At 33.0% G+C, this 71,669-nt stretch overlaps 6 protein-coding genes, 1 long non-coding RNA gene and 2 pseudogenes across 9 annotated transcripts in view; 5 read left to right on the top strand and 4 right to left on the bottom strand.

Annotated features, from left to right (window-relative positions):
- Positions 1 to 944, bottom strand: part of LOC107957637 (pentatricopeptide repeat-containing protein At1g06270) — a 3,545-nt gene extending 2,601 nt beyond the window's left edge. The window contains exon 1 of the mRNA XM_041112109.1: positions 805 to 944. The gene's annotated coding sequence lies outside the window, so the exon portion shown is untranslated. The remainder of the gene's footprint in view (positions 1 to 804) is intronic.
- A 17,259-nt stretch (positions 945 to 18,203) lies between these two features.
- On the top strand, positions 18,204 to 20,995 carry LOC107957639 (uncharacterized). The gene is made up of 3 exons (XM_016893187.2): positions 18,204 to 18,755; positions 20,278 to 20,538; positions 20,634 to 20,995. Exons 1-3 carry the CDS (start codon positions 18,342 to 18,344, stop codon positions 20,820 to 20,822), a joined length of 864 nt encoding a protein of 287 aa, XP_016748676.1. The 5' UTR covers positions 18,204 to 18,341; the 3' UTR covers positions 20,823 to 20,995.
- Positions 20,996 to 22,072: 1,077 nt separating this feature from the next.
- LOC107961242 (ethylene-responsive transcription factor ERF020) lies at positions 22,073 to 22,906 on the top strand. Its single transcript, XM_016897432.2, has one exon. It carries the CDS (start codon positions 22,269 to 22,271, stop codon positions 22,710 to 22,712), a length of 444 nt encoding a protein of 147 aa, XP_016752921.1. The 5' UTR covers positions 22,073 to 22,268; the 3' UTR covers positions 22,713 to 22,906.
- A 4,341-nt stretch (positions 22,907 to 27,247) lies between these two features.
- Positions 27,248 to 30,950, top strand: LOC107957640 (probable serine/threonine-protein kinase At1g54610). The gene is made up of 7 exons (XM_016893188.2): positions 27,248 to 28,219; positions 28,314 to 28,598; positions 28,692 to 29,009; positions 29,136 to 29,363; positions 29,484 to 29,584; positions 29,819 to 30,170; positions 30,426 to 30,950. The coding sequence occupies exons 1-7, from the start codon at positions 27,800 to 27,802 to the stop codon at positions 30,558 to 30,560; spliced, it is 1,839 nt and encodes a 612-aa protein (XP_016748677.1). The 5' UTR covers positions 27,248 to 27,799; the 3' UTR covers positions 30,561 to 30,950.
- Positions 30,951 to 34,099: 3,149 nt separating this feature from the next.
- Positions 34,100 to 37,287, bottom strand: LOC107957641 (uncharacterized). The gene is made up of 4 exons (XM_041112108.1): positions 37,203 to 37,287; positions 36,714 to 37,066; positions 35,614 to 35,765; positions 34,100 to 34,919 (listed from the first exon to the last, which is right to left on the bottom strand). The coding sequence occupies exons 2-4, from the start codon at positions 36,952 to 36,954 to the stop codon at positions 34,248 to 34,250; spliced, it is 1,065 nt and encodes a 354-aa protein (XP_040968042.1). The 5' UTR covers positions 36,955 to 37,066; positions 37,203 to 37,287; the 3' UTR covers positions 34,100 to 34,247.
- Positions 37,288 to 48,227: 10,940 nt separating this feature from the next.
- Positions 48,228 to 51,976, top strand: LOC107957642 (arginase 1, mitochondrial-like; annotated as a pseudogene).
- A 989-nt stretch (positions 51,977 to 52,965) lies between these two features.
- LOC107961243 (uncharacterized) lies at positions 52,966 to 55,363 on the bottom strand. The gene is made up of 2 exons (XR_001701231.2): positions 55,132 to 55,363; positions 52,966 to 53,142 (listed from the first exon to the last, which is right to left on the bottom strand). It is a non-coding gene; the product is annotated as an uncharacterized lncRNA (long non-coding RNA).
- A 363-nt stretch (positions 55,364 to 55,726) lies between these two features.
- Positions 55,727 to 63,157, top strand: LOC107957644 (uncharacterized; annotated as a pseudogene).
- A 2-nt stretch (positions 63,158 to 63,159) lies between these two features.
- Positions 63,160 to 69,362, bottom strand: LOC107957643 (queuine tRNA-ribosyltransferase accessory subunit 2). Of its 3 annotated transcripts, none has more exons than XM_016893191.2 (10): positions 69,018 to 69,362; positions 68,771 to 68,945; positions 68,518 to 68,676; positions 66,641 to 66,734; positions 65,523 to 65,593; positions 64,815 to 64,866; positions 64,476 to 64,524; positions 64,260 to 64,397; positions 63,562 to 63,681; positions 63,160 to 63,372 (listed from the first exon to the last, which is right to left on the bottom strand). In XM_016893191.2, exons 1-10 carry the CDS (start codon positions 69,209 to 69,211, stop codon positions 63,267 to 63,269), a joined length of 1,158 nt encoding a protein of 385 aa, XP_016748680.2. In that variant the 5' UTR covers positions 69,212 to 69,362; the 3' UTR covers positions 63,160 to 63,266. The 3 variants fall into 3 exon arrangements, with proteins under 3 accessions (XP_016748680.2, XP_016748681.2, XP_040968041.1); XM_016893192.2 differs by having other exon boundaries at positions 63,160 to 63,387; positions 69,018 to 69,340; XM_041112107.1 differs by lacking the exon at positions 64,260 to 64,397 and having other exon boundaries at positions 64,398 to 64,524; positions 69,018 to 69,342.
- Positions 69,363 to 71,669: the final 2,307 nt, after the last annotated feature.

Raw genomic sequence — 71,669 nt, 5'->3', positions numbered from 1 at the left:
TAGAGATAAATCATTCTTTTCATCTAAGATAAATAAATATTTATATTTTCTATTTAATATTTGTCACTATGTTTTTATTTATCTATTTATTAGACTTAATCATGGGTCGAGTCGGGTTTGGATAAAATTTTAGGTGTACTTTTTAAGCTTGAGCCTGGACCAAAAAACAAACTTAAAATTCTGTCCAAGCCCAACCTAAATTTTATATACTAAACCCGAGTTGCCCTATTAATTTTTTTGATTATTTTATTATATAACACAATTTAAAAAAAAATAATTGCAATGGAAGAATTCCAAACACTTTGAGGAAAAAGAAGTTGGTGTTTTCGTATCTACTTCGATGCTCATGAGTTAATTATTAATAAAAGAAATATTTTTCAGATTGCTAACCGAAAATACCAAGTTTTTGCTCAGGTTTATACGCCATTAAAGTGTAGGATCTCAACACAGTTTTCGTCCTCAACAACAAAAAGAGTAAACAAAAGAATATCCCTTGTAAAGTAATAAAAGAAAAAAGAAAAGCTTTAGCCGCATAATTTCCAAATAAATAAGAAAAAGGAACAACGTAAAAATTGCTAATTAAGTTCCTCGGTTTTCTCCGCTACCAAACAGAGGTTAAAGTAACAATAGTTACATGAAAAATAAGAAATAAATTTATCATTAAACGTGCACAACAGATTAGAAAAAAACTGAAAATAAAATGAAGGTAAGGCCAATATTAGTTCTCTCGAGCTTATCATTGAAATGCCTCCATTTACCAAAAGAAAATCAAAATTAATGAAAAAGAAGGATTTTGAAATTCACCTGCTCTGAAACGTGAGTTGAAAGTGAGACGTCTTAAAACTTGAAACGTTTCAAAAAGAAATGGCAAGCTTGCTCGCTCGATCCGTATGAAAATTATAAAGTCGCCGGCGGGTATGTGGTGGATTGGTGGTGACTAGTGAATGTTGAAAAATAAAATGTGGAATAATGCTTCATCTTTATTGACCATGTACATACATATATATATACAAGTGTTTACAGCTAACTGTCTTGATAACTAATCCCTAACTGCCAGCTAACAATTACAACAAACTCTAACACTCCCCCTCAAGTTAGAGGTTGAAAAACATCCTTAACCCCCAACTTGAACATTAAATTGTTGTGCTGTTGAGACCCTAAGGCCTTAGTCATGATATCTGCAAGTTGATTTGTAGTTGATACATGCTCTGTCCGAATAAGCCCATCCTGTATTTTTTCTCGTACAAAGTGGCAATCTATTTCGATATGTTTTTGTACGCTCATGACAAACAGGATTTGCTGCAATATGTATTGCTGCTTTACTATCACAACACAATTCAACTGGCTTCAAATTCTGCACTCCTATCTCTTGTAACAGTCCTGTTAACCACACTATCTCTGCTGTCACAGCAGCCATGCTCCTATACTCGGGTTCAGCTGAAGACCTAGCCATCGTGCTTTGCTTCTTGGACTTCCACGAAATCAAGGAACTCCCCAGCATGATGCAATAACCAGTGACAGATCTTTTCGTCATTGTGTAAGCTGCCCAATCAGGGTCACAAAACGCAGCTAATTTTCCTTCATTATCAGCCTTGAACAACAAACCCTGGCCTGGATCTTTCCTGATATACCTGACAACCCTCATTGCTGCCTCCATGTGAGACCGTTTTGGCTGCTGCATAAATTGACTAAGATAGTGTACAGCAAACACTATGTCAGGTCTAGTATGAGTCAAGTAGATTAATCGTCCAATCAGCCTCTAATAGCTTGTTTTTATTTTCTAGCAGTGCATCCTCATTTTGTATGCCTTTATTATAATCCACCGTTGTCAACTTCAAATTTTTCTCCAATGGCGTTGAAGCTATTTTAGCATTTTTTAAGCTAGTGTCTTCAATTAATTCATGCGCATACTTCTTCTGACTCAACACAATTCCTTCCTTAGACCTCAACACCTCAATTCCAAGAAAGTACCTCAAGTCTCCCAAATCTTTCATCTTGAAGGTCGTATTTAAAGACCCTTTTAATCCCTTTATCATATTAATATCATTCCCTGCTATCAATAAATCATCTACATATACAAGTAACACCACAAATTTTCCTTCAACTCTTTTTGTAAACAAAGAGTAATCATACTTACTTTGTGTAAACTCGGCTGCAAGCAAGGCCTCAGTAAGCCTAATATTCCAATGTCTGGAAGCTTGTTTCAGCCCATACAAGGATTTTCGCAGCCTACAAACCATCTTCTCCTCTTAGCTGCTAAATCCCAGTGGCATCTCCATGTAAACCTCTTCATGCAAATGCCCCTGTAAGAAGGCATTATAAACGTCCATCTGACACAAATGCCACTGAAAATGCGCTGCAAGAGCTAGAGCAGTCCGCACTGTCACCATCTTCACAACCGGAGAGAAAGTGTCCACAAAGTCAATCCCCTCCTGCTGGTTGTATCCTTTCGCTACCAAACGAGCCTTATATCTCTCCACCTCACCAGTGGCACGATATTTGACTTTGTATACCTATTTACATCCAATAGGGACCTTGCCTGGAGGCAAAGGAACCACATCTTAAGTGTTAGTGTAACATCCCGAAATAGGGTCTAAACAGAATAGTGGTTGCGAAACCATAAATTTGAGGTAGAAAAATTTATTTTATTATTATTTTGAGATTCATGGTATGATTGCATGATTGTGTGAAAATTTCGTGATGAAATTCTATGCATAAAGTGCTTAAGTTGAGGTTAGGGACTAAATCGAATAATTTGCAAAACTTGCATTCTAGAAGTTTTTAGTATGAAATTACTTTGGAATATTAATTAGGAGAGTTTAAATAACAATTTGACCAATTTTAAGTTCATGGACAAAAATTAGGACATGGAAGGAATTTTTGAAAGTTTAGTAAGGAGGGGTAATTTGATCATTTGGATATTAAATGAATTAAAAAGGGAAAAATAACACAAAAATGGTCATCTTCTCAATTAGTTTCTGCCGATTTTTGCTCTCCTCCATAGCTGGGGTTTCTTCAACTTTCAAGCTTCATAGTAAGTGATTCCAAGCCCCGTTGTTAATGATCTTTACGTTTTTGGAGTCCCGGTAACTTGATTAAGCTTATTCTAGCAATAATTCAACCTAGGGTTCATATTTGGAAAAATACTCATGTCTGAAATTTGTGTATTTTGGTGTTTTATGATAGAATATGAGGTTTTAAATTATGTTAAACAACTTATGCTATTCGGTTTTAAGTGAAAACGAGTAAAATGGCTTAAATTGGAAAAAAATACCAATAGTCATAAGTATATGTTAGAGTGTGATTTTGATATTGCCATAGAAGGGAAAAATGATCAGCATGTCATAAAACATAAGAAAATAGGATGAAGTTTAATTTACGAGCCTTGGGGCAAAAGTGCAAATATGTGAAAGTTTAGGGGTAAAAATATAATTTTGCAAAAGTTGGTTCAAGGACTGTTTTAATAAATGTGAATATTAAATAAGTTAAATTTGCTATTATAGATCAAGAAGAACGAAATTCGGGAGTAGATCGGGGATAAGAAAAAGTAAATGACTAAATTGTAAAGTTTAGTCACATTTTGTATCAAGGTAAGTTACAATAAATAAATGCAATATTCTTTTATTTTACATTATTATTGTCAATTTCCAGCATTTATATATTATATTATGAAAATATTTAAAGTCGAATTTAAGGTGAAGTGACAGAGGAAAAGTGTTAGAAAGCCCCGGTTGAACCCTAGGAATGTTAGGATATTAGGGTTGACAGGACAAAACAGAAATGAGCCATGTAAGTCCATATTAGAAATATGGCTTTGGACACAGGATTGAGCCATGTAAGTCCATATTATATATGGCATTGGAGACAGGAATAATTCATGTAAGTCCATGTCAAAGATATGGCATTGGCAGGATATTGATAGACAGAAACGACCCTAGTATCCTTAGTATTCCGAGTGGTTCAACGGGTCAGGATACGAGTTAAATTATAGTGAATTAACAACAAAGGAAAAGTAGATTATACTTATGAAAAAGGAAAGGTCAGGTAAAAAAGAAGGTAAGGGAATAAAGAAGAAGATAGAAATTGAGAAGTAAAGAAATTTATGATGTTAGATGATATTATGCATAATTATCCATTATGTTGAATGTTGTGATTTATTTTCTTGTAAGCTTACTAAGCCTAGTGCTTAATCTCTTTATTTTCTTCTTCTTATAGTACTTATCTAGTCACTCGGGGAACGAAGGAAACGTCGGAGGCCGATCACACTATCAAAGAAATAACTCGGTATAACTAGACGTTTTGTTTTAGGTATGGCATGTATAGAAACTTAGCTACTTTTGGTATAATATGAACAATGAATGATGTGTAAATACTTGCTAGTGATTAGCTAATAAAATAGCCGATGATATACATGTTTATTAATATGTATGATTGAATGATGATTATCACATGAAAATTATGAAAAATGTGAAAGTAACCTAAAAATAGATTCAAGTAACAGAAATAATGTAAATTTGAAAAATCACTAAAAATTGTAGAAACATAGTTTGAAGATGAATAATATATTAAATTAAAGCTTATTATGTATATTTTCTTATGGAATAAGCAAAACAGGTAAAGGTATTATATTTTATGAGATATCTGAGTTTTAGTGAAACAGGGTCAGAGCGATTTCTTGATCCCCTATTTCAACTTTGGAAATTCACCATAAATTGTAAAAAACTAATTAGAAGGTGTAATTTATATGGTTAGAATTCTTGTTGAATCTAGTTTTGAGAGAAATAAACGGCTTAGTCATATGAATTTTGTACAAGAAGAAACATGGTTCGTAGTAAGAAGAGGTCAGTGCAGTCAAGTTTTGAAACAGGGGAAACTTTAACTAATAAACTGTACTAATTGGCCAAGTAAAAAAAATTCTAGAAAAAAATTAGTAGATAGATATATGAGTCTAGTTTCAGGAAAAATTTACAGATCTAAATTTTGAGTTTTGAAACTCGAGAAATGGATTTTTAAGCAATCATGACGCAGAAAAATAGTTTATTCCAAAAATTAAAATAAGTGGTTTAGAGTTGTTTAAAAGGTAAGATAAGTTTAGTAACACCTCAAGCTTGACTTCGGTGACGGTTTCGGGAGTGAGGGTGTTACATTTATTGGTATCAGAGCAGGTTTAGTTGGTTCTCGGAACAGTTAGTGTGAGAAAAAGTCTAGCTATACATGCCATACTTGTATTTTGATAGTGTGATGACTCCTGACGATTTTTAAATATTTTGTTTTATAGTAATGGATCCCGGACGAGCTGGTGATGATGATGTAGAAAGTAATGCGCCTGCTCCCACAGAAGGGGCAACGCCATCTGAGAATAGGCCAGTAATAGTTGATCAGGGAGGATTGACTCAAGAAGCTCTCTTCCGAGCTTTGAATGATTTGTTTGCCGAGTTCGTTCGTACAAATCCGGCAGTTAGACCTCCACCCCCTCATGATTCTCAGGCTACCCATGTAGCTCAAGATTCCCCAATCAGGAAACAAGGGGCAGAAGAGTTTCGAGCAACAAAAGATGATGCAGAAAGTGCAGAATTTTGGTTAGAAAATACTATCAGAGTCTTTGACGAATTATCTTGTACACCCGAGGAATGTATGAAATGTGTAGTATCACTTCTTAGAGACTCAGCCTACTACTGGTGAAAGACACTTGTATCAGTTGTACCAAAGGAGAGGGTCACTTGGGATTTCTTTCAGGAGGAATTTCGTAAAAAGTACATCAGTCAGAGGTTTATTGACCAGAAGAGAAAGGAATTCCTGGAATTGAAACAAGGTACTATGACAGTGACCGATTATGAGCGCGAATTGTCAGGCTTAGTAAATATGCTCGAGAATGTGTGTCCACAGAGGCTATCATGTGTAAAAGGTTTGAGGATGGGTTAAATGATGATATCCGACTGTTAGTGGGTGTCCTAGAAATAAAAGAGTTTGTTATTTTAGTTGAGAGAGCCTGTAAGGCAGATGAGCTGTTAAAAAGAAAAGGCAAAGTTGAGACAGAGACACAAGATACAAAGAAGAGATAGATAAGCAGATCATTTCAGGCTCCATCCAAGAGGCCCAAAGAGTTTTCTACCAGATCTAGCTTTTCGGCAGGGCAATCTAGTCAGAATAGAGGTAGCAGATTTAAGGATCCGAAGGCTCAGACCACCTCGACTACGAGTGTAGGTAATGTCAGACAGGGTAGATCAGGGTGTCCACGGTGTGGTAGACTTCATTATGGTCTTTGTCGGGCAGGCGAAAGTGTTTGCTATAAATGTGGTTCTCCAGATCATTTTGTACGAGAATGTCCAGAAGTGGCTAGCCGAGAAGTAACACAGAGTGCTAGATCCGGAAATGCTCCTACTAGAGGCAGATCACTAAGGCAACCGGGAGTAGGAGCAAGTAACAGAGGTACCTCTAGAGATTCGGCGGTGAGACCAGATGTTAGAGCCCCTGCAAGGACTTATGCTATTCGTGCACGCGAAGAGGCATCCTCCCCCGATGTGATCACGAGTACATTTTCTCTACATGATATTAATGTCATTGCTCTGATTGATCCGAGTTCGACTTATTCTTATGTTTGTATGAAATTGATGCCTAGTATAAGTATGCCTATAGAATCTACAGAATTTGTGATTAAAGTATCGAATCCATTAGGCAAGCATGTATTAGTAGATAAAGTATGTAGAAATTGTCCTTTAATGATTAGAGGTTACTGTTTTTCGGCTGATCTCAGGCTATTGCCATTTGATGAGTATGATGTGATTCTTGGTATGAATTGGTTGACTACACATGATGTGATAGTGAATTGTGGAAAGAAATTCATTGAGTTGAAGTGTGAAAATGGTGAAATTCTTCGGGTTAATTCAGAAGAGTCAGATAGTTTATTTCCCATAATTTCTATTATGTCTGCTTAGAAATGTTTGAGAAAAAGGTATGAAGCTTAACTTGCTTTTGTGTTGAACACTAAAGATCCAGAATTGAAAATTGAATCAGTGCCTGTGGTATGTGAGTTTCCCGATGTGTTTTCGGAAGAACTACCAGGTTTGCCTCCTGTTAGAGAAGTTGAGTTTGATATTGAGTTGATTCCAGGTACCACGCCCATTTCTATTGCTCCTTATAGAATGGCTCCGTTGGAATTGAAAGAATTGAGAGCTCAGTTGCAGGAATTAACAGATAAAGGCTTGGTGAGACCCAATAGTTCACCATGGGGTGCACCAGTGCTATTTGTGAAAAAGAAAGACGGATCGATGAGATTGTGCATAGATTATCGGCAACTTAACAAGGTAACAGTAAAGAACAAGTATCCATTGCCTAGAATTTATGATTTGTTTGATCAATTGAAGGGAGCTACTGTGTTTTCCAAGATAGATTTGAGATCCGGATACTATCAGTTGCGAGTTAAAGAGTCAGATGTCCTGAAGACTGCTTTCCGAACTAGGTATGGTCATTATGAATTCCTTGTGATGTCATTTGGCTTGACTAATGCTCCTGCCATTTTCATGGACTTAATGAACCGAATTTTTAGATCGTACTTAGATAAGTTTGTAGTTGTGTTCATTGATGATATTTTGATTTATTCTCATGATGAGACTGAGCATGCAGAGCATTTGAGAACAGTTTTACAAATTCTGAGAGATAATCAGTTGTATGCCAAGTTCAGCAAAAGTGAGTTCTGGTTACGAGAAGTTGGTTTTCTTGGACATATTATCTCAGGTGAAGGTATTAAGGTTGATACGAGCAAGATTTCAGCCATTGTTGATTGGAAGCCTCCTAGAAATGTATCAGGAGTTAGAAGTTTTCTTGGTCTTGCCGGATATTATAGACGATTTGTGGAGGGATTTTCCATGATAGCTACTCCGTTGACGAGACTGCTACGGAAGGATGTTAAGTTTGAATGGACTGAGAAGTGCCAACAAAGTTTTGACAAGTTAAAGGCATTGTTGACGGAAGCTCCTATCTTAGTACAGCCGGAACTGAGTAAAGAATTTGTGATTTACAGTGATGCATCCTTGAATGGGATCGGTTGTGTACTCATGCAGGAAGGAAAGGTAATTGCTTATGCCTCTAGACAATTGAAGCCACATGAGAAAAATTATCCGACACATGATTTAGAGCTAGCTGCTATTGTATTTGCATTGAAGATTTGGAGACATTATTTGTATGGTGAAAGGTGCCTGATATTTACCGATCATAAAAGCTTGAAATACTTGATGACTCAAAAAGATTTGAATTTGAGGCAAAGAAGATGGTTGGAATTGCTTAAAGATTATGAGTTAGTGATTGATTATCACCCAGGTAAGGCAAATGTAGTTGCTGACGCTTTAAGTAGGAAACTTTTATTTACATTGCGAGCTTTGAATACCAATTTAGCCATGTCAGATGATGGTTCTATTTTAGCTGAATTGAGAGCTAAATCGGTATTTCTTGAAGAGATTTGTGAAGCTCAGAAAGATGATAATGAGTTACAAGCTAAAAGAGTTCAATGTGAGTCAGGCATAGAATCAGATTTCTGGATTGGTTCTGATGGTTGTTTGATGTTTAGAGACAGAATATGTGTACCAAAGAATGATGAGCTTATTCGGAAGATTTTACAGGAAGCACATAGCATTCCTTTATCTATTCATCCAGGCAGTACAAAAATGTATAATGATTTGAAGAAATTGTATTGATGGGTAGAAATGAAAAGAGATATTTCAGAGTTTGTTTCTAGATGCTTGATTTGTCAACAGGTAAAGGCCGAACATCAGGTACCCTCAGGATTATTGCAGCCTGTGCTAGTTCCGGAATGGAAATGGGATCGAGTTACTATGGATTTTGTGACAGGATTACCGTTTACACCGAGAAAGAAAGATGCAGTATGGGTTGTGATTGATAAGTTAACGAAGTCGGCTCATTTTATCCCAGTCCGTATGGATTATTCACTTGACAAGTTGGCCGAGTTGTATATTACAGAGATAGTTAGGCTACATGGGGTACCATTATCGATCATTTCAGACAGAGATCCAAGATTTACTTCAAGGTTTTGGAAGAAATTACAAGAGGCTTTGGGCACAAAGTTGAGTTTTAGTACAGCTTTCCATCCTCAAACCGACGGTCAGTCAGAGAGAGTTATTCAGGTACTTGAAGATATGCTTAGATGTTGTGTATTAGAATTTCAAGGTAGTTGAGAAAAATACTTACCATTGGTAGAGTTTGCCTATAATAATAGTTACCAGTCAAGTTTGAAGATGACACCTTATGAAGCTTTGTATGGACGTAAATGCCGTACACCTTTATATTAGACAGAGCTTAAAGAAAGCCAGATTCATGGGGTTGATTTAGTTAAAGAAACAGAAGAAAAAGTGAAAGTTATCAGAAATTGTTTAAAAGCAGCTTCAGACAGGCAGAAGTCGTATGCAGATTTAAAAAGAAAAGAGATCGAATATCAAGTTGGTGAAAAAGTTTTTTTGAAAGTATCCTAGTGGAAGAAAGTTCTCAGATTTGGCAAGAAAGGCAAACTAAGTCCACGTTTTATTAGACCGTTTGAAGTAATTGAGAGAGTCGGACTATTAGTATATCGGTTAGCTTTGCCGATTGAGTTAGAGAAGATTCATAATGTATTTCATGTGTCTATGCTACGTCGTTATCGTTCAGATCCGTCACATGTGATTTCTCAGACAGAGGTTGAGATTCAGCCAGACATGACTTACGGTGAAGAACTGGTAAAGATTCTAGTTCGAGAGGTAAAGCAATTAAGGAATAAAAGTATTGCACTTGTGAAAGTACTATGGAATAGACACGGGGTAGATGAAGCTACATGGGAACCCGAAGAGGCTATGTGAAAACAGTACCCAAATCTCTTCACAGGTAAGATTTTCGGGACGAAAATTCCTAAAAGGGGGGAGAAATGTAACATCCCGAAATAGGGCCTAAACAGAATAGTGGTTGCGAAACCACAAATTCGAGGTAGAAAAATTTATTTTATTATTATTTTGAGGTTCATGGTATGATTGCATGATTGTATGAAAATTTCGTGATGAAATTCTATGCATAAAGTGCTTAAGTTGAGGTTAGGGACTAAATCGAATAATTTGCAAAACTTGCATTCTAGAAGTTTTTAGTATGAAATTACTTTGGAATATTAATTAGGAGGGTTTAAATAACAATTTGACCAATTTTAAGTTCATGGACAAAAATTAGGACATGGAAGAAATTTTTGAAAGTTTAGTACGGAGGGGTAATTTGGTCATTTGGATATTAAATGAATTAAAAAGGGAAAAATAACACAAAAATCGTCATCTTCTCAATTGGTTTCTGCCGATTTTTGCTCTCCTCCATAGCTGGGGTTTCTTCAACTTTCAAGCTTCATAGTAAGTGATTCCAAGCCCCGTTTTTAATGATCTTTATGTTTTTGGAGTCCCGGTAACTTGATTAAGCTTATTCTAGCAATAATTCAACCTAGGGTTCATATTTGGAAAAATACCCATGGCTGAAATTTGTGTATTTTGGTGTTTTACGATAGAATATGAGGTTTTAAATTATGTTAAACAACTTATGCTACTCGGTTTTAAGTGAAAACGAGTAAAATGGCTTAAATTGGAAAAAAATACCAATAGTCATAAGTATATGTTAGAGTGTGATTTTGATATTTCCATAGAAGGGAAAAATGATCAGCATGTCATAAAACATAAGAAAATAGGATGAAGTTTAATTTACGAGCCTTGGGGCAAAAGTGCAAATATGTGAAAGTTTAGGGGTAAAAATATAATTTTGCAAAAGTTGGGTCAAGGACTGTTTTAATAAATGTGAATATTAAATAAGTTTAATTTGCTATTATAGATCAAGAAGAATGAAATTCGGGAGTAGATCGGGGAAAAGAAAAAGTAAAGGACTAAATTGTAAAGTTTAGTCACATTTTGTATCAAGGTAAGTTACAGTAAATAAATGCAATATTCTTTTATTTTACATTATTATTGTCAATTTCCAGTATTTATATATTATGTTATGAAAATATTTAAAGTCGAATTTAAAGTGAAGTGACAGAGGAAAAGTGTTAGAAAGCCCCGGTTGAACCCTAGGAATGTTAGGATATTAGGGTTGACAAGACAGAACAGAAATGAGCCATGTAAGTCCATATTAGAAATATGGCTTTGGACACAGGATTGAGCCATGTAAGTCCATATTATATATGGCATTGGAGACAGGAATAATTCATGTAAGTCCATGTCAAAGATATGGCATTGGCAGGATATTGATAGACAGGAACGACCCTAGTATCCTTAGTATTCCGAGTGGTTCAACGGGTCAGGATACGAGTTAAATTACAGTGAATTAATAGCAAAGGAAAAGTAAATTATACTTATGAAAAAGGAAAGGTCAGGTAAAAAAGAAGGTAAGGGAATAAAGAAGAAGATAGAAATTGAGAAGTAAAGAAATTTATGATGTTAGATGATATTATGCATAATTATCCATTATGTTGAATGTTGTGATTTATTTGCTTGTAAGCTTACTAAGCCTAGTGCTTAATCTCTTTATTTTCTTCTTCTTATAGTACTTATCTAGTCACTCGGGGATCAAAGGAAACGTCGGAGGCCGATCACACTATCAAAGAAATAACTCGGTATAACTAGACGTTTTGTTTTGGGTATGGCATGTATAGAAACTTAGCTACTTTTGGTATAATATGAACAATGAATGATGTGTAAATACTTGCTAGTGATTAGTTAATAAAATAGCCGATGATATACATGTTTATTAATATGTATGATTGAATGATGATTATCACATGAAAATTATGAAAAATGTGAAAGTAACCTAAAAACAGATTCAAGTAACAGAAATAACGTAATTTTGAAAAATCACTAAAAATTTTAGAAACATAGTTTGAAGATGAATAATATATTAAATTAAAGCTTATTATGTATATTTTCTTATGGAATAAGCAAAACAGGTAAAGGTATTATATTTTATGAGATATCTGAGTTTTAGCGAAATAGGGTCAGAGCGATTTCTGGATCCCCTATTTCAACTTTGGAAATTGACCATAAATTGTACAAAACTAATTAGAAGGTGTAATTTATATGGTTAGAATTCTTGTTGAATCTAGTTTTGAGAGAAACAAACGGCTTAGTCATATGAATTTTGTACAGGAAGAAACATGGTTCGATGTAAGAAGAGGTCAGTGCAGTCGAGTTTTGAAACAGGGGAAACTTTAACTAATAAACTGTACTAATTGGCCAAGTAAAAAATTCTAGAAAAAAAATTAGTAGATAGATATATGAGTCTAGTTTCAGGAAAAATTTACAGATCTAAATTTTGAGTTTTGAAACTCGAGAAATGGATTTTTAAGCAACCATGATGCAGAAAAACAGTTTATTCCAAAAATTAAAATAAGTGGTTTAGAGTTGTTTAAAAGGTAAGATAAGTTTAGTAACACTTCAAGCTTGACTCCGGTGACGGTTTCGGGCGTGAGGGTGTTACAGTTAGTTGAATCTAATGCAAGAATTTCCTCTCTTATAGCACCAATCCATTCAGGATTTTTACAGGCTTCAGAAAAGGATGAAAGTTCAGGAATAGTTGTTGCAGAAAAAAATGATTTGATATGAAAAGGAAAATGAGAAAGAGAAGGAACCTGCCCTGAAGGTGAAGTTAATTGGTAGGAGCAAACAAAGTCTTTAAGCCATCCAAGTGGTTTTGAAGAACGATAAGACCGATGCGGTACCCCCAAGGAAAGAACAAAATAATTCACAGGATTACGGATGACAGTAGGACTATTACCAGAGGAACCAAGATTTTCAGTTGACATATTAATAAGATTGTTATGAGTACTTAATGAGTCAGGACTGTCGTGGGAAACCAAGGGGTCATGTGAAACAGAATCAGAAGATAACGAAATGTTCAAAGAAAGAAAGTCAGAATCAGGAAATGAAGGCTGAGGAGGAAACAAACCAGAAATAGCCTGAGGTGAATCGTGAAAAGGAAAAACAGTTTCCCTAAAAGAAACATCACGATTAACAAAGAAAGACTTAGTGTTCAGGTTGTATAAAATATAACCCTTCTGAGTAGGAGAATATCCCATAAAAACAGCAGGAATGGCTCAAGCAGCAAATTTGTCTGTATTATTAGGGATAGTAGTAAAACAGAGACACCCAAATACTCTAATATGGGAAAAAGAAGGTTGTTTATTATAAAATACACTCTCCCCAGAACCTAACAGGAACATTGGATTGAAAATGAAGGGCCCTAGCCACCTCAAGCAAATGTTTATGTTTACGCTCAGCGATGCCATTTTGCTGGGGTGTGTGAACACACGAACTCTAATGCAAAATACCAAGGGAAGCAAACAAAGAACCACACTCAGAATTGAAAAACTTTCGACCATTTTCACTTCTGACAATACTAACAATAGCTAAAAATTGGGTTTTTACAAGGGCAAAGAAGTTTTTGAGTTGCATAATAGCATCATATTTAAGTTTTAACAGATAAACCCAGGACATCCTAGAACAATCATCCACAATGGTAAAAAAGAACTTATAACTAATCCCTCTGATACCATGTTGAAAAATAAAATGTAAATGCTTCATCTTTATTGACCATGTACATACATATATATACGAGTATTTACAGCTAACTGCCTTGATAACTAATCCCTAACTACCAGCTAACAACTACAACAAACTCTAATAGTGAACGATGATGGTGGTGGCCGGTGGGTGTTGAAGTGGAGAAGAAAAAGTTATTTTGTTAGGAATTTAAAAATTAGCTGTTAAGGATTAGAAATTGAGGGAGTCGGCCAAAGAGGGAAAGAAAAGAAAGGGTAAGTAGGCCATAAATTGTGTTTTAACATGCCATAAATTGTTTAGAAACCACCAGTTTTAACATGCCATATAAATTAATTATTTTTATTATTATTTTGAATATTATTTAAAAGTTATTTCTTTTAGTTTTATAATATTTTTATATTTAACACTTTAAGTTAACTTTGACCGTATATTTATTTTATTCAAATTAAATTTATTGGTAAAAATATGAAATTTAACATTTTAATATTTATATCTTTCAAACAATGTATCTATACTAATCTTATCCGTGTGATAAACGATATTAAGTGTATAAATTATTTAGAATTATATATCAAAATTCTTTAAATTAACAATATATTTATACTAAAATGAGTTTTAAAGATTTGGAGTTTAAAAGATAAAGAAACTAAAATGGGTTTAAAATATAAAGAATTGTAGACCGGAAGATGTTAGAAATGGGAAGAAAGAATATGTTCTAACGTGTGAGAGTAGAAAAAAAATAGTTTTTTTTATTAATTACAATATAAAAGTTTTTTTTAAGGGAAATTTAAGTTCCTCTATTCTGTACATTTAGTTTTTCCCCTAGTTTTATGGTGCCACGTGTCTCTTTTAAATTGGTTCGCGTGTCAAATTCTGACAAAAATTAATATTATCAACTCCAGATATCAAAATGTTAGAAGATAAAAAAATTCAAGTATTAAAATAGACAAATTAAAAATGCAAGTACCGCATTTACAATTTTGTCAAATTATAAGCAATTTTATGTTATTATCTCAGATTAAAAAAATTAAGAGATACAAAAAACGAGAAACAAATTAATGGTGGTACAAAATGTGATGAAAGAAATTGGAGATGGATAATCAATTATGGAAGAGAGTGACAATGATGTTGTAAATAAGGAAGAAGAGAATAAGGGTTTGCAAATGTTGTAATTGTTGGAGTAGTTTTGTTCATTCCTTACAAGCATCTTTGTTAATTTGAGTATTGGGAAGTTTTTCTGTGTAAAAAGGCAAAGAAAGCTTGCAAACATCTTTGTTAATTGAAGGATTGTTTTCTTCATTCTTGTCCTTTTTACAAAAAGAGGAGAAAGAAAGCTTGTGGTTCTAATGTTTTTTTTTTTGGGTTAAAAATAATTTTTTTCTTTAATTTAGGGCATCCTACAATGGCATTTAGGCATATGTATTAACAAGTAAAAAATTAACACGAATTAAGGGAGAATTAAAGTTCAGAAATCACATTAAATATTTAGAAATTAAGAGAGAACTAAAGCTTAAAAATTAACACAGTAAAATTTAGAAACCACAATGAACATTTTGGAAGTAGAGGTACTTATCATAACACACTTACTAGACCATTTTCATAGAGTAGAAGATTGATAGCTTTCTTCTATTGATTTATACATGAGAAAACCAGAAAATATTTTTTATAAAAGAAATAGTTAAGAAAAATAATTGTATTTTTTATAGGGTTTAAGAAAGAAACCACATAGATTTAAAAAATGTACTTGCAAAATAAGCTCAAAAGAATTGAGAAGAGCTAAAGTTTAAAAAAAGTGTGTACCAAATAAAATAAAAAATTTGAGAAAAGTTTAAGTTTGAGCTAAAGTTTAAAAATGGTGCCTTTTGATAAGAGCTAAAGTTTTAAAATAGCTAATGTTTAAAAAAATTAGTCGATATTTTTTTTATAATGTGTAACCGACTAGGTTTAAAAAAAAAAGTGTGTCTAAACAATCAAAGCGATTTAACATAATAAATCAAAATTTTCTTATTAAGGGTTTAAGGGAAAAAAAACACTAATTTGCATGGGGCCTTAGGCTTAAATAACTAATGATTGATGTGGCTAAGTGCCTAAATTTAGGCTAAACGAGAGATAAGAAAATTTGTATCTGAATGAGATTTTGATATGCTTAAATGACTAAATTCAACTTAAACGATTGATGTGCTTAAGTGCCTAAAATCAGGCTAAACAAGAGATAAGGAAACTTAGGAGTGAATGAGATTTTGATGTGCTTGAGTGATGAGAGATGAGAAAACTTAGGTGACTAAAATTGTAAGAGAGTGCGCGAGAATACTTGTATGCTTTATTACAATGTTCTTTTATGTATAAGAATGAGGTGGGGCGGCTCTTTTTATAGTTTCCACCATTACATTCAATGGCCCATATTCACTCGGATTGTTGAAATTAATTTTAACTTAAAATATCCTAATTAGGTGAGTTTAGCTATAGTAAGGCAACAAGAAGCCTCCTATGCGCTTCTAAAGCCCTCATTGGGTGCAAAATGAGCTACCTCTCCTACCTTCTAGGTTTTGTATGGGTGTCCCATGCTGACATAATAGCTACTCTAACTCTATTGCTTGAGCCTAGCCTAACTAGTGGTTAAAATGGACCTTACAATGTGAGAACCTTAGTTTATGATGGAATGTTAGGTTGACTAAGTGCCTAAACGTGGATGTTATTATTGAAATCTTAAAAGAAAATTAAGATCTTGAATATAAAATTATCGAGAAATATAGACAGAGAAATGATTGGCTAAAATAGACAAACGTAATTCAAGTAAAATTAATTTCACTTTCAAATAGTAAAGTTTTTGGACCAGTAGTCAAAATATTTAAAAGTATAAAGTCAATAAGATACAAATTACAATCTTGTGAAAACAAGCTAAGAAAAATGAATTTTTAAGATATTAACCACGACTTGTAATATAAAGATTTTTGTAAAGTTATGGCATTAATTATTTAATGATATAATGTTTTTTTGTCATGAATGTAATAATCTTTAGATATCTTATTAGTCTGACAGTTCATGAAAATTTTGACATGTGTCTAATGGTTGTTATAGTTTGTTATATAAATCACTGTAGAAGAAATTTATATTAAAATTCCTAAAAGATTTAGAATGCTAGAATGATATAAAATTTTCCAATAAATTATTCAATACGTTCATAAATATTTAATTTAATCGAAATAATTTGTACATACATGGTAAATTAGCCTAAGTGAATAATAATTGAGGAAGATTATAAAATGATTCAAGATTCCTATATATATTTGTATAAAATGATCTTGATTAAAATTTATTATAATTATTATTAGAACTTTTCTAAAAAAATTACAAAGTAGAAAATTATTTAAAGAAATGATTTGAGATATAAAAAAACCTTAGAAAAATAAAATTTTATCCTGACTTACAGATAAAGCACTTAATATATGAAATTTTCGTATATAAATTAAGATATACTGAAAAGACCTTAAAGATTCAATATGAATAAAATATCTCAATTAAGTACCTCAATGATTATAAAATCACTAGATATGAAGAATTATAATGTATCATCTTTAAAAAAATGATAAAAAAATATTTTAACTCAAAAACACCATATCTTAGTTGGTCTATAAGTACCATATTACAATGCTTTTATCTCAAAAACATTTTTTATCCCACAAGTGCTTTTGTATTATTTTTCCCTTAATTAAAATTTTATTTTGTTGGGTCTCTCTAGTAAGGTTTTAACGAGTACATGTGTACCATTTTTCTTTCGCTAATTTTTTTTTGGAATGTTTTTATTTTAATAAATTTTTAACGAGACACATTATTTAATAATGGACATTGAATGGAGAATATTATAGAAGTTTTTATTATAAGGAAAATATCCATTAATATAATAAATTTATATACTTTAACATTATAATGTCCATAAAATTTTATATTATTTATACTTAATATGTTTACAAATAGACTTTCAAAAAATATCTTACAATATCTCATTGATGAATAATAATATATGCTTTTCTTTGTTTATTTTATTAATAAATCACTTTATTTTTTTAAAATTTTATAACAATTTATTATTTATTATTTTCATTTTAAAAGATGGTTCAGAGGAGTTCGTTCACAAATTCATGTGGGCAATTTAGGATTTCTATTTGATGTTCAATTTTTTTTTTATGTTTTTTATTTTTAAGTAATGTATTTAAAGGAGTTTAATATCTACATTCATACTGATCATAGATATTAAAAATTTATAAATATAATTATTTTAACTAAAATATTTTATTTTAATTATTAATTAAAAAATAATTTGATTGTGAATTTTAGCTTGAATTTAAACATTTTATTAAGAAAATAACCTTACTCAAATAAATTATAACAATTTAACTTTTATCCCTCGAATTTTAGAAGTGAAGCTCAATTAGTTAAAGATAAGAACCTAAACTAAGTCAATTAATTACTTGAACTTATTTATTTTGCATTAAAAATAACACTCATGCAAATTAAGATAAATTATTGAAAAAAGCTTGATGTATATATAAAGTAATAAAAATTAATAGGAATGTTAAAAAAAAATCGTGGATCATAATAAATAATTAAAAAGAAAAAGGTGAGAAAATAAAAGTTGTGGTGGACATAAAGACATACACAAACCATAGTTTGGTGTATTCCTTGGAAAGTTTATCCACTCAAATTCTGTGGCCATGCAATGCAATCCGTTGCCTTCCCCCTGTGCACTCTCTCCCTCTTCTCTTATTCACTCCTCTTCCAATGGCCACCGCTTTCCACCACCACTACAATTTCACGCCCACTCCCATCCTCCGCCGTCGCCGGTCTCCCCCGTCGCCATCCCCCATTACCCTCCACCTCAACGCCCCTCTTTCTACTACCTTCAACTTCCCCACTAAACAATGCAGCAGCAGCAGCAGCAGTAGGATCACTTGCAAAGCGACGGAAATGTCTTCTGTGAGCGAAGAATCAGCGGCGTCGGGCGGCGGCGCTGGTGATAATTGGGTGCCGGTGGTGCCGCTTGCGGCGCTTCCGAAAGGAGAACGGCGTGTGATCATACAAGACGGGGAGACCATACTGTTGCTTTGGTATAAGGATGAGGTTTTCGCAATCGAGAATCGTTCGCCCGCTGAAGGCGCTTACACCGAGGGCTTGCTCAACGCCAAGCTTACCCAGGTCTTTTTTTTTTCTCGCCTCATTACTTGTGTAACCTTCAAAATTCAAATGCTTCCAAATTTTGCAAAATTCAAGTTTTGGGTTAAGTTATATAGAATTCAAGTACTAAAAAAAACATTGGGTTGAAATTAAAGGGATTGGAACACCATACTGCAACTGGTTTTAAGGAGATAGGAAAAAGTATCACAGAATTTAAGCTTATAGGAAAGATTTTTCTCTTTCCTTTTAGTACAATGGGATAGTATAATCTTATAGTTTTTATATGCAAACACTGGAATTATTAACTAAACTCTGAATTCGGTTGGATGGATCTGCAAATGTGTGCAAACCGAAAGAAAAAAGCTCCAGATGAATTCATGCGGGAAAGAGATATTACTCCATTCTCCATGCAGGTTGTCATTAATTGCCTATGAGTTCATACAGTAAAGGGATAGTAAGCACCTTCAAAACAGCCACTCCCTAGTCAGGTTTCAAGATGATGGACCGAAATCTGCAGTCCAAACTTAATTCGATACCGAAATAAATAACCCAAAGCTTTTATGTATACAGTTAGTGAAAAATGATCTTTGAGAGAATTCTGTGTCATTAGTTTCATGCTCTGGTCTGGGATGCAATGTGCATTTGTCTTCTCTCCTGTCCAAATCCTTATGGTTGAAAGAAGTTTACAACAAACTCAGACAAATCTTTCATATTGAAAGAATATTTGCATTATTGGCATGGTGGGAAAAGCCAATCCAAAGTCCATTTGCTTTGGTAATCACTGATTATAGGTAAAGTTGTCTATAGGAAGTGAAGTTACTTCTCTTTTGCTTGCTAAGGCTGTGAAGTGGGGGGAAGAATGCACCGCTTTTGTATGTAGTTCGCCATATTTTCATGTTGTTGACATTCGTTATGACCAATCAAGTTAAGAGACATCAGCAAGTGGAAAATTGAGACAACTTGAGAAGTTATATGATGATAAAGAAGCTAAGCCTTTTTGTTTATACTGTTTCTAAGAACAAATAGAAAAATATAACCTTTTTCTATTGTCTCTCATCCTCCTGCATGTCTTCTCTAGATCTCATTTTTCCATCTTCCCTACATAACGAAGCAATTTGATGGTGATAATCATCTTCACTTTGTAGAGGTGGTAATTGGTTCGAGTCTTCAAACTACTGAGGATTTCATGACTATGCGAGGCACTGGCCCTGGTTTGGTCTTACCAATGCCATTTGTCATTTGATAAATACCTGCACTGGTATCAACTCATAGACTTTTTTTTTTATGGACTTGCGAGTTCTCAAGCCCTGAAATCCTTAACCTATATTCTTGTACTTCCAAGGTCTGTCTTGGCATGCAAGTAATTATCCAATAATCAAACTCCTTTGGCTATTGATCTGTGTGAACTAGCCTGGTGTTTCTTTAGTTGTTTTCATTTCATGAGCAGAGTTTAGCTGCTGTAGATACCCATCCGGTACTTTTTACCTGCTAAGGACTCTAAGTAAAATGTCTGATTGTACTTTTTCTTTTTTTGGTTTTACAGGATGGTTGTATAGTTTGTCCAACAACTGATAGCACGTTTGATCTTCGGACTGGAGTCATCAAGGAATGGTATCCAAAAAACCCAGTGTTGCGAGCCCTTACACCTGCTTTGAGGGCACTATATGTTTACCCTGTTAAAACAGATGGCGAAAATATTTATATCAGCATGCAAGGTGGTGTAAAATCCGATGCAGCTGCGGAGATTGTCTTTAGTGGAAAAGCTCAACCGGGGATAACCGCTAGTGATGTCAATGTGGACGAGGTAACAACTGCTGTCATTTATGAAGCATAATAATCGAGACTCTTAGAACCAAGAAATTGACTTGTTTGATAATCTTTGCATATATTGTTCTTTAGGTGAGAATGGTAATCGATGAGGACTCGGAGGGGTTTGGTTTCACAGGAAAGAATGAACTTATAAATGGGAAGGCAGCTATCATCGGTTTCCTGCTGTTGCTGGATTTTGAGCTTTTGACAGGTAAAGGTCTTTTAAAGGGAACAGGCTTCTTGGACTTCATATATGCTGCTTCCAACGCCTTCAATTAGATTTACGATTTCATTCACATGGGGTAACTTGTCTTTTTTTATTCTGAAATACTTTTTTACAAGTTAAAACTCTTGAATCCTGTGGATATATGTATATTTATCTAGCATTCATTATTTGATAATCCCTAATCAACGTGTACAATAAATCTATGTCGCTCCTGACTTTTGACGTACTTCTGAGGATCTTCTTCCATATACATGAAAAGCACGTATCTGTACACGACATTCTATATTACATGAATCTTTTTTTAGAAAAACCTGATCAATACTCGATGTTTAATACTCACAGTCGAATAATATAGTACCAAAATACTTAGATTATGATTAACGAAAGTTTTAAAGTGTGTAATTATGTCGCTTTTTTTTAATATTTTATTCGCTGCCAATTTCATTAAACCAACAATTTTTAGGTAGTGCTTAACTGCATATTGTGTTGGTGCATGAAGATAAAAAAATAAATTTATGAGATATTAGCGATGCCTTAAATATTAACAAAAACTTTGGTGTGTAAACGTTTTTTCTAAAGTTCTATTCATTCTTAGCAATATTTTAGTGTGTAAAAGAATTATAAGCAAATGAATATTGAGAAAATAATGAAACCTAATGACTATCTATAATTGATATTAACAAAAATTATTCTGAACAAATTTTATTTCTATGTTTTTCTCAAATCACGAATAAATATTTATTTAGATGAATGTTAAAAGGTGGAAATGATTATGTATTCCATCGGTTTCATTAAATGAAATTAAATGGATTTAGATAAATATCCGTAAGTGTAAAATGTATGATTGGAGATTGGAAGGGCAATGGAGTAGCAGAAGTTGGGCCATTATGGGATCAAAGATTGTACTTTAATGGGATTAAGCACATTGTGAAATTGGAGATGGGACCTTTTTGCCATAACAGATTGTTACAGTGCTTCACCAATTTGGAAGAGGGGTGATTGAGCACTATACAGTATACATTATGTATTTCCATTACATATTTCATTCATTCTCAATTTTATAAATTACTCTCTGATGTTTCAATAGTATTTATTTCCAATATATATTTTTCAATATAATTATTAAATGTTTATATAGAAAAATAAATAAATTAAACATTTTTATTTTGAATTGGATAATAAAATGATTTATTATGTAATTATTTTGAAATAAAATTGTTTTTTATTTTTTTATTTTTTATTCGTGAATGCGACTACTGTGATAAATCAAAAACTTGTTTCTAGTAGATTGTCATAAACTCTGTAAGGCAAAGGCAGGCACCGTCCACTTTGTCTGCGCCCTTTTGACTTTTGACTTCTTCAATCTCATCTTCTAGTTTTATTAATTAATTAATTTCGGTTGACTTTGTACCTTTCTTCAACCTATATAACCTCTTCTTTCCCTCCCCGTTGCTCAAATTTTTTCCACCTCCATTAACCATTTTTGTTCTTTTGAAATAATGAGTGCCGACGGCAGCAGCGCAGATCAAAGGAAATACAAGGGAGTGCGTCGCCGGAGGTGGGGGAAATGGGTGTCGGAAATCAGAGTTCCAGGCACCGAAGGACGTCTTTGGTTAGGCTCGTATTCAACCCCGGAAGCCGCCGCCGTCGCCCATGACATTGCTTTCTATTGTCTACGCCGCCCATCTTCCTTGACGGCTCTCAACTTCCCTTCCATGTTACCTCCACATGTTAACTCAAACATGTCGCCCAAGTCCGTACAGAAAGCGGCGTCGGATGCTGGCATGGCAGTGGACGCGCAGATGATTATGGTGGACAGCCCCATGAACGATGAAATCAAGGCAAATACAAACGATGGCAGTAGTTGTGGTGGTGGCTCCTGGGAAAGAAGCGAAGGAAGAGAAACGGAGACTTTGGGCATATCCATTGAAGATTATCTTTAGACGACGTCAGTTTATGGATTTAGCTTAGCATAGGACCGCTCATGCTATGTGTTTTTTTGTTGTCGATGGATCGTATCCGATTAATATAGTTTAGGCAATAGTATATATATATATATATGTACAGTGGGTGAATGGAATAGTTTATAAAAATTTAAATTAGTATTAATAAAATTATATTTTTATTATTATAAACATATATAATTTAATTCGATTTTTAATTCTAATCGAAGAAGAATTTCGAGTTTCGCCTATATGAATGTATAATATATTGATATAGTATATTAAAATACAACAATACGTATCAATATTAGAACAAAAACGATACATACAATAATACTTATCTTATCAAAGTCGATTCTAACTGAAAATAAATTTTATTTATTTTTCAAAAAAATAATATTTCTATTCAAATTATATTTGACATAGTAATTAACAGTATTTATAATAATTTTCTTTTACTCACATTATATTTAGAAACTATAAATTTAACTAATAATTATAATTTATACATAATTTTTCTAAAGTTTTTATAATTATAATTTTTAGGGTAATCTATAAAAATAGTCACTTTTGTTTGCTTCAGTTTACATTTTAATCACTTATGTTTGAAATGTTACGTTTTAGTCACTTATGTTATTATTTTGTTACGAAGTGATCACTCTACCGTTAGGTTTCGTTATCTCTCTAACGTTAATCCTACGTGGCAGTCCAACTAGATTTTAGTTGCCAACTTGAATTTCTAAATATGATGAAAATAGATTTTTAATTAAAAAAATTTAATTAATTAAAATTTTTAAACCTAAACCTTAACTAAAAAAACTGTTCATCTCATCTTTTCTACTTTTCTTCCTTTTCTTCTTTTTTTTTCAATGATTTTTTTTTCATTTGATTGGAAAAACTATTATTAAGATCAAAATAGTTGAAATCACTGCTTCATAAAGATGGATTCAATGGAAGGTTTAGGTATTTCCTCTTTGCATTCCTTTATCTTTTTTATTCAATACTGAAAAACAAAAGATTGAATTTTTTATTGTTTAGTGAAAATCCTAAATTAAAATTTGGGTTTTTTGTTCATCAAACAACAAAAAAAAAAAGAGAAAAAAGAGAGAGAGAAAGAGAGAAGCTGTTCACTTTAGCACAATTTCTGTCTCTTCATCAATGGTGGTTTCGATGAAGCTTTACACAAACCCAATACTCACCCAACCAAATATTCTCTCTTTTATTTTTATTTTTCTTTCGACAGAGAAATGAAAGGAAAGATCAAGTAAATTTTTTTTCTCTTCTAAACTCCTTTCTATTCCAAATAAGTTTTTTCTTTCTTTTCATTTTCTTGGTTTTTAAGAGAAAAATAGAAAACCAAAAAAGCATTGAAAAAAAGAAGAGATGGAAGAAAAATAAAAAAGGGGAGATGAACAGTTCTTTTTAGTTAAGGTTTAGATTTAAAAATTTTAATTAATTAAATTTTTTTAATTAAAAATCTATTTTCATTTTATTTAGAAATCCAAGTTGGCACCTAAAATCTAGTTAGACTGCCACGTAGGATTACCGTTAGAGAGATAACGGAACTTAACGGTAGAGTGATCACTTTGTAACAAAATAATAATATAAGTGACTAAAACGTAATATTTCAAACATAAGTGACTAAAATGTAACCTGAGGCAAAAAAAAATGACTATTTTTATAGATTACCCTAATTTTTACCATAAATTTATTATGTATAAATTATAATTATTCTTATTATGTAAATCTTATAACTGGATCTTAACTCAATTGTATAAAAAAATAAAACAGTAAATATTATTTTAAACTTAATATTAATTTTTTATATTGAAAAATACATCTATCTGACAGAATTTAAACTTAACTTCGCCATTTTAATTTTAACTAAAGTCCCATTTATTTTTTATTTTATTTTTATAAATTAATTACGTTAAATTGTTTTTTTTAAATTTCAAATAAAAAACTTTACTTATCTAGATATTTTAATTGAGAAGGAAATATTGATAGGTGCACGTGAAGTGAGGTGAGGTGGGTGAGTGGTCAAGTGATCATATTGTACGACCCAAGCTAAAATGTGAAACCTTTGGATATCAAAATCCAATTCATCGGTTGACTCTATGCTAGTTTTGACTGAAAATTAAATTGACCAAACTTAACAACTTTGGCTTTCCCTATGGCCGACATACTTTCCCATTATTACATTATTTCCTTTTTCACACAACAATTACACTATTTCCATAATTACATGGCTTTATATGAATTATATTAGATTTTATCACCCAGGTGAAACAACATTTCAATTTAAAATTTCATTATTAATAAATAAATTTATATTTTAATATTATTGTATACATTTATAATTTATTATTTAAAGATGATATAAAAATATCATTATAAAAATATTAATTATAATTAAAAATAATAATATTTTTATAATTTCATAATTAAATTAATGGTTTGATTAAGAACATACTCAAATATAATATATATATAGAATTAATTTATGATGATACATAAAGCTCAAATTGAATTTGAGTATGAGTTAGAGTTAATAGTAATTTTTAAGTTGTCAAATTTTAATATTTTATATTTAATTTTCCTTCCTACATAAATAATCGACAACCAAAATTAAATAATATTTTTTTATAAAAGTATATGTTAACTAATATTTATCTGCTTTTTCTATCGATTAATCTAAAAACTTTCTTCAATAATGATTGGGTTGGAATCATTTTAAAAAAAAAACATAAATTGGGTTGACTTTTTCTAATTGAGTGGATCAAAAATTGAAAATGTTTTCTGAAAAATAAATAAAATACGGTTTATTATGCGTTGAATTTGGCGGCAATCGTATTCATTAGAGACTGTGGATGTCGATCTCCATAACTGAAAACCCACGTGTCATCCTCTTGTTTCTCTTATACCAGGGACCCACCTCTTCCCAATACTGCACTGCACGTCTCGAATTTTCTCAACCGTTCAGAGTTGAAGACTTTTTTTTTATATATATGGAATTGAAAATAGTTTAAATGGTAAGCACTCTGAATCAAACTTTATTTAGTCAAAAAGATGAGGTTCATTTTTTTTAATATTAATTTCAAACTTAATTATTTCCACATTATCATACAAAATCATAATAATACATATTTAATAAACTAAAATTGAAATTACCTCGATAAAAATTGAAAATTTAAATATATCTAAATCTAAATTACAATAAATTTTTCATTAAAAATATATATGAAGGACTGATAAATAATTTTGATTCAAGATTTCAGTTGACATTAATTTCAAATTAAATTTCATAATAGTCCTTCTTTATAAATCATGTTTAATAAAAATATATCTAGTATTATATATAAAGCTTTTAACTAAGTAGTTATTTATTATTTAATGTAGGATTTTTTGATTATTTTTATTTGATTTCTTTTAACATTATCCTTTAAATATTTTATCTTTATAATAAAATTTTAAAATTATATTTATTAAACTGTCTAATTATATTTATCAAATATGTTTTATAATTTAAATTTAATACTTAAATTTTCAATTTATAAAAAAAGGTTCTAATAGGTGTAGAAGTTAACTAGAAACCAACTCAGTTGGAAACAAACTAAAATATACTTTTTAACAAACAACAAATATTATTACAATGATATTTATGCTTTAAACAGTTTATTCCAAATCTTTAAAATAATTATTTAAAAATACAATCCTAGAGTTTGAAAGAAAAACTTTTTATTTTTACTTCAAAACAATGTTATTTTTTTAAATTTTAAAAATAATATTATAAATATATCTATTTTAAAAATATTTTTTTACCAATACAATGGGTGCCACATAATTTATTAATTACTAATTATCTGGAAAAAAATAAAATTTAAGTTTTATATTTCAAATTAAGCGAAGCCATATTTGAATATTTGTGACATTAATATCGTAATAAATTTAACTTTAAATTTAAATTAGATAATGACAAAATTTAAAATGATGCAATAAACCAATTTATAAGAAATAATAAATAAGATTTTAGTTCAAGCGTGAAGAATAAAGGTAAAAGGTTAAAAGAGGTATAAATTTAGTATATTTTTCTATTTTACTATATATGATAAAAGCACTCTTAAATTAATATAATATATATTTTTTAAGCGAGAGTATTTTCGTTTATTTTTAATTGAGTTGATATTTGATTAACTCGTGACACCAACTTTATAATAAATATCAATGTTGATTGAACTAAATTGAACCATCCTGTTGGATCAAGAACTGGCCCTAAAAAGAGGCTTTGAATCAAGAATTCATAGAAATTAATTAATTTGATTTTTTAATTTTTAATTGTTAATTAAATTGGTGGTCTAATAGATTTCACTATTGATGAATTTAAAAATTATTGATAAAATATAAATATAAGTAAATATGATTGATATTATCATTCCCTTAAAAAAAATGAGATTATCACATTAAAAATTGTAGCCAACTTTGGCTTCACCGTACAAATTTAATTTAAGGATGAAAACAGAAGATAGAAGAACTCTAGTATCTGTCATATCCTTAAAAATCTTTGGTTTATCGCAATTTTAGGACTTAATCTCATGAAATGCCTGCCATTTCGTTTCCGTGTCCACTTCTTCGTCTGTATTTTTTTTTTTTTGAATAATGTCCACTCTGTCTTTTCATTTTCTGTTTTTTTTTTAATTGATAAACATAAGGAATCATTAATTATTTTTTCATAAGAATATTTTCTTCTGTATTGATTTCAGGGAATTTTTGTTTGGATTTTTAGTTTCTTCTACATCGCCCATCGTTTTTGGTTTCTTCGTTTATTCACTCTTATCATTATTCTCCAATTTACTCAGATTTTTCTCCAATTTATTCAGATTTTGATTTGTTTGACTGTTGATATACATTCACAATTTGGGTTGTTTCATATAAAAGAAGGAAGATTTTGATTCTCAATAACCGGTTTTAAATGGTTGGTGTGGACTAAAAATAGTTGAGAAATGATATCATTGTGAGGTTTGAATACGGCAACAATGGCGGACATGGGAATCCCTAGATTTATTCAGGGTTCCCCTGTCGTTTAATGCATGGTAAGAAGCGGGGTTTTATCGTTTATACAAACATATTCGAGGCAGAGCTGTTCAAAAACAAGGGATTGTTTTGGAGTGATTATGGGCTGCATTTGCTCCAAAGGTGCCAAAGATGAGAGTATAAACGATAATGAGAAAGAGAAAGATGTGAACAACAGCAGCAAGAAGGAATCAGTGCAATTGGTCGCTCCTACACCAACAAAGAAAGAGGACCTTTTAGGTGCTCGAGGTGGCAATGATGGCTCCATTCGTCGACCATCCAAAGTTCGTCTTTCAGTGGATATAGCTAACTCTCCTGCTCGGGCTGACGCCGAACTTGTTGCTGCTGGTTGGCCTTCCTGGTTAGCTTCAGTTGCCGGTGAAGCTGTTAGGGGATGGGTGCCTCGACGGATCGAATCTTTTGAGAAGTTAGAGAAAGTAATTATTACTTCTCATCATTGCTTTTCTTTTACTTTCTCTCACTTCAGCAATGTTTTTCCCCCAATACTGACATGGTAATTTGTATACGCAGATTGGACAAGGAACTTATAGCAGCGTATATAGGGCTCGTGACCTTGAAACGGGCAAAATAGTTGCTATGAAGAAAGTTCGGTTTGTTAATGTGGAACCCGAGAGTGTCCGTTTCATGGCTAGGGAAATCATCATTCTGCGGAAGCTCGACCATCCAAATGTTATGAAGCTCGAGTGTATAGTCACTTCAAGGATGTCGTGCAGCTTGTATCTCGTTTTCGAGTACATGGACCATGACCTTGCAGGGCTTGCAGGAAATCCCGGCATCAAGTTCAAGGAACAACAGGTACGTACATGTTTCTCTATTTGGCAATAAAATACCTTGCTCATGCTATATCTGCTGTAGCTCTTATAAGAGGCATATGCAATTCTGTTGTAGATAAAATGTTACATGCAACAGCTGTTTCTTGGCCTTGAACACTGCCATAGCCGTGGTGTTCTGCACCGAGACATCAAGGGCTCGAATCTTTTGATTGACAACAATGGAGTTCTTAAAATTGCAGATTTTGGTTTGGCTACAGTTTTTAAAGCTGACCAAAAGCAGCCACTAACAAGCCGTGTCGTAACTCTTTGGTACAGGGCACCCGAGCTTTTGCTTGGGGCCACTCAATACGGAGTTGCTATTGATTTGTGGAGTGCGGGTTGCATCCTTGCTGAATTATTTGTCGGGAAGCCTATTATGCCCGGAAGAACAGAGGTGCTCTCTCTTTTCTGTGTAGAATGTGACCTGTTTCCTCAAATTGTTTCCAGGGCTCGGGTACGAGTGTCGGATACTGATACTTAGAATTGTTTCTAAGTTTTTTCCATTTGTGATTACTTCCAGGTGGAGCAAATGCATAAGATCTTTAAACTCTGTGGTTCACCCTCCGAGGAGTATTGGCAGAAAACAAAACTTCCACATGCAACTAGTTTCAAACCTCAACAACCTTACAAACGATTGATTGCTGACACTTTCAGAAATCTGCCTCAGTCTGCCTTGTCTCTTATTGATAAACTCCTTGCGATCGAACCAGAAGTTCGACGATCTGCTACTTCAGCACTTAGAAGTGAGGTATTTGGACATACATCTATATGTATTTTTTTTTTGTTGTTGTTCAGTATTCATTTTTGCACATCTTGAAATATGATTTGGTAGTTTGATTTGTATTTTGACCTCTGTGTGAATTTTCAGTTCTTCACAACCGAGCCCTTCCCTTGCACACCATCAGAGTTGCCGAAGTATCCTCCAAGCAAGGAACAAGATGCCAAACAACGTAATGAGGAAGCAAGAAGGTTCGTCGTTTTCAGCCTTTCTTTAACCTATGCATACACAAACACATGCTATACTAAAAAAATTCAAGAAAATCATGTCAATTAATTTTTCATTGTGATGCGTATATCCTATACTGATGGAGGCCAAAGAATGAAACAACATGAATAATTCCATTCCTTTTTTTTTTTTTTTTTTGAGATACCGAGAAATTTTTTAATCCATCTTTAAACCTTTATTCTCTGATGCAACTTCAGGAAAAGAGCAGAGGCTATGAAGGGTCGAGGAGCTGAATCGGTTAGTAGAGGTTCACGAGATCTTAAGGAAGCACGTTCACCGGAATTCATTGCTAAGGGACAATCAAAACCAGGCGCCACTCATAAATATGATCATCCTAGTGCCTCGGTCCTTGATCCTTGCAAGGTCAACTTACAAAATGGTATATCTAGTTCCTCTTCAATGATCCATCCTAGTGCAGTAGATTCATGGAACAAGACAGGTGGTACGAGAAACATCAGCGAGTTAAGAAAACAGAATACAATGAAGCCTCAGGTAGCTAACACTTGCTATACGAAATATGATAGAGCATCAAACAAAGATCAAGCCTTGGTAAGCAACCAAATGTTTCTAACTACTTCTCATTACTAACTTTTCTCATCATCATCATCATCATCACCGTATCGTTTTTAGGTCTAGTCATCCTACATACTTATGTTACTTGGACTCAAGTGTGTGCATTCAATGTCGAATGTCGAGTTTGGGGTAGAAATGGTCCTAGTCAACTCTGAGATTACTATCATGTCTTTAGTATCTGCAAGTAACTGCATCATTTATGATATTTCATATTTGGTTCAACTACTGCAGGTTTATACAGCAAAGAAAAACAGGATCCACTGCTCAGGACCACTGATGCCTCCTGGGGGAAACATTGACGATATACTTAAAGAGCACGAGAGACAAATCCAGCAGGCTGTACGAAAAGCACGTATCGAGAAGTGAGGACAGCAGTAAACTTAAGTCGCAGCAATGTATAAAATCGACTGCATGAGCAGGCTTCCTTGTAAGAAGCTTGTTCCGACAGGTTCTCCGATTTCGATATGCCAAGTTGCAATCCTCATAACCTTATCAAGTCACAACACAACGAGATCGAGACCGAGACTGAAATGTTATATTGAATTGGGGTCATGAGACTTTGGTGAAATATTGATAGGGTTGATTTGTAATTGGTTTTGATTACATGCATTGCTATTTCAAATGCATGAGATGGGAGGAATGCGCTTTGTATAGTAGTTGAATCTCAAAGTAAGAGGGCACTTGGAGAATGATACACAACATAATCGGTAGGAATGTAACATTTTATTTTATTTTATTTTATTTTCTTTAACAAAACACTAATTATTAATAGGAACTATGAATAACAATACTACAAATATATAGTTCATATAATAAATAAATCTATTACAAACTAATACACAAATATTATGTCAACAAAGTAATCTTAAAAAAAGAAAAAAAAAGGAGGACAAATTGATAGTAAATACAGCATTTGAATAATTCAGAAATAAACTAGAGATGCATCAACTTAATCAAATTGCTTAAATTAGCATCACTGATGCACAAAAAGTTAAGTCTTAGATGGTTTATCCTTCTCCTCCTCATCTCGAATCTATCACCATCACTATAATCTATCATGATAAAGCCTTCCGATAATAGTTCCTAATAGACTCAACAGCATCCTTATATTGACAAACATCACATATACATCACAACATACTAAAAATTAAAAGTAAAATAAAACGACCTTTACTTTCAAAGAGAACATAGTGAACAAAACAAAAACCACTAAAAATGTACACATAATTGAATCACATAATTGGATCATGAAACTGTGGACAAAATAAAACCATGGAAATGTAGATTAAATTTAAAAATAAAATAAAACTATAAAAGAATAGTTGGAGAAATTGTGACTAGCAACCAGTACGAAAGCTAGCACCACTGTCGACAAAGCGAAAATTTAATTTGAACAAGTTGATTCACTTGACTCTTGGATTAAACCATGTTTAGCTCAAAAACATTACATTAAGTGGACAGCATGATGTTACTAATAATGCCTAATATTTGATAATATAAGGTTAATCCCAATACCACATTTTTCATGGATAATATTAGGTTCCACTTGAATGTGAATTTTATATCAATTTTACCTTTTATTTTGTATAATTTTAATAAAATTAGGCTATTTCGAGTTCTTAATAAGTTTGTTTTCAAATAGTTTATGAGTTTTTTTTATTTTTTATTGATTATTAAATTTTAATGTTAATGTTAATTTTCCTTATATTTTATTTTTCTTAAATTCAAATTAACAGAACTATGTTGTTGGAAGTCTAATGATTGATTTAAACTTGTGGTGAGAGATGACTAAGGTCAAATATCGAGGATGTTAACTTCAATGAAAAAACTTCGAGTAACTTGTCATTAAAGTCACGACACCAAGCCCCAAAGTCACGACACCAAGCCCCGAGATCAAAACTCTAAGGCAATTGTTGAAGTGAAGGAGCTCAGTGACACTATCATTAAGGTTGCGACACCAAGTGCCCCCAAGCTAAGTCCATGTCAATTGCCACGGATATCACAACACCAAAGCCTATGTGTTGGTGTTGTGACATTGAAATCTGAAGAGTAGAGGCTGAACATTTTTCTTCCCATATTTTTAGATTATGTTTCTTTTTCTTTTTAAATTAGATTTCCCTTTTCTTTTTAGAATAGATTTTATTTTTTGTTACTTTATTTTTTCTTTATTGCTGAAGGCTTTTGTAAATGGAGATGAATCAAACTTTCGGATGCCATTAATTCCACATAATGAGGATTTCTTACCCTTACTTTTAAATTGTGAAAATCAATTGTTTGATGAAATGTCTATTCAGGTGTTGAGTTTTATTATTTGCCGATATTGTTTTTTAGTTAATTGATAAATTATTTGTTAGATTAAGTTAATATTTATGCTTGATTCTTTGGTTGTTCTTTTATATTAAAATGCTTCATATGCTAGAATTGACACCTCTGGTGTGAAATCTAGATAAACGAGACCAAAAAAAATTTAATCATTAGATAATTCGATATTATTGTGTCGAATAGTAAGACTAAGAAGATATCTATATGCCTAGGTGAGATCCAGAAGACAGCTTAAGTAATATTTCTTAGTCTAAGATGAAACCAAAAGGAAATCTTAAACTAAATGTGACAAACAATATAATTAGTATAGGTTTATTAGCTCAGTCGGTGATTAATGAATTAATTGACATTCGCTTTAATCATTTACGTTGTTTAAAAAAGAAATTTTAGCTCAAATTATTTAATTGATAATTTAATTTTGTTTATAAATAATTTATATTTAAATTTACACTAATAATTTTCAACTGGATTAGATTAGTAATTGACATTTTAGGTTTGTGAATTGAAAGTTTGATAAGAAATCCTAAGCGTCGCTCCAACCCTTTCTTCCTGTTTCTCGTTTTAAACGGTCAACCACCTGTCATCGATGGTTGATCGTCCTTCTCCTTGTTCTCTCTGTTTTTTTTTTCATTCTCTCGGTTTAATAACCCCTTTTGGGGGCTTTATCTAAGCATTCGTGGCTTTTTTCTCTTCTCTCGAGCGGACCTATGTTAAGGAGGGACCAGTGCGGTGTTCTGATGTCGGTATTCCACTTCTGGTGAGAGTTTTGCTGCAACTCCCAGTTTGTGGATGGGTGGCAATGCCAAAAGCCTCAAGATGTTTTCCTTATTTATCTATTTTTGCCAGATCCAAGATCTCCGACGATTCAGTCACTGTTTGGGTGCTGTTCTGGGTTAGGTGTCGCCAATGGCTGATTTCGGTCGGTTTGGGGTGTCTTCGAGCCTCTGCTCTCTTAAGGTGTCTTCTGATGGGTGATTGAGGGCACTCAGCTCTGTCTTGTGCTTCACTATTTTTCTCCCTCTTTGTAAGCAAGATCCTTAGTGAAACCGGAGACGCTCGGTAATGGGGATCATACACACTAATGTTATTATTAGTGGCTGCTGCCAATGTGAATGGTGATGCTTCCTCCTCTTTTTCTGCCTTTAGAGGGTTGACCGCTAATGTTTCAGGATCTTGGTTGTTGAGAACCATTGTATGCGGCTAAAAGCCAATGTTTGCTTGGTCTACAATGACTGTGTCTATGGTTGTAATTTGTACTGAGCTTACCAATGTTTCTGGGATCTTTTATATTGTTGTTACAATAAACGATATCATCCTTTGAAAAAAAAATTAATTGATTTAGTCGTATGATGTTTATAATATATGAAATAAAAGATTAAAAGTTCAAATTTTATCATTTTATTAAAAAAAACTGATTTTTTTTGTAAAATGTTTTCATTTTTAATTATTTTCTATTGGATCATTAATCTCCCAGTTCTGGGTATATACAATATACCACAGGACCAGATGATTCTTGAAGAGAAGAGAAAAGAAGAATGATTAGTATTTTCCTGGTTTTAGGGTTAGATAACAGACTCTGAAAAGAGAAGAAAGAAGATCAATTGACTAAAGAAGGCAGTTAATAATATTATGTACATCTATAGTTTCAGAAATACCTGATTCAATACCCAACTTCTTAATTCTATATTCATCCATAAGGTCATTACATTTTTACCTGTTAGGTACCCCCCACTATATATCTTGCTTAGGCTTCCTGCTTAATTCTGAGTAGTGACCACCCATTTCCTGCAAAATCTCCTTCCACAAGCTTTCTGACCAACTGTCAGATGAATCTCCGAATATCAGATTCGGGCTACATGCAGCCACATGCCAATAATCTGATTCGATTTCCTCTCTCAACTGATCCAGCTGCCATCCTGCATACCCCACGAAGAACTTGAAATCCTCTGACTTGAGTGTTCCTCTCTTCACCAGCTCTGCAGCTTCGTCCAAACTATTTCGAGCACCGAAACAGAGGCCAGGAATCACCTCTTCGAACCCACCAATCTTCGACTTTTTTCCCACTTTTAAAAGAAACATACTCGCTTCAAGAGGCCCCCCAAAGTGCAGGGAACAGTCAGCAAAAGTAGTGGCTAATTCATTATTATTGGGTTTCATGTGTTTGATCTTCTTGTGAAGTGGGCGGTTGATAACAACCCCAAATGGCCCTTCTTGTGGATGTCTGGTTCCAGATCTGAGAAGGAGAACCACCGTGCGTTCAAAGGTGCGAACTCCATCAAGCTTCTCAGTGGCAAGAAGAACACAGCCAGTCTCCGGCACTGAAAGTGGGTGAGCCCATTTCGGGCCAAGAGGTTTTGACACATGAGGTGTCCCACCTTGAGCAACGGAATCTGTCTTTTCCACCTGTTAAAAATTTACATAAAAGTTGAAATGTCTCTATAGAGCAATAATTCCAAATTTTCTGCACATCGCTTGCAATGCTTGTCATGTTCCTAAAAGGTCAATTGACATTGAAAAAAACTAAAAATAACCCTACAATTAAGCATACAGGTTTTGCTTCCAAATGCAGCATATCCAAGGCAGAAAATGATAAAAAAAGCAATAGAGTTCTACTAATATGACCAGATTCAGCTTCAAGTTTACAAAATTAGACATCTATATCAACTCGGACTTGGATGTTAGTGTCAAATACGGGATTCTTTCCAACAACGGTATAGTCAATTTTTCTTCCATGTATTTGAGGGATCCTTTGAGTCATATCCTCATACAGTCATACCAAGGTGTCAGATACGAATTCCAAACACAGGTATTTCAATGAAAATGAAGAGTAAGAACAACATAATAACTAATCTAATTAATACGCTATATGAAATCGTAATGGTTATTCTCTAGTAATGTCTAACTAATGAGAAGAACCATAAAATGAAAGTTATTGACATTGGACCTTCGGCTATCTTGTGAATCCAAGAAGAAAACAGTATAATAAACTGAATATAAAGAAGAAGACAGAACTATTGAAATAGCCAACACACAACTGAATCTGAGCAAGATCCCTCAATATTGGAGAAGCATCAGTTACATAGAAGAAAAACATCACCTGGTAGTTGTTATATAGCATTGCTCTGAACTCTCTCCAGTTTGTGTTTACATCAAGGAACTTCTGAGAAGCATCGCCATTAGATTTATTGCTGTCTGAAGAATTATTTCTTCTTGAACTGTCCCGGTCAGGAATAGATTGATCACCATTTCCTGGATAAATTACCACAAACATTCAATAACTATGTAAAAATTCAAATTGCAAGAACTCTGAAATGCCAATTTATGTATTGGTATGTTACACCAAGTAATAATAACAAGATGAAACAAGGAAACAAAGAGGAATGAGGGACCAATAAATTATATAAGGCTAAAATTAAAGGAAAAGTTGCAGTGAGAGTATTCACCAAATCTAAATGAATTTAGGCAATGATCTCTTGGCCTAGCCACATGAGGCTTGTGAGACATAAAAGCATGGTTCAAACCCTGATAACCCCCACACCCACCTTTAAATCACCATACCCCCCCCCCAACCAAAAAAAAAGAAAAAGAAAATCTAAATGAACTAATGCTTATTTTAGATATAGAACAAGATGGGGAAAAAAGAATAGATACATGAGCTTCCTTCCAACCAAACATAGTGTACGAAAAGAACAGATTTGTACGTCCTTATTAATACTTACCATTCTTTAAAAAGTGAAACAACAAACAGTTGAAATCACATTTGGAAGGACTTGAGAAAAAGCTTCAACAGTTGGACTAAAATAACTTAAATTTTAATACAATAACATTACCGGTGGCAATAACAAATATTTCATAGAATAGAACAAACTGAAATCCCAATAAACAATTCCACAATTAAGACTAGTATATCAAATCAGTAATCTTTATGAGTTTAACATTGTTCCATAAGTTTCAAAATAACACCTTACTTTCCCTTCCCCTCACTCACTCCAATCCAATCCAAACATAGGGTAATCCAATATTTGAACTAATCATCCTTAATCACGTTCAAGAATTCAACAAGAAGTAGCTTCAAGAACCCAAACATATAAATTACAAATTACACAGAGCTAATGACTGAAATTTCCTTTTTCAAAAAAAGAAAGTCAAAAGCCATGATTCTTCCTAAATTTGCATGAGAAGAAAAGAAAGGCATACCAGAAGAAGGGGATGATGAATTATCGTGATTATTGTTCTTAGCCATAGACGTAACGGTGAAAGAACGAATGGAAGATGAAGGGAGGCATGTTCTTGAAACCCCGATCGAAAGAACTCCGAAGTTGGAAACCTTACAAGAATTGGGTCTTTCAGGAATCGAATTCCTCTTCAACAACAAAGAAGCAGAAGCAGGAGGATTCCCAGGGTTTGCGTTCTTCAAGTGGACAGCCCACAGATCCATTTTTTTTCTCAAAAGTCAGTCAGCCACTTGATCTTCTTTTGCTTTCTTTCTTTCCAAACAACAGTCCCGTTTGGAAGAAAGAAAAGGAGAAATCAGGATGATGAGAGAAAACCTTGAACAGATTATATGGATTTGATTATCAATAGAAATGTTATGAAAAGAAACTAGACACACAATACAGCTAGGGAACTGAAAATGACTCTTTGCTACTCGAATAGAGTGAGAATATGCTTCGCTTTTATTTTTACCTTTATTTTCAGATCTCTTTTTCCGATTCAGTTTTCTTCTCCGCTTAAATTATAAATATGCTTTATTCTATTTCTTTTTATGACTAAACTATATTTTATTAATTACATTATCTAATTATTTTTAACGCACCATAATTTTAACTAAAATATTCAAAGAATATTAATCGTAAATATATTTATTTTATTATTTATCAAACAACTTTCTTAATGGAAAATTCAAGAATTCGTCAAAAAAATCATTAGAACACAATTTTTGACACATAATTATTTTATGTGCTTTAGACATTATTGAAAATCTCATCCATTAGTTACTAATGGTGAGTTTAAATGAGCGGCACGTTTACTTGCGATTAGTGTAAAAATAGCGGTGGCGGTGATATTAGATACGATAGCTTGAGACAAAAAGTAAATTAAATGCACCGCACCCCATAGCCCATTCAAACCCACCTAAGTTTTCAATCGAACTCAACATTAATTATTTTACACAAAATATATAGAAAAGAATTAGAAAAAAATTGTATTTTAGGCACTATCATTAAAAATTATTTTCATTTTGGTTACTATCATCGATTCAATATTATTATACACTTATTTTAGTTACCCAATTTTAATAATTTGTCATTTTAGTCACTTATTTTTTTAATATTTTTTATTTTTTAATTGATTTTAACCGTTTCTGAAATGGAGGGTTTTATAGGGAAACTCCAATTTTAGAAGAAAAACTATTTTATCTTTTTAGTTTTCTTTATTTTTTTTCTATTTTAGAAATAATTTAAATGTTTTTCCAATAAAAAGGGAAACTTTGGGAGTTATTGAAAATTATTTGAGTTTTTATATGAAAATTTGGGGGTTTTATAGGAAAAATTATTTTTATTTTACTTTTTTTAGAATTAATTTAGTTTTAGAATTAATTTACTTTTTTAATATTTTAGTACTTTTTCTGGTAAAAAAGTTGAAAAAAAACGAGTTTTTTTTATACATTATTTGAGTTTTTACATCAAAATCTTATTTTTTTATAAGAAATTGAGTTATAGAGATAAACTTAAATTTCATATTCGTAACTGAATAATTCAATTCATTAAAAATTAAGTTTTTTTTATTTTTTTAAAAAAAATTTTAAAAAACGTTTATTTGTAAATGAATATATTTAGATACAGTTTATCTAAATTTCTTAGCATATCAAATTTGAATATTTTGCAAAACCTAAGTGATAAAAATCATTGATGTATGTCAAAGACACAAGTTTGAATCGCTTTGTGATCATTTTTATTTTTATTTATTCGATCAGTTTAAGGATGCTGCAGTGTTTTCAAAAATAGATCTCAGATCTGGGTATTATTAGTTAAAGGTAAAGGAATGTGATGTGCCGAAAACAACTTTTAGAACTCGGTATGGTCATTATGAGTTCTTAGTTATGTCATTCGGTTTGACAAATGCTCTTGCTGCTTTTATGGATTTAATGAATCGAATTTTCCAGTCTTACCTAGATAGATTTGTGGTTGTGTTTATTGACGATATACTGATCTATTCAAAGACAGAATCCGAGCATGCTCAGCACTTGAGAATTGTACTACAGATATTAAGGGAAAAATAGTTATATGCAAAATTTAGTAAATGTGAATTTTGGCTTCATGAAGTGGGATTCTTGGGTCACATTGTGTCAGTTGATGGTATACAGGTAGATCCGAGTAAGGTGTCTGCGGTGATTAATTGGAAAACTCCAAAGAATGTTACGGAAGTGCGAAGTTTCCTTGGATTAGCTGGTTACTATCGTCGATTTGTGAAAGATTTTTCACTGATTGCTTCACCGATAACTAAATTATTACAGAAGAATGTTGAGTTTGTATGGTCTGATGAGTGCCAACGAAGTTTTGATCAATTAAAGAAAATGTTGACAAAGGCTCCGGTGTTAACTCAGCCTGAATCAGGTGTGCCATATGTAGTATATAGTGATGCGTCTCTGAATGGTTTAGGTTGTGTATTGATGCAGTTAGGAAGAGTTGTAGCATATGCTTCTCGACAGTTGAAACCACATGAGAGGAACTACCCTACACATGATCTTGAATTAGCTGCCATAGTATTTGCTTTAAAAATTTGGAGACACTACCTATATGGAGAGAAATGTTATGTGTATACAGGCCATAAAAGTTTGAAATATTTAATGTCGCAGAAAGAGCTGAATTTGAGACAGAGGCAATGGTTAGAGCTGTTGAAAGATTACGCTCTTATCATTGATTATCATCCGGGTAAGGCAAATGTAGTGGCAGATGCACTTAGTCGAAAATCATCATTATTTGCTCTTCGGGCGTTAAATGCTCATTTGTCTGTTAATGAAAATGGTTCTATATTAGTTTAATTAAAGACAAAACCAGTATTCTTTCAACGAATTCGGGAATTGCAAGATGAAGATCCGAAGTTGGTGTTGAAACGACAAATGGTTCGGGATAATTTGAACTTAGATTACTCTATTGATAATAGTGGTATGTTATACCATCGTAATAGAATTTGTGTCCCGAATAATCTAGAATTGAATAAGGATATCTTATCAGAGGCTCATAGTAGTATGTACTCGATTCATCCGGGTAGTACGAAGATGTATTGTGATTTGAAAAATATGTATTGGTGGCCTGGTATGAAATGAGAAATTTGTGAATTTGTGGCAAAATGTTTAATCTGTCAACAGGTAAAAGCTGAACATCAAGTGCCTACAGGTTTGTTACAACCCGTAATGATTCCAGAATGGAAGTGGGAACATGTGACGATGGATTTTGTATCTGGATTACCAGTGACTCCGAAGAAAAAAGATTCGATTTGGGTGATAGTAGACAGATTAACTAAATCGGCGCATTTTATTCCGGTCAGAACAGACTTTTCACTTGATAAGTTAGCGGAATTATATGTGTCAGAAATTGTGAGATTACATGGGGTGCCGACATCAATTATTTCTGATCGAGATCCGAGGTTTACTTCGAGATTTTGGAATAAACTACAGGAAGCTTTAGGTACTAAGTCAAAATTTAGTACAGCTTTTCACCCTCAGACGGATGGACAATCAGAGCGAGTGATTCAGATTTTGGAAGATATGTTAAGGTGCTGTATACTTGAGTTCAGTGGCAGCTGGGAAAGGTACTTACCTTTAGCTGAATTTGCTTATAATAACAGTTGTCAAGCTAGTATCAAAATGGCACCGTTTGAAGCTCTGTATGGAAGGAAGTGCAGAACCCCATTGTATTGGTCAGAATTAAGTGAATCGAAATTAGTCGGAGTGGATTTAATTCGGGAAACTGAAGAGAAAGTTCAGATTATTCGAGAAAGTTTGAAAGCTGCTTCCGATCGTCAAAAGTCGTATGCAGATTTGAAAAGAAGAGATATAGAGTTCAATGTGGGTGATCGTGTGTTCTTGAAAGTTTCTCCGTGGAAGAAAGTTTTACGGTTTGGTAGAAAAGGAAAGCTTAGTCCACGATTTATCGGACCATACGAAATCATTGAGAGGATCGGTCCGGTAGCTTATAGATTGGCCTTGCCTCTAGAACTTGAGAAGATCCATAATGTATTTCATGTATCTATGTTGAAACGATATAGATCAGACCCTTCACATGTGATTCCTCATACTGAGATAGAGCTATAATCAGATATGACTTATTTGGAGGAACCAGTGGAAATATTAGCTCGGGAAGTTAAAGAACTACGGAATAAACGAGTACCGTTAGTAAAAGTGTTATGGCATCGACATGGATTGGAGGAGGCAACTTGGGAAACGGAAGAATCTATGAGATCACAATATCCGCATTTATTTTCAGGTACGAAATTTCGAGGACGAAATTTCCTAGGGGGGAGAGTTGTAACGGCTTAATTTTCAGTGGTGTCGAAAATGGTGATTTGAGATCACTAAATCCGACAAATAAGATTGAACAAGATAGTAATTTAATATTTATGAGTCAAGTAAGAATTTAGAAGAATTTGTGAAATGGTGAAATTAGTGAATTAAAAGAATTTATTAGGTCAAACGGGTCAAAAACGAGGTATCGAGACCTCGAATTTGAAAATCAAGCTATAAATATTTTTATAAATATTTATGAAGTTTCATTTAGCTAGTATTAAAGTTTGGTTGAGAAATTTTAACGATTAGGTAGTCAATTAAATAAAAAGAACTAAATTGTAATAAAAATAAATTTTGCTAAAAGGATTAAATAGCTCAAGTGTTAAAAGAAGGAAGATTTAAAGGGAAATTAAGCCTAAAAGTGAATAGGCTGGACGGCAAAGGCAAGAAAATCAGCAGAAAAATAAGGGAAATAAGGGTAAAATTGGAAATTTTACAACTTTAACATATAAAATAAGAATAAAATTGAAGAATCTAGAGATCTCTTCATATTTTATCAGCCAAAACGCCATAGAAGGTCTGGAGAAAGCTGGTTTTTCATATTTTACATCATGTGAGTTTAATTCTTGCTTTTTCTTGATAATTTTTATGTTTTTATGACTTTTACAATTAGGTCCACTTATAGAATTCATTAGTTTTTTATTTTATGGGTGAAATTGGAAGTTACCCTGGATGGATAATGGAATTTTATGATGAATTATTATGAAATTTAAGTTCTAATTTTCATATTAAGGTGGTTTTATTAAGTGATTTTGATAATGATATTTAGGACCTAATTGTGAAAAAGTTGTGAATTGAAGGTTTCTGTTGAAATTCAGAATAGAAAAGATTTTGAAATAGTTTATAATGATAAAATAAAGTGTTAATTGAGAAAAATTAGTTCAATTGATGGGTGAATTGAGCAGGGACTAAATTGTGAAAACTGTAAATTTTGGGGTAAAAGTACAATTTCGAAATTTGAACAGCATAAATTGTGAAGTGAAATAGAAATCAAATAAATGCTAATGAGTAGAAATATTTTATATTATAGATCAAGAATCCAAAGAAGAACGAGGAAAAGAAAAAGTTGCGGAATAGTCCCTAAATTTCAATATCTTCTACAAATTAGTCCAGGTAAGTTCATATGGCAAAGTTTAATGTTTTGATATGAAAATCTTATGATTGTTAAAGTATTTCATTGTTGATGAATACTATCAATTTGCATTAATTAATAAATAATGTGTAACTAAAAGTACAAATTAGTAGGAACAATGGATTTGAGTGCTTCTATTCTGTGACCCTGATGAATTGACGAAAAATATGTGATAAGTGCGCCCGTTTAAGACCATAGCTGGGCTATGGCATCGGTGCAATGTGATAATGTGACTCCGTATAAGACCATAGCTGGGCTATGGCATCGGTATAATGTGATAATGTGATTCCGTATAAGACCATGTCTGGGATATGTCTTCGGTATGATATGTGAACCGTGTAAGACCATGGCAAGGCTATGGCTTCGGTGTGTGATGCGTAACAATGTGAAAGTCCATAGTTTACTATGGCAATGTGATAATGAAGCACTCAATTCCCTTATTGTTCCCTAATTTGACAATGAAGTAAATGAGAAATGGGCCTAAGGGAGTTAAATTGTGAGTAGCCATATGGAAATTATTCCAATGAGTTATTAATGAAATTGTGATTTGGAGGATGAAATAGTTAAACTAATAGATATATGATTGTGTACAATATTTGATATGATTTGTGTTTTTATGCCTATGAGCTTACTAAGCTTCAATAAGCTTACTTGTGTGTGTTTGATAATTTCTTTTGTAGATTGAATTAAAGAGAAGTTGGTAGATCGGATCAACACAACAGGGCACACTATTCAGATCAATTCCGGTAGTTTTTGTTTTATGTTTAAAGATTTATATGGCATGTATAGAGTTTGAATGAATTGAAGTAAAGATGTTATAAACTAGTTAACAATATTTGTACTAAAACAGTTTTTGGTAAGTAGCAGTAGTTTGACTTTGAAAAATCACTAAAAATAGTAGAAATGGAATTAAATAATGAATAAGTTATAGAATCGAATCTTGATGAGTCTATTTTCATATGGAAGAAGCAAAACAGGTATATGAGCTATATTTTATGAGATGTTTAAATTTTTGTGAAACAGGGCCAGAGCGATTTCTGGATCCCCTGTTCTGACTTTGGAAATTCACCATAAATTTTAAAAAGATAATTAGAAGTCATACTTTATATGTACAGATTCCTTATTGAGTCTAGTTTTATTAGAGACAAACGGTATAGTCATTGAAGCTCTGTACAGAGAGATATCTGATTCGAAATACACAGAGATCAGAGTAGTCAAACCCTGAAACAGGGGAGATTTTAACTAATAAACTGTACTAATTGGCTTGACCAAAAATTCTAGAAAAAAATTGGTAAGTAGATATATGAGTATAAATTCGGGGAAAATTTACGGATTTGGATTTCGAGTTTTATAACTCGAGATATGAATTATTTAGCAACTATGACGCAGTTGGACAGCTTGTCTGAAAAGTATGATATAAATTATCTGAATTTGGTTAAGTGCTCAAATAAGTTTAGTAGTGCCTTGTGCTCGACTCCGGCAACGGTCTCGGGTAAGGGGCGTTACACTTTTTCTGAAGAAGTTTAAGGCTTTTTTAATACATTTTAAAAGTTAAAGTACTTAATTGAATGAAAAAATTTAATTACTTTTTTAAAAAATTTTGAAGATTTTTCTGTACTTTATTGCAACACTCATTTTCAGTAGTTTTTCTGATAGTCTAGGCAGTAGGCTCTCTGTTGGCTAATCTTCGGGAGCTTGGGGAGAAAGTTTTTTTCGAAACACAATTTGAAAGTATCATCATCAATGAAAAAGGGTTCGTTGTCTATGTAATTTTCTATGGATTGGTGTCTGCGTATAGTGATACTGTTTTGGTAGGATTTACTACTCTCTATTAATGTGCACATCTGGAGATTTAAAAAAAAAAAAACAGAATCAGGGACTCCATTTCTAAGATACGGAGAAGAAAAAAAATGTTTTGAAATAATTAAAAAGAGTTACTTAAAGTTTTAATCAAAAGTAATAAAAATGTCGCATATCTTCATTTAATTAGTTAATGTGTCACGTTAGTAATATATATAAAAATTAATAAATTTTTTAATGTGCCGTGGCTGCTATTAAATCATTTATAACCATTGAAATAATAGAAAATATTTACTGCACATTAAAATTTATGGATTTCATAAATATGATTAATAAGTTGACAAGTGTCTCGTGCGCTGTAATAAAATATTAAAAAGTAAATATTTAAAAAAAACACATTAATAAATTTTTAAATTACTTGCAAAATTAAAAAGAATACATTGCTAATATATTAAATATTAACCCACGGAAATTTAAAATGCCAAACGGTTTAAAAAATAAAAATATTTATTATTACATCAATTAATAGAGATTATTATCTTGAATAAAAATTAAAAACATTATTACCTTTATTACCTCAATTAATTGTGAATAATTTAACTAAAAAATTTAAGTTTCATCAACTTTTAATATAGACATAATGATTTATTTCATCATTCAATTTTTTGAAAAATTTATTTGTCACTTATTTTAATATGCTAAACTCCATTTTAATATATTTTATACATTTTTATTTTAATATGTAAAATTTACTATTGTATATATTACTTAGTGTATGTTATTTTTAAACATACATTTGTATTTTAAATTTGTGTTTTTCACATACATACAAGTGTGATAAAATTTAGGGTTTTTAATCTAATTAAAAAAAATCATAATTAAGATATATGAAGTTGTTTATACAATTAAAACATATATGTTTTTTTTTTACAAAGATGATTCAAATCTAGATGATTCTTAGGGAATGTGAACACTCAAGCAATAGGCCATAACACGAGATTCAAACAGACATATTGTTAGAATCAATCCGATTAAGCAATAAGTAAAAAAAATAGCGGAATGAATTGAGAAATTGAACACACAAATTTAACGTAGAAAATCCCTTCCAAAGGGGATAAAAAACCACGGGCAAAGATAATTTTACTATAAAGGCAAAAGAACGAAGAGTACAAAAGATGGAGATAAAACTAAACCCCGAAAAGCCGAAAACAAAGAACCCTCAAAACGTAAACACAAAATTCTCTAAATGTGTTATGAGTTATAATATCTAATGAGTGTTTTTTCTAAGGTTGTAAAAGAGCCTATTTATAGGCTAAATTCATAGGTCAAATAATAATAAAATAATTTAAACTAATCAGTATTTGATTGAGACAAATAAACAAAATTTAACTGAAAGATTATTTCTCAAATTTGACTGAAAATATGAGTCATATTTAACAAATCTCCACCTTAACTCATATTTCCACAACTTCATCTTTGCCAAAGCCCTCCACGAGCCTATCTTGAACTATGCAGGGAGTTAACTGAGTTGAATTTGTGCTTAGAAATTGTAAGACTTCTAGCCTTCGACTTGTACACGGCCAAATCAAAACTAACCCGGGTTTGATTTTCACGAAAACAGTGCCCTAACTTTTCAAAACCTGCATCCAAAAGAGAACCTCTTTTCAACGAAACTGTTATACATTTTTCCCTCCTATGACCAAGTTGCCTCCACTCCAAACGAGTTGACTTCGACTCTGTAAAGGACGAGGGACTCTCGATTTCATCGGTCACTGTAGAACCTTCCAGAATATAAAGACTGCCGGTTCTTTTACCTTTTAACAAAACGAGAGCTCCACAAGATATTTTAATGCTGCTCGACTCGATGTTAATTCTGCATTCTTGTAAGTCTAAAATACTCAAGGAGATGAGATTCTTTCGTAAATCAGGTACATACCTGACATTTGAGAGTGTCTTAATCGTCCCGTCATGTATCTAGTTTTAACAGTACCAATACCAATTACCTTACTAGATGAACCGTTTCCCATGCGCATAACTCCACCTTCAACTGAACTATATGTGAAGAACCATTCTCTATTGGGACACATGTGGTCCAGGATCCACTCGGACGTGAGCTTGGAGTTATTGCTCGTTGACACTAACAAGAAATCATCACCGTTTTCATTGGCCAAATTAGTACCAACTACATCTTCCTCGTTACTCTCAGCAACTCTTTTATTTCGTAGTTTATAATAATCTGTTTTGTCGTGACCTAACTTTTTACAATAGCGACACCTTTTGTCTCGTTTTTTTGATGCTACCAAAACAGAAGCTTGCCTATCTGTCTTGGTATCCAAATGAAACTCATTTTCGAGTTTGTCATTACTTAACAAATGACCCTTCACATCTTCGAACGAGAGTTTGTCTCTGCCATAAATCAGGGTCTCCTTGAAAGACTTGTATGAAGGGGGGTAAAGAGCACAATAATACATAGCCTGATCTTCATCGTCAATATAAACCTCAACATTCTTTAAATCATTTAAAAGAGTAATGAATTGTCTGATGTGATCTCTAAGAAGCTCACCTTCGTTCATGCGAAACGTAAATAGACGTTGTTTCAACACTAAATGGTTAGCCAAAGACTTAGTCGCATAAAGAGTTTCTAACCTTTTCCATAAAGCGGATAAGGTTTTCTCCATCAATACCTCCTGCAATACCGTATTCGCGAGGCACAACTAGATTGTAGACAAAGTCTTTTCATCAAGCTCTTCTCATTCTATTTTATTTAGATTCTCAGGCTTTTTTCCAGTAATAACTTTTTTTAAGCCGGATTGAACTAGAATTGCCATCATCCGAACTTGCCACAGATTGAAATTTGTCGCACCATCGAACTTCTCAATTTCAAGCCTTGTTGTTGCCATTTCTAAATGAACTGATATATGAAAATTGAACTAGCTCTGATACAACTTGTTAGGATCGACTGAATTAAGCAACAAGTAAAAAAAATAGTGGAATAAATTGAGAAATTGAACACACAAATTTAATGTGAAAAAACCCTTCCAAAGAGGATAAACAATCACGGGCAAAGATAATTTTACTATAATAGCAAAAGAACGAAAAGTACAAAAGATGAAGACAAAACTAAACCCCGAAAAACCGAAAACAAAGAACCCTCAAAACGTAAACACAAAATTCTCTAAATGTGTTATGAGTTCTAATATCTAATGTGTGTTTTTTCTAAGGGTATAAAAGAGCCTATTTATAGGCTAAATTCATAGGTCAAATAATAATAAAATAATCTAAACTAATTAGTGTTTGATTGAAACAAATAAACAGAGTTTAACTGAAAGATTATTTCTCAAATTTGACTGAAAATAGGAGTCATATTTAACACATATTTTATATTCTTATAAGTTAAGATTTATAATTAAAATATGTAAAATAATTATAAAATTTTAAAAAATATTTTTTTGGAAGAATGCACCAAACAAGTCTAATAGAGAAGAAAAATACAAACAAATATTAATTGCAGAAAAAATTTAGAAATAAATTAGAGATACATCACCCTGATCAATTTGTCAAAAATTGTGCCTTAACTCGCAATGATTAGATTAACCTGTTCAACTACTAAACCATTGGTAGAGCCTTATTGCATTAGTAATGCACATGATATCAAATCTCAAATGATTTATCTTCTTTATCATCATCTCGAAATCCAATTTTGTGAGCATCGTTACACTTCTCTATTATTATAATAGCATTGTAATGGTGTTTGTAAAATTAAAGAACACCGTAAAAAGGGTTGTCATTGTTAGAGATAGATGCAGTAATCGTCAAGAATAAAATTTGATTTTTAAAAGTTGAGCGATTAGATTGTTGTTTCTCTAAGACAAAACTAAGGGGAGTTGATAGGAACTTCGGTTCTTTAAAATGAAAGATTTTATTATTAATTCTTTTATAAATTATAAAATTTTAAATTAATATATGATAAAGTTACACTTTAATTAATTTAATAATTTAAAAGTTATAAAGATATCAACTTTAAAATGATAAAAATATACAATTTAATTATGATTATTAAAAATTCTCTCATCTTATTGATATTAGTAATTTATTAAATATATCAAAGGACGAATTTTATATAAATCTTCTCTCAATCCAATCTAAAATTTTGTAATTAAGAGAAGTACCAATTCGTCCATTCCAAATTCAATTATTAAAAGAAAAACAGACCGTGGGTGGTGCGGAATATTTTTCTGCATAGAGGTGCGTGGGTGAATGCGTCCATGTCTGAGCGCCGCACTATGCATGGGAGCGCGTGACCTTGGTACTCACTCCACTATGGCCCCGGAATTTGCTAATCATCCTCATCATAATCGTACGTGACTCAGCAAATCACCATCTTTACGCCAGCTTACTCTAATCATCTCTTTATCTCCGTTACGCCAATTATCGATTCTTTATAAGCCCATCCCATCTTCACATTTTGAGACTGGGACTGTTCATACAAGGTACGCAAGCAACGAAACCTGCCCATTGCTTCTGTCCATGTCCAATTCCCCTGTTTCTTACTCAATAACCTAAAGCTTTTAAGTTTCTTCTTCATCTTCAAGTTTAAGGTACAGATGCTACTGCTTTCTTTTTTCTAGGAAAACCCATCCTCTTTAATCTTTCATTGGTTATGAATCTCTTGTTATTTGATTAAATCCTCATCCTCATCATCGATGATCACAATCAATGTTTTTCACAACTTTTTTTGCAGACATGTCGAGCTCAGGGGTAGTGCGAAGAGGAATTCATTATTTGCAAAAGCTAAAAGCCGCGAATATACCTTCTGATTTGATAGAAAAGGGCCAAAATCGTGTTATCGATGCTTCTCTTACCCTTATTCGGGAGAGGGCAAAGCTCAAGGTTTTTTATTTATTTAAGTTAAACTGATTGTTTTTTTCCATTCCATTTTAAGGCTTTTGAAATTTATAATAATAATTTTGTTACTAGGGAGAACTTGTGCGTGCTCTGGGCGGTGCTTTAGCATCAACATCACTGCTTGGAGTTCCTTTAGGACATAATTCATCGTTTCTTCAAGGACCCGCTTTTGCTCCTCCTCGTATTCGGGAGGCTATCTGGTGTGGCAGCACTAACTCAGCCACTGAAGAAGGTCGCTCTTCATCTTCCTTTCAATAATGGATGTTATTATATATCCTTGGCATGACAGATATCTTTTTTTTTCTTGATTGTTGGTAGTGACATGTTGCTCTGGACTCTGGTATGGGTATGTGGTTGACACGGATATGTTTAGTTTTTTTCTGAAAGTTTTTCAACGTATTTTGATGGTTTTGGAGGGTGATATCCCCTATATACTCATGTCTGGGTATGCATTTACAGGAGATCTTCAAGAAAAATAAATGAAAAGTCAGAACAACATTGGTACTGACTCCTATCTCTTCACTTGATTTGGATGTTTCCATCTGACATTATGACATGAATGTCTGATGTCAGAAAGTTTTAATCATTTTGTTCCGACTCTTCATTTTTCTTGAATTACTGGTGCCCAACATATTTTCAGACATGATTGTGAGGTTATTCTCCTCTTAGTACATGGTAAAACTTGAAAAGTTAAACATATTCATGTCCCACACATAGCCGTATCTGACCCTTACTTCAGAATCCAAGTAATATAGGTTTCCACTACTCTTTTCATCATTGTAATGGATTTGGTTGACATTTGTAATCTAAAATATAAGCAGTTCCAGAACTAACTTGTTAATAATATTCTCAATCCGTGTTCCTTGGTCCTGCAGGCAAGGAACTAAATGATCCACGGGTGCTAACTGATGTTGGTGATGTCCCTGTCCAAGAAATACGTGATTGTGGTGTAGATGATGATAGATTGATGAGTGCCATAAGTGAATCTGTCAAGCTAGTAATGGAGGAGGTGAGTTGTTGTTTAGCTTCTTTCTTCTTAATTATCTATTATTAATTATGATGATTGTTGTTGTGTTTGACTGGTTACGTATATAGGTCTTGATTTATACCCAATTCGAACTCCCGAACTTTGTGCCTGAAACAACTTGTGATCATCTATGTGTTGAAATAGCTTGAATCTTGCTTTCAATTAGTTTTTTGGTTTAGCTTCTTTCATCTGAATTACTATGGATTAATTGTGATAGTAGTTGTTGTGTTGGACTACATACAAAAATAGGTCTTCATTTATACACAAATCAAACTCCAGAACTTTGTCCCGGAAACAATCTTGTGATCGTGTTGTACTAGGTTAAATCTTGCTTTCCACTAGTCTTTCAGTTTAGCTTCTTTGTTCAGAATTTCTTTGACTGATTATGATTATTGTTGTTATGTTGAAGTTGAACTGCTTTCGATTTACACACAATCTGAACTGCTTATTTTTGTCCTGGAAACAATCTTATGATCATCTATTTGTTGAAATAGGTTGAATCTTGCTCTTCACTAATTTTTTGGTTAGCTTCTTTCTTCAGTACTATGATTCGTTATGAGGATAATTGTTGTGGTGGTCTGCTTGCATAAACAGTTCTTGATTTATACACAAATAGAACTGCTGAAAACTTTGTTCCAAAAACAATCTTGTGATCATCTATGTGTCGAAATAGGTTGAATCTTGCTTTCCACTAGTTTTTTTGGTTTAAACTCTTTATTCAGAATTATGTTGACCGATTAATATGCTTGTTATTGTGTTGAACTGCTTGCATAACTAGATCTTTGATAATTTGATTTATACAGAATCCGAACTGCTGAACTTTTTTCTGGAAACAATCTCATCATTATCTATGTGTCGAAATAGGTCGAATCTTGCTTTTCCACTAGTTTTCCGGTTGTCCTCTTTAGAAGTCTTTGATCTGTTAAATATTTCTCACCTGAGCTTTTTTGCGAGCGAGGGAAGATCATTGGTGTTGTGGTAGCCATTTATCATGATGCTAGTTTCAACTTTTCTTATGTCCATACTTTGCAGGATCCGTTACGCCCATTAGTTTTAGGCGGTGACCACTCGATATCCTTTCCTGTTGTAAGAGCGGTCTCTGAGAAGCTTGGTGGACCTGTTGATATACTTCATTTAGATGCCCATCCTGATATTTACGATTGTTTTGAAGGAAATTAGTATTCACATGCATCTTCTTTTGCTCGAATTATGGAGGGTGGTTATGCTAGGCGGCTTTTGCAGGTAAACTTAAAAATGTCTGTTAAGTTTTCTTGAAGTATTTTATATACATATTATCACCAAAATGCAGGAAAGGGATGATGTATCTTTTTTCTTTTTGCAATCTAATTGACTGAGGGTGCTATTATGGTAGGTCGGTATCAGATCGATAACAACTGAAGGGCGCGAACAAGGAAAAAGGTTCGGAGTGGAGCAATACGAAATGCGAACATTTTCAAAAGACTGTCATTTCTTGGAAAACCTGGTCCCTCTCATTCTTTTCCTCTTTTCCTTAGTGATATATTGCAGGAAATGGTTTTCCAGAATTTTAAAATAGATTGTTTTAGAATCGGAAACTAAAAAAGCTGTTGTTTGGTTTGATGGAAAGTGAAAGAAAATTAGAATCTGAGACTAATAATGCATAATGTACTTTGACAGAAACTAGGGGAAGGAGTAAAGGGTGTGTATATTTCAGTAGATGTGGACTGTCTTGATCCAGCCTTTGCACCAGGGGTATCTCACATCGAACCGGGGGGCCTTTCCTTTCGTGATGTTCTCAATATCCTACACAATCTTGAAGGAAATCTGGTTGCTGCCGATGTAGTAGAGTTCAATCCACAACGTGACACCGTCGACGGAATGACCGCAATGGTTGCTGCTAAGCTTGTAAGAGAACTGGCTGCTAAGATGTCAAAATGATAAGTTGTCTTAAATTTCTATGTTTAGGTCTTTGGATGTTTCATTTCTATTTACCTTAAACTTATGACAATGCTACTAGCAATCTTATAGCTAAATAAGATTTATATTGTTTAGACTCTTCCTTTTTTTCTGAAATATTCAAGAGATGAGATGGAAAAAAAAATATCTTATAATGAAACCAATTTATACATTTACTATTCAACACATATTCGAGTTCAAGAAAGATAAGATTAAGATCAGACATGACTGATGAAAGGATTTTATTCTTATAATATTGATACTGTAAGGGTGAATTTAAAAATTAATTTAAAATTCAAGTGGTAATATGCAATTAGAAGACAAGCATTGTCAATACAGAACCAAGAAAAAAAACCCACCTCAGATTATTCAAATTTAACTTTTCTCCAAACTCCAACTTCTCTAGAAGAAAGAAACCAAAATGGAGGTATTTGAAGAAGAAAAAAAATCTCCTAGAAGCAAAATTTGACATTTTGGGAAAAAAATTGTCCTAACAATAAAAAAGGTGCAAAAATATCCATTAGATACAGTCTGAATCAAGGATTAGAATCAAGGAAGAAGATGATTTTAAATATTTATTCTTAATAGAGGATGAACCTACTAATCAATCCCTATGCGCCATTCAAAGCTTTTTTTGAATAAAAATTCATATAGTTCTTTAGATGATTTATTTGAAGGAATTTACATATTCCAGGCTAAAATCCAAGCCCAAAAGAAGGTTGTAACATCCCACCCAGCGACGCCTAATATTTGGAAGTGAGAATTTTGGAATGAGTTCTGAAATAGGTAAAATGATGGATTCATTTAAGAAAAAGTTTATGAGTATGTCTTCAGTCAAAATCTTGAAAGTTTGAAATATAGTCAATAAGAATAAGGCTTAAGCAGATAGTTTTAAGATTGTCCAACAATAGGATTGGATTAAGTATAAGTTATGTTTAAGCGTGTTTGTAATTCCTTAGTCTGATGTATTATGGAGGAGCAAACTTATGGCTAAGTTAAGTACGACGATTCGCAGAGGGTATAAGTCTCTAAATTAGGCGAGATGTAAATATAGTCATATAGTGTACGCCATAAGAAATTATGCTATACAAAGATAGGCGTTTACATTAATGAATAAGAAAGAAAAGTTTCAAGTTACATTTGTAAAAAGTACGTAACATTTGAGATTCGGATCCGATAGATCGAGTCGGGTTGAGGGCATTACAGAGGTAGATTCAAATATTTTATCAGTGGTGCCAATTCCTCATATCCCTATCAACATCTACATGGACAAGTATAGCAAGCCCATTACTGTGATAGCCATTATAGATATTAAAGCAGCAGAAACCAACATGAACTCAAAGGTTTTCCTAACAGAATGGTTGAAGCCGTTTGAAAGAATTTTTAATTCGGTTGTAGATCAACCATTCAGTATCAAGATCCAAATTCCCAAGAGAAGATATTGTTATAGGCTTTGATTTATACACCAAAGCCCAACATTTGAGAATTCTACTTGATGGAATCTGATTTAAGATGTTTAAATTCCCAAGTTGTTTGTTATTTAGTTAGAAAAACTCCAATAGATTGGTCAGGAGCTTAAAGATGAAGCTTGTGCAAACTCACATTCTGAATTTTTATCCAAATGTGAAAAGCCATTATGGAAGAATCCAAATTTCTTCACCACACTTCCTTTCAAAAGAAATGGAGATATCTATATCACAAATGCAAGCCATATAGGAATAAATCTTGATCATTAAAAGCTAGTAGAACAATAATGCAAAGAGCTTCAACTACAAGGGTTGATTGAACCCTCAAACTTTCAATAGGCATGTAAAGCATTCTATGTCAATAAAAAAGTAGAGCAAGCTAGAGGGTAACTCAGATTGGTGATCAACTATTAGCCACTTAATCATTTTCTTTAGGATGATAAATTTTCATTACTCAATCGAAACTTATTGTTTTCCAATCTAGCCACGCAAAGCTGGATTTTGGCAATTGGAAACAGAGCTAGCAGAGAGGCCTAAGATACATTTCTGCATACCAAATTAGCATTATCAGTGGACAATAATGCCTTTTGGTTTGAAAACAGCTCTATCATTATTCTAAAAGTCCATGATCAAGATTTTCTAGCCCTTCATAGATACTGCATTGATATATATATATATATATATTAATGACATCCTTTTGTATAATTCAAATGAACAAGCCCATATTACTCTTATGAATTAGTTCAAGTAGTTGGTCCTTCAATATGGAATTATTCTATCATCAAGAAATATGCAAACACACAAATCCGAGATAGAATTCTTGAGCATGAACAATAGAGAAAAAATATCAACTTGGTCCCCCATATTGCACAAGAATTATTGACATTTCATGATGAAAATATGGCAAAGAAGCAGATCTAACAATTTCTAGGGATTGTCAATTATCTTAAGAGATTTTGTTCCAAAAATTTCTAAGTAAACCAATCCTTTGAGGAAGATGTTGAAAAAAAGATCTCCTCCATAGAAAGAAGTTCAAATAAGAGTAGTCTAAAAGCTTAATTAAGATCTCCAAGATTTTCCACCATTACAAATTCTTGCTGATGGAAAAAGAATTCTTTAGACAGATGCTAGCGACAAATCAACCTTCCAAATCAACATCGTAGACCTTCTATCCATTGCTGCAGTATCTTTGCCATAACAACCTTAGTTATTTATTTATTTGTTGGCATATTGTTCACGTAATTATTCTCATCATTGCCATCACATATTTTTTACTCTTACTTTGCCATAGCATTTTCACATGTCAGTCTGTATACAATTCACACTCATCCTTATTATTTTAATCTATACTGCATATTAACTCAGTTTTGACATGACATTAATCATTATCATAATTTGATCATTTCTATACCTAATCCGATCCTTGTGGAGACGATCTCACTTATCACTTTATTATTTGATTCGACGTGTATACTTGCACAACTCACATATCATATTCACACGAGACACTTATCAACAAGGAATAATGACAGTGATAAAGCACTACAGAGAAAGTATTCTAGATCTATCAGAATGGTCTTAAGATTACCCATGGTATGATAACATTTGTGACTAAACCCTAAACCATTAAAAACAAATATTTGATGACTCAACTAAAAAGATCACTCAAATAGAGATAGTCACATAACTAAATCAGATATTGAGAATCAAATAGAAAAGATGAAAATTAGAGCATACAAGGCTAAGCAGAAAAAAGAATGGAGAGCAATAGAGCTCAACCTCACCTAAGATGAAAGTAGTGGTTATGAAGGCACAGACTAATCTCTTTTGTCAAAAATCTTCATTGTTTGTATTGTTTGTCAGGAATCCTATTGTTTGCTTTGGTGTAACAAAAATCTTATCTGAGTTTGTTGTTTCTAATCATCAAGTTTTATAAATAAAAGGAAGCTATAAGTTTGAAGACAAATCTCAACCATCAATAAAATTCTAGTGTGTTTTCAAAAAATTGTCTTTCTAAGTTTTCTCTTTCTTACTTATTTGAATTATCTATTTAAATAAAGAGTTGATATGAATCATCAGTGAATTTTAGAATATGCTCTTTATTTATGGATCAGCTTAAAAACTCAAATAATTGTTAAAGATATAATTTTATAATAAAATTAATTAAAAAAAAATTATCTCTTATTTTCAACGAGGCGTGCGTGACTTGTTAAAATTTTATTTATTTAAAGAATATCTTAAACTAACTGATGATTTTATTTTATTTTTATTAGACTGCTAATGGTATAAAATAATTATCCTATTTGATATTAACTTTTAATTTATCCAAAATTGATGGAATTGAGAAAAAGAGCCCAGCCCAATAAGAAAGATCGTTGCTGTATGATAGTTGAGTTGTGGTTGGTTGCGAGGCAAATACACTAAGCAAGGATGATGGCTTCTCCTTTACCTTCCCTCGCCTCTTTCTTTCCCTCAAACCACCATCCTCCTTCTCTAACTACTGCTTCACTTCCAGTTTCGAAGCTTATTTTCTCATCTTTTTCCCCAAAGTTGTCAAGAAACAAGAAATGGGTCTCACGCAGAAACAGATTCTATCCGGCGAAACCAACTGACCATGATTTAGACACGACGGGACCATCCCCACAAGCCTCAACTCAAAATGCTGTCAATGCATCCACCAGTTTCTTATCTATACTTTGTCCTCTTCTCAGATTATTCTCTGTAAGTTTCTTTATTTTTTTCTTGAAACCTTGTTTATCTTTTCTCTACAACAAAAAAATTTGAGCTTGTCATGCCCATAAAATCACAGGTTAAGTGCTATTCAGCATTACTTTATGGAATTAAAGACAAATAACTCATCAATTTCATGTTTCTTTATTTTCAATATCACCTTGTTAACATTTCAGGTAAACATAGTTTAATGCTTAATATAATCAGTACAATTATATTGTTTTAATTTTATTACTTACGGATGCTTACCTTAATACAACAAATAGTTATATTCACTAAAAATGAAAATAACTATATTTATTTGTATTTTTTCTAATATGTACAACTAGGTGAAAATCATAGTTCTCATTGCACTAAACCTAAGTTCATATGTTACATTGGATCAAAGTTGATATGTAATATTTATTCCTTTTATGTTATTAGGGTAGATGAAATTATGGTAGTTGGGTCTCTTTATGATGCCATGAGTGCCTGAAAATTGTAGAAAACTGGCAGTTTTGAGTAGATTTAATTGTAGGTTATGTCTCTCTTGCGGAATACCAATAGAAAGGCAAGATTAACTGTGGATGCATGTTTCTCATATCGTTATTATATTTTCCTCTAAAAAAATGGATTAAAACCAATTATGACTAGGACATCAGCTTGGTATCCTGGCTCTTTATGTTCTTGCTTCTTATCGGTTTGTATAAGTAACTAACAAACAAGCATGCAATTATTGTCATTTAGAATTTAATTGCAGAAGCGTAGTCAGTCGATGAATTTTGGTGATATGATTTGGTTTCTATGGCTCAAATTTTTCCGTTTCATGATTATCATTTTTCCAGTTGAAGATTTGGCACCTTGTCTGTCAGGAAACATTTTGATCTACAAACCTTCGTGTTCCAGTGTAGTGTTATTTTGAGTATCATTTTCTTTTCTGTTTTGCATGTGTTGACTATTGTTTTTGGCTATGATATAAGATTAACATTTTATTCTCGGTACTTTTCTTGTTGGATTTTACCAATCTCAAAGGCTCATTACCTTTGCTTGGTGTTAACTACCTGCAAGTGCTTATTATGTTTTGCAAGTGTAACTATGTACTGATTTTCCTGGGTATTTGCCACCCCATGCACTTCACCTTTAACTCTGTGATCTTCCTTGCTGGTCAAGTCAGTCAAGCATAGTAAGCCATTAACTCTATCTGCCCCCCTCAGTAGAAAAAGATTCTCTGGCATGCAATGCAAGGTTTCCGAGACCATCGTTGTTCATATTACACAGCATATATCATTTAACAACTAAACCAGATATCCAAATGCTAGAATTTCTATTGTCTGAATGTTCAGAATCAGGTTTCCTTATCGACTTGCTTCTTCATTTGATTCATGCCTATTCTTTTTGTTTGAATTTAATTGTATGTTGCTTGGACTGTTCATTGTTTTTGAAGTATCCGTGTCCGATACATGGGATACATATGCATTAACTCTTTGAAAAATCTAACTATACCCATGTCTGATACGTATGCATATCTGACACTCACATCTAAGTCCAAGCAACATAGATTTGATCCCTTGGCAGCTAATACCTTTGATGGACTGGCTGCTGTACTTTTTATGCATTAACACTTCAGAAAGAAGCTGCTGTAGCTTTAAACAAAATTCCTTCCCTCTATTCTCGTACTTGGAATTGATTTCTATTTCTAGCATATGTGATTATAAGTTTGTGGTCCTTTCTATAACTTTTCATTTTTTCCTTATCAATGCTTTCTATATTGTGGTTTGCAGGGAGGAGACCCCTCCCAAGAACGGAATGTTGCTCTCGAGGTAACCTCTTTAAAGAGTCACCCTTTTTTCTCATCACTCTTATATCATTTATTTCTTTGCCCAAACTATTGTCCTTCTCCTTTTTCTTTTTACCTTTCATAAGTTTCTTCAATGTTTTATTTACGTTTTCTTTTACATAATATACCTCTAGAGTCCCGTTTAAAGTCATGTTTTCTTTATGTTTCTTTCTTCAATGTTTGCATACGCAGAAAGCTTTAATTCTCTACTTTTTTGTGGCTCAATAGTAGGTAGCGACATCTTCTTTATCCACCTTGGCAAGATTTCCTTGGGGATCAAAATCACTAGCAGAGGGCTCAGAGAGCAACGATATAACCATTTCTGATCCTCCCATTCGCATGCAACTCTTTGAATTTGGTAAGTGTCTTGCTAAATAAGGTTTGGTCATCATATGCTTATAAATGGCCAAAATGTGAAAAGTTGCTTTCCTCTACATTTCACTTTGATTTATCTTAGTTTTCCTGATTCAATGTTTTGGCTACACAAGTGGATGGAAGAATGAGCATTAGAATTTCTGAAAACAAGTAAATTAGCATGTTCTAATAAACAAGTTCTCACGCCTTGTAAAAATTATCATTACTTTTGGGATCAAAGTTTGGATAAATTGCTTATTTCAAATGTTATTTTCTGAACCTGAAAGTTTTCACTTTATTTAGTATTTGCATTTTGTAAACAGAAGCATGCCCCTTTTGCAGAAGGGTTCGAGAAGCATTGACAGAGCTGGATCTTTCTGTAGAGGTGAGAACTGCTAGATATATTTTAGAAAAATTCGTTGTTTATCACAATTGACCAAGTTTTATTAGCAGCTGTTCTCTTTTATAAACATTTATGTCCTGAACATATTCTGAAGGGGTTTTCCATTTCAAAACGGTCCATGTAAACAGCACAATTTCATTTGCATTGAGAGAGAGAGAGAGAAGGGGGAGGGGACTATTGCAAGGTTGGTTTGGATAGCTTAGTCAGGTTGGCTGATAATGCAAATCTGTAGTCAACCTAAACGACACGAAGTTAGCTGATTTAGTATTATAGAGTTTGTGCAGGATATATAAGTTTTACATAACCAGACAATATCAATTCTCACAGCATGTTGTCTCATAAGTTAAAATATCTATCTTGTATTTGATGAGTTATTATGGTTATCAGCTTACATTTTCTGATAATAAAGGAGTCTGAATTTAAGAATTCATCTTTCTTTCGGCTTCTTTCTTCTAAAAAGTTGCTGCTCTGAGTTGAATACTGCTGTACAAATGGACCAGGGAGAAAAAACTGAACTGAATAATTTGTACCTCTTTGGATGATTTATAGGGTATTCAGTGTTTAGTGCACTCTTTACATGATTAGAACAGATTCCGGTTAACTCAATCTACGGTTTATGTGCTTCATCTGAGAATAAATGGAATAATGCATAGGACTTTATATCATATGCATAATACTTATCATGCCCATTTTGATGCTTTGCTATTACTTAGTTTCCATGCATCATGATGCAGACTTTTTACCATTTTTGAACAGGTGTATCCTTGTCCAAAAGGTTCTTTAAGACATAGAGAAATGGTTAGAAGCTTTGGTGGAAAAGAGCAGTATGTGGTTCTCTATCTTATAGTAATACTATTTTTGGTTGGTTTGTTGCTTGGAAGTTTTAAGTTGGATCGAAATTTGAGATGTCTTGAATATTAGCAATTTCATATGTTGAAGATGATGCACAAATTTGTGTTTGTATTAACTTTTAACTTACTTACCTGAGCATAATTGGTCTTGGTTTCATCAATTTTATATGAAGCTTTCTCGGGGGAAAAGGGACCAAGTAATGTTGTTAAGTGTTTCTCCTTTTATGGAATTTTAAAGTTTATGAAGTTATCATGCAGGTTTCCCTTCCTCATTGACCCAAATTCTGGAATATCAATGTATGAAAGTGGTAAGTTGTGAAGCTCTATCTCACCTTGGTGATTTCAACATTGACTGCCATTAAGTTCTTCTGCAATGATCTCCTGTTTTGTTTGACTTTGCTTCATAACATAAACTTGTTTGAAATGAATTGAACCAAGTATCATATATAGATTTACTCACAGATCCATATCTTGTTCTTTTCTTTTTTCCATCAATGGTGGATGTTAATGATGCTGATCATTAATGAGAGATTCCAAGCAGAGAACATGTGTCTAAAGTTTCTGGATTGCAACTTTTGACTGATTGCTGATTTAGTGGAATCTTAATTCATTTCCTATGAACACATCAGGAGCTTTTTGCATGTCTATTTTGATGAGAACGAAATCTAACATGACCCTGATTACAGACTGCTCTTATTTATAAGTATTTGTACAATTATTTTATATGGGAACCTGTAAGACAGTAGATGTCTGCCTGCACCTGCACAACTTATGGTTGATTTGATTATATGCTTTATTTACTGTCCATGTCATAATTTGCTGAACATTCATTTTCCTTCTACTTTTTCTGATAGGTGATATTGTCAAATACCTGTTCAAGCACTATGGTAAAGGAAGAAGCCCCTCAACGGGTCTTTTAGAAAGGTATGTAGGCACAAAGTTTGCGTATATTAAATATCTGTCCAAGTGTTTAAATTTGGTTAAACCCCAAACCTTAAACCTGGGATCTGGAATATTTTTCTGATATGTGCGTATGTATTCAGTTGCTTGATGTATGCTAGTACTTTAATGCACACTTTTTGGTTATGAGGGGAGAGGAAGATATATTGCAGAGAACATTGAAGTCCGAGAGAAACAAATTGAATAACTAGATTCTGGGGGTTACTTTGAAATTTTTGATTGAGTTTTATGTGTTCATTTTTAAAGTGGTAGCAAGATAGAAGGAGAAACGTATTCAGTGAGCTATTTGCTTTGGTTTGTATTAGTGATAATAATGCCAGCAGAGTTCTGGAAATGATTGAACCATTGAGATCAATGATCTGTTGTTCCCATGGCCCTTTGAAATAAGTTTCGAACTTTGGTGCCGTTAACAAATAGCTACCTTCTTTATAGATTTACTACATGAGTTCTTGGCCTTGTCAAGGGAATTACCGAAGATATGTTTGATTTCGAAGTTTTATGCTATTTTTTTTATTACCAAAAATGTTCTATTGTATCTTCGAAAGCAAAAATTGAAAGAAAACAGGGAAACATAGAAGTTAGCAATTTTATTTACTGCGTTCTTTAGGTTGTCATTTAAAAAAAAAAAGGAATTTACAAGTCCAATTACAGGTAAAATTACAACTCACATATAATGTGTCCAATCAACTAGAACTAGAATGGCTCCATACATAGCACAATGGTCTGAAAATCAGAATATATCTGGACTTAGACCAGAGTAAATCTAGATAGGGCTCACACATGTTATTGACTTGCGAAGAAGAGGGAAACATCTGGTTCAGATTAAATCATGAGTTTTTCAAAACAAAGTCAATGTATACACATCTATGTTACACGGACTTGGCTACAGGCATCAAATATGGGTGTGTATTACATACAGGTAATAGTTAGATATTTCTTAGTTTTGCCTTTGAGGATTCTTGGAGGTCATATCTCCATATCCATGCATCAAACATGAGTGTCGAACGGGTACTTTTAAAAAAATGAAGAGTGAGCAATGTAGATGCATATTGCACAAAGTTTTTAGTACAAATGGTTCAAATCAAATGATGGATAACTTCTATATTACTTGAACTAAAATATGAAAGTTGGATACAGTTATGTGCCTCATACAAGTATGTTCAGTTTTTTCTATGTTTTCCCATGTATATGGAGGGTAATATCTTTGTACTCATGTCAAATTCGGGAACTTCAAGAAATAGAGTTTGAGCAACATGTTCTTCTATTTTTATCAAAAGGTGCTTTAATTATAGATATGGACTTTAATTGAACATGTTAAGCCACGTGGTTAAATTGTTCCATTTGATATTGTGTTTCATTGATTCGTAAGAACTTTAGTTCCCGTCTAAATTCTTAACTAGTTCTCCCACAATGCTGCATTGTGCAGCACATTGTTCACTGGATGGATGCCAACAATTCTTCGAGCAGGTCGAGGAATGATGCTATGGGATAAGGCAAGACGAGACCCACCACCAAAAAAGCTTGAACTTTTTCTCGTATGAGAATGAACCAGTAAGCTATCATATTCGTGATTAAATATTCATCTGTTGGTACTGCTAATGAAGCATAAACCTTTAAATGCTCAAATGTTATCATTCTTCTTTCTTTATTTGACAGTATTCACGAATTGTACGAGAGGCACTTTGTGAACTCGAACTTCCTTACATCCTTCACAATGTGGGAGAAGGATCTCAACGGATGAAATTACTCCTTGAGGCATCTGGATCCAAAGAGGTTAGCTCCTGATAAATTCATATGATCTTTCTCTTAAAACAAATTCCTCCTCGAAGTAGAGAAATTGATATATAGTATTTGCTGGCTCATGCAACAAGCTTCAGGTCTTATGCATTAATAGTCTCGACCCACTTGAACCTTGGCTCTATGTTGTTGGATGCAGCACTCATATCCGATACATATTTGGACATGGATATGTGGATATGATTTCACAAGGACCTTTCAAATTGAACAAATTTGTATTTATCCATGTCCGACACTCAAAACCGAGTTTGAGTTGATGCACTAGCTTAGACTTTTGTAACCCCATCTCACACATGCCCCAGTTTGAGCAGAAACCCTACCATATTGAATGAACAATACGACATAAGCGGAAATTTGCAGGTCATGTCGAACACTTGATGTTGTGTTACTCAGGTGTGAATGTCGAACACTGAGTACGATCAGATTTTTCTTTGAATATTTTTTCATGTATTTGGAGGATGTTTGGAGGTCATGTGCTCATGTCTGTGTCAAACAGAAGTCGGACACAGGTACTTCGAAAAAATGGATAGTTAGCTTGAATCATTAACATAAAGTTTAATTGCAATTTGCAGGTTCCGTATATAATCGATCCGAATACAAAAACTCAACTTGGTGATTTCAAGAAAATATTGTCATATTTGTTCAGTACATATTCGGCAGCCGCTATATAGTTTCATTGGCTTGAAGCTCTAAGCTACCCTCATCTGTGCCATGTAAAAAAGCCTCAGACAAAGGTAATGCCAATTTAAAATTTTAAAATATAAATATTTGATCCGTTGCCCCTATTTATGATGCAATTGGTCACGTTGTACCTAAGATGTGAGAAACTTGTACCTTTTATCAAGGAAAACAAATAATGCAAGTTCCTGGTTGAAATGAAAATCCAAGTTGCAAGAAAATATGCAAATATATTTGTGGTATTTCTTCAGAAACAAGTAATCTTATACGGTTTACAAATGATCCCAGGAATAACTTCTTAATTAATCAAACAAGTATCATCTAAGAAATTCAGCGCCATCTTTGAACAAATTCCCTACGAAATTCTTCAAATCGGCCTGCATTGATGGCATCCCTTATCAACCGGAAAAACCCTAGAAAATGGTGGGTGTTATGTCTGCAACATCAAAGCCTAAAAGCTGTTATTATCATCATGGCGGAAACCTTGCTAGATAGGATTAGTATTGTTTCAAACGGTGAGGAACAGACATCAATAATTGATCAAATAAACTAGTAAACGTAAAAATGATTGAAAGCCAAGCCTGTATCACCAAAAGGAAGAAACAAAGAAAGAAAAAGGACATACATTTCCAACAAAATTTGTGCCAACATTTCATGGACATTGAGTAGATGATTAATGTAGGCTCGGGTATGATTTCGACATGTATAACACGTACAGCCTTCAACAATGGACGTTGTGTCTTTCCTGAAAAGGAGGAAAAAAAAAGATGTTATATGATAAGGAAAAATTGATCCAAATTTCATAAGTGAAAGCAGTAGATTCCCACTTAGATGCAAGATCCTCTGATGTCTGATCAACATGGATCCCAATATCTATTGCAAACAATGGCTCATCTACATGTATAAATGCATCTTCAATTTGTAGTTATAAAACATTGGTATCCCCATACCCAAATCTGAATATGTTTCGAACACTGGTGTCAAACATTGGTTCTTCAAGAAAAATGATGAATCAGAGAAATATAGATGACAACTACTGAGAACCTCAAATGTTATGATTCAACCATGTATAAATGCATCCATGAAGTAGAAACAAAATCTCAATAAGCATTCAAAGATGTAATATAAAATACTAGTATTTCTATGCTTCACAGGATCATTCATGATAGTAGAAATTGTAATAGAAGCAGGCATATAGAAACCTTTACAAAATATTCAAAATATTGATAATTTGACTAATAACATTCTATCTTAAACTCAAGCCAATCAAATTTCCATTTTTAAGCAAAAGTGTTAAAACTTAAAAGTAATCTTGAAAATTACCGGAACACTGTGGCTCTCAGATTAATTTTTCTGGGGTCGCTTCCTACATCACTTGGGACAAGATTCGATGCATTTATCTGTGTTCTATCTAGTGGAAAGGTGAGTGCAAAGCCTCCAAGAGTAAGATGGTAAATATACCTATAAATAGCCGTGAAAGCAATTAGCATAGTTAAAAGACAGGTTGGATGGTAATACATGGCGAACTGAGCTACATACGTCGACTCGAAGATATCAACACCTGCAGCAATGCCCTGCAATATTTCCTCTATGACATTAAAAAACAAATTAATCCGTGATGACGTGAATTACAAAACATACCAATATAGTAGGAATACAAATGTGCTTTCTGAAACATAACTCCACTGACAATGATAAAAATGTAAACAAAGGCTCTCACGTTACAATAATCCCCCCCCCCGCGCACCAAGAAAAACCCTCATCCCCCAAATCAACCACCACCGTGAGAGATCTGGAGAGTAAGAGAGAGAGAGAGAAAGCAGGGAACAAGAAAGAAAATAATGGATTGAAACTGAAGAAAACAGAAATGATTGGTACCTGGCAGTCCAAGCCCGCATATCAACCGCGGCTTTTCCTCTGGCAAGGCTTCCTGAGTATTACTAACACTGTTAGAACTTAAAATTACAGAGGGAACGTGAAATTGCCACTCTATTGCTGCAATTGATCCATAAAACAAAAATTTGCCGAGCAAATCCTAACCCTAATTCCGATCATAGCCATGAATCCTAAAATTCCAAATGTATGTCCAAAAACCCTAAGTAAACAATTTACTCCAAATGTATGTCCCATGTCATCAACTTGATTATTCTTTAACCCAATAGGATCAGACTTGAAGAGTACTGTAATAAACAAGTAAACGACCAACTTAGATTCCAAGAAAATAACCTAAGCTCCTAGAATAAACTAAAGTTGACAAAATAACATAGCAAAATTGGGTTTAAAATTAATAAAATTACAGTTCCCAACTCTGCAACAAAAACAATGAGTCAAGTGTTTCAATGGCTACACCAAGTAAGCTTGACCTTTGTATACTTTGTCATCATAACTATACATTTTTTACCTTTGGATGAAAGAAACAAAAGCTAACCAATAGTGAATCTTACAAAAGCTATCTCTTTTCTACTTTTTTCCTCTTTGATCAAAACATCCAAACTTCGTTGAGTTTTAAATCATGCATCAAAATATATATTAATATATGTTAAACTGATTATTACTTTTGCCTAAATTATGGGTTAAGCTACTTACAATGACAGCATTAAGCAGAGCTGGGCGTTCATCCATGCTTTCCCCAAGCCCTAACCCTCCAACCCAATAACCTGCATAATTTACATTCAGAATCAGTATTTAAATATTTGACAACGAGTGAACATGCAACCGAAAACAGATGCATTAAAATATGTACCATGGAATCGGAAAGATCTAGGTTTCAAGGTAGCAAGCAAGCATATACATTAAGATGAGTTGTCCAAGGAGCTAATAAGCACCGAGACATAAGGAAACCATATATACCACAGTTATGTATAAGCTAGAATATGTAACCAACACAGCTTGGATACAGATGAAAAGATTTAAAAAATACATATTATTTAAATTGGATATAGGGAGGAACAATGAAAATTCGAAGACTAACAGGTAAGGGAAGTAGTTATGCCATCTCCAGCAAAGTAACCACAAGGTACCACCTTGACCAAATAGATTTGAGCAGATTTGGCATCAGATCCAGGATATCATGAAGACCCCAAATTTAATCCCATTTAGATAATCAACAAAACTATATTTGAAGACTAAAATATTTTAATAATTTATTTACTTTAAAAAGACATGTAAGAATATTCTTAATTACAATGACAGATCCTATTATCACATTCTAAGTTCGGAAACTTGTTGATGACCAAATCCGTATCTGTCATACTCATGTTCGTGTTTGAGGTTGCTAGATAAGGGGCCTACATTGCAACTAAAACTATAGTACATATATATACACACACACACAAAAAAAAAAAGGACTTATTCTATTTGTAGTCTTAAGACACTAAGGAGTATTTACAATGCAGTTAAAGCTTGTGCCTGGTGTTGATCGTGTGTCCTTCATGCAGATGGACTTGAGTTTCCGGCTTTAAACCAAATTAAATATGCTTAGGAGCTTTACGCTGAAAATACATTTAAGCCAGACATAAATATCATATTATTAGGGCACCTTTGGTGCACAAAAACTATGGATACAATGGGATAAAGTAAGATTGTGAATAGGATTGTATTCGATAATGTTATCCAATATAATGCTAGGCGTATGAAAGGATTAGCATGCAACAAACTGTGTTAAGACTTTATGGCACAAACAAAAGTCTTGTTCGTAGATATACCAGATACGTTTCTTGTTGCTACCTCTTGGGCACATCTTCGCCTTTCTTCCAAACTAGAACCTCCAACAATAGCTCCAAAAACAGCTCCACTTGCCTAAATTCCATGAGTTAATACAAGCTTATATCAATCAAACTTAATATCATATTGCATCTTTTGACAAAAGCTGTGCTGATGTCCTTTTGGAATACTTATTACTCAATAAATTTAAAGCTAAATGCATTCCACAGCCAATGATGACAAAAACTTAACATTCAACCCAATATTTACTTAAATATTTTCTTCATAGTTCTGCACGGGGAGAAGATGTTAGACATATATTCCTTAAGAGACATTATAACTTCACTAATCAAAGCCCCATCATGGTTTCAGTAAGTACCTATGAGAACCCTTAGATTATTCATATCTTTAAAGAGCGAAGGCTTTCATCTAGTAAATTACCTACCTACTAAACAAATAAGCATCATCTTCGACTTAAAATGTAATCACATGGCTTGTAACCTTAACATTCTTATAAAAACATGGTTTGAACTAAATTTACCAAGATTTGACCTTTATGCTGTATAAAGAAGGAATAGAGCAAAAGGAGAGGAAAAAAAGGAATCAAGCTGGAGCAAAAGATCCTAGATCAGAAGAGGAGAGGAAGCTAGAATGAAGCGAAGGGATTTCATATTATTACGATATTCATCAATTTGAATAGCTATCAAAAGAGAATTTCCACAGTCAATAGCATGACCTCACGCGATAATTTTGAGTAGAAAGGCTTTACTCTCAGATCCTTTAGGTTTGAAGGTATTTAAAAGGTGGCTTTTGCAGGCTTTACCCGTTATCCAATTCTTCAATGGACATTTTTGAGGTCTCCACATACAAAAATAACACAACTTCATTAATGCACTTAAAAATCCATGTCCTTTCAAACATCCAAAGATGCCAAACGTTTTTTATTTAGTAGATCAACTAATTGATCAACCTCTACCTCTATTTATTATTTTTACTAGAATCAAATTTACTTTACATTCTCACAAATATGACTTTATTTTTTATGATCTCTTCATGCATGATGAGATACCTGTTGAAACAACCTTATTTAACCAATACTCAACCAATAGGCAAGCCATATTCTAACTACCACTACAGTCATACTGCATAGCCAATGCTATCTTGCAATTATGTAAAAACCCTTGTAACACTCAACGAACCATCTAATCTTATCCATTTTGGTCCAGTAAACAACATTCTATTACGTCTCCTTTCTTTATCCATAATGCTAATATAGGCACTCTCAGGAATGTCCTGAAAATCAGTTCTAACTTCATCGCTGACCTCGTCCATTTCTTTTACTAAAATTCTTCTCTTCTCATCCAGTATAACATCAAACCCCTTAGACTCTTAGGTAGTCCTTCAATATTCTAACTGAAGATCAACCCTATGCTTACTTTTATCTTCTAAAACTATAACATCTTTCAAATAGAATGAAACAGTAAGCTTCATCTAGAAACTAACTTGCTAAAAGTTAAACTAACTAGAAAACAGAAAACAAAAACATTTCAAAATTCGGCGTAGGTTCCAAAATGCAAGATGAGGTTACAATTAACAAAAAGAGCACCAGAAATAGTGTTTAGTAGTGACACCAATACTTTAAAGGATGACTTGGGGGTGAGTGTCAAATACAGGTATATGTCCTACAAGTGCATGTTTAATTTTTTGTAAGTTTTAATACTTGGAAGGTCGTATCCTTATACCAAAACTGGATACAAGTCAAGAAAATGAAAAGCCGGAGTAATATATATGATGCTTATCATTTACAAAAATCCAATATCATGTTATTCTAATTGTAGTAAGCCAAAGATGAAAGAAAAAAGGCAATAAAGGAAATTACAGGGCTTATTGAAATGCATTCATCGAGCCATTTGATAGTCCGGTCCACTGAGGTTTTGTTCCTTTTATCAGACACCCAAGCAGGCACTTCATCAGCCAAAGTAGCCCACAACTCAGGTCTCGTGGAAGATATCATTTCCATATATTCAACGGGTTTAATCTGGCAAACACATTAAAATTAAATTTCGCCCGGTTGATTCAGTTAGAGCCGAGTAATGAACACCGCTAAATACATCAGTAGTGATAGATAGTACCAGAAGACGACCACAAGGGGTCTCGAAAGAGGCCCCGATTTTGTTAGTGGAATTAGCTTCGGGAAGGCATTGAATGGAATCCCTTGGAACAGCAACGAAGCAATGGTCATGCAAACCAAGTAGTTGGTGAAGCCCTCCAATCTTGGAGATAGTTTTCATGGAAAGGCCTTCCAAGCTGAAATATGCAAAAGATTAAGCAGGGAATAGAGGAGAAAATATAGTTGAAATAAGGCAAATGAAAGCTTACAAGTGAAGGGGGCTGACATGGAGGAGACGGGACTCAGGGGCAGGGAGACAAGAGAGAAGGTCAGGGGAGATAAAGTGGGGCAAGCCTTTACGGGTGGAAAGGAGAAGCGAAGGGGTGTCGATGGTGGAGGTGCCCAGATGGAGGATGCCTGCCCGTGCTCCTCCATTGCTCCATGCCTTCACCACGAACTTCATGCTGCGGCAGTATAACAGTGGTTATGGAATTGGAGCGGCGAAGAAATAGAGGCCTTCGTCTTTCTTTCAGGGTTTTGTTGGGTTCATGGTTTGGCAACCACCCAACCCACAGTTCAACCAAAAATTTTAAAAAAATTTCTCCCGTCTTCTCAAATTTTATTATTATAATAACAATTTTAACCTAACGATAACGAATTAAATTTTTTAGAATTAAGAGTTAAATTTATTAAATTAATAAAATATATAAATTTTAAGAGTTAAATTTATTATTATATCAATAAAATATATCTATAATTTGATGAAAAAACATTTACATTAATTAATTATCATTAGTTTTTTACTTTCAAAATTAATAAAAATTAATATTTATTTTTAGAAATACAACTTTAATATTTTTTTAAGAACAAACAAACTAATTATAATAAACTAGGATAATCGAAAGTTACTAATCTGTCAATTTTAAGAATTATTATCAACATTTCAAAAATATCTTCGAAAATTTATATATTAATTTTTTTATTAAAATCATCTTTACGATACGATCCGCAACTTAATTTTATTTTTTAGAAATATACTCTGTATTCCAATATCAATTTTGATAACTACCATAAAGGTATTGATAACCAAAGTTGTGTATAATTTCACAATTCAGTCAAAATTATAAAACTGTTGTAAAATAAAATGTGTAATTATAAGAATACGTATTGGTTTATTGTTTTCAAAATAAAAATCCAACAAATATATATCTATTACATTACAATATACTATGTGGGTTAAAAAAATAATAACGTGAAATTTTTCATCGGAAATTTTGATTATGATTTAAATATACAAATAAATGTAAAATGATTATTTTTATATTGGATAATTATAATCATTTGTGTATGCAACAATTAAACGTAAAACGATGTTATATTGGTAACGGTATTGGTTGTTTGTGAAAATTAAATCAAATCAAAAATTTATATATAAAATTACACAAAATCAAAATACATATATAACATTACACATTAGACTAAAATTATATATAATTTTGAACTTTATCTTAAAATCAAATGAAGTAATTTAATTCTTCCAAAAAAATAGAGTAATTTAATTTCTATCAATTTCAAAAGTGAACAACTTATAACAATTAATCACGGCATTTAATCTTTTCATCAATTTATACTATTTTAACGATATAATAATAAATTTAGCCCTCGACATGCATTAATACATTTTGTCAATTTGATCATGATTATAAAAAATCAATAAATTTAACTCTCAATATCTACATATTTTAAATTTGATATTAATTCTAAAAGAATTATATATAAATTTTAAAATATATTTAATTTAAAAGTTCAACATTAGCAATTATCCAAATCCTAAAAAAAACAAAATTTTAAGAATATGCTTTTTTTTTTTTTGCCAAAGATTAATTTGTTCAGTTCTATACATGCAAATCTGTCCAAATGGGAACCCACCAAATATCCCCTCCTTTCCCACGATTCCTCAAATTTTGCAAATATTTTTTCTTAAAGTTGAATTTACATTTTTGTATGCAATAAAATAAACTTTTAATATTGATTTAAATTATTCAATTTGAGTTGCACTTTTACAGCTATTTCAATAATACAAAACTTAATTGGCACAATATTTTATTTTATTTTTATTTTTATATTTTGAATATAGAATGTACAGCCTAATTTATGTCCGGGCCCAACAAGCATTTACCCGGTGGCCCGCTACCCTAAACCAACCCTAATTCCATTACCCAATTTGCTTTGGCCCAATTTCAAGGCCCACCTAAACCTAACCCGGAGCCCAAAACAAGACCCAACTAGCCCAACCCCCTCAAAGCTAAGCTAGGGTTTCAGAAAAGAAACCCTAGCGCCGCATCTATGGTCCTTAGACCTTCGGCCTTCTGGCGCCGTCGCCGTACCCCGCACCCTTGACCCTCTACGCCACCATCATTTGTCGTGTCCCATCCGCACCGCGCCTAGCCTCATCAACACCTGCAAATGGCAGAGGGAGTCGGAGCACTCAACGGATAATACAAAAAAAACACAACTAAATACAATGTAAAGGGGATATAAAAGAAAAGCAATATCTTTGTAAAGAACACGGCATTTTTCGAATAAAAAAAGAAAACAGATCAAAAGGTTGGGCCCGTTTTTTTCTCTGTTCTTGTTTTTATTTACTTGAATCTTCATTTATTTTTTTTCTCTGCAATCGTTCAATAAAGCAAACGGAGTTAAAAGGAAGGGAAGTACCTTTTGCTCCGACGGGCTAGCGTCGAAGCCCCCCACCCTTGCCGCCGTAGGAGTTGGGCCGAAAGAGGCGTGTCACCCCTTTTTCCTTTCAACATCGCAGTTGAGAAGGCTTAACCTTCAAGGACACCGCAAAGAGGGAGACCGTTCTCGCGTGACTCCGGCCATTGGCCATGGAGGCGGAGACGGGGGTCTAAGCCTCAAGA

Source organism: Gossypium hirsutum, chromosome A05 (assembly GCF_007990345.1).
Source record: "Gossypium hirsutum isolate 1008001.06 chromosome A05, Gossypium_hirsutum_v2.1, whole genome shotgun sequence".
Classification (NCBI taxonomy): Eukaryota; Viridiplantae; Streptophyta; class Magnoliopsida; order Malvales; family Malvaceae; genus Gossypium; species Gossypium hirsutum.
Note: the sequence above shows the minus strand (reverse complement) of the source record. Positions and strands in the feature narration are given on the sequence as shown.

Excerpts from the sequence above, each read along its gene's own strand:
- LOC107957639 (XM_016893187.2), top strand. The coding sequence starts at position 18,342 with ATGGCCACCGCTTTCCACCACCACTACAATTTCACGCCCACTCCCATC. Across the intron at positions 18,756-20,277 it reads TCAACGCCAAGCTTACCCAG|GATGGTTGTATAGTTTGTCC; the intron begins GTCTTTTTTTTT and ends TTGGTTTTACAG. Across the intron at positions 20,539-20,633 it reads GTGATGTCAATGTGGACGAG|GTGAGAATGGTAATCGATGA; the intron begins GTAACAACTGCT and ends ATTGTTCTTTAG.
- LOC107961242 (XM_016897432.2), top strand. The coding sequence starts at position 22,269 with ATGAGTGCCGACGGCAGCAGCGCAGATCAAAGGAAATACAAGGGAGTG.
- LOC107957640 (XM_016893188.2), top strand. The coding sequence starts at position 27,800 with ATGGTAAGAAGCGGGGTTTTATCGTTTATACAAACATATTCGAGGCAG. Across the intron at positions 29,010-29,135 it reads TTATGCCCGGAAGAACAGAG|GTGGAGCAAATGCATAAGAT; the intron begins GTGCTCTCTCTT and ends GATTACTTCCAG. Across the intron at positions 29,364-29,483 it reads CTTCAGCACTTAGAAGTGAG|TTCTTCACAACCGAGCCCTT; the intron begins GTATTTGGACAT and ends GTGAATTTTCAG.
- LOC107957641 (XM_041112108.1), bottom strand. The coding sequence starts at position 36,954 with ATGGATCTGTGGGCTGTCCACTTGAAGAACGCAAACCCTGGGAATCCT. Across the intron at positions 35,766-36,713 it reads TTCATCATCCCCTTCTTCTG|GAAATGGTGATCAATCTATT; the intron begins GTATGCCTTTCT and ends TAATTTATCCAG. Across the intron at positions 34,920-35,613 it reads TGCTATATAACAACTACCAG|GTGGAAAAGACAGATTCCGT; the intron begins GTGATGTTTTTC and ends AATTTTTAACAG.
- LOC107957643 (XM_016893191.2), bottom strand. The coding sequence starts at position 69,211 with ATGAAGTTCGTGGTGAAGGCATGGAGCAATGGAGGAGCACGGGCAGGC. Across the intron at positions 68,677-68,770 it reads CCCCTTGTGGTCGTCTTCTG|ATTAAACCCGTTGAATATAT; the intron begins GTACTATCTATC and ends TGTGTTTGCCAG. Across the intron at positions 65,594-66,640 it reads AGCAACAAGAAACGTATCTG|GTTATTGGGTTGGAGGGTTA; the intron begins GTATATCTACGA and ends TAAATTATGCAG.